The sequence below is a fragment of the Triticum aestivum genome, chromosome 3A (genome assembly GCF_018294505.1).
Source record: "Triticum aestivum cultivar Chinese Spring chromosome 3A, IWGSC CS RefSeq v2.1, whole genome shotgun sequence".
NCBI lineage: Eukaryota > Viridiplantae > Streptophyta > Magnoliopsida > Poales > Poaceae > Triticum > Triticum aestivum.
The window spans coordinates 724,475,164-724,546,937 of NC_057800.1; the positions used below are offsets into that span (position 1 = coordinate 724,475,164).

The 71,774-nt window shown below is 47.6% G+C and overlaps 2 protein-coding genes, 1 long non-coding RNA gene and 1 pseudogene across 3 annotated transcripts; all 4 read right to left on the reverse strand.

Annotated features, from left to right (window-relative positions):
• Positions 1 to 22,521: 22,521 nt before the first annotated feature.
• Positions 22,522 to 24,766, reverse strand: LOC123059457 (uncharacterized). Its single transcript, XM_044482029.1, has 5 exons — positions 24,667 to 24,766; positions 24,364 to 24,572; positions 24,171 to 24,263; positions 23,158 to 24,075; positions 22,522 to 23,071 (listed from the first exon to the last, which is right to left on the reverse strand). Exons 2-4 carry the CDS (start codon positions 24,389 to 24,391, stop codon positions 23,510 to 23,512), a joined length of 687 nt encoding a protein of 228 aa, XP_044337964.1. The 5' UTR covers positions 24,392 to 24,572; positions 24,667 to 24,766; the 3' UTR covers positions 22,522 to 23,071; positions 23,158 to 23,509.
• Positions 24,764 to 25,947, reverse strand: LOC123059458 (uncharacterized). Its single transcript, XR_006427452.1, has 3 exons — positions 25,537 to 25,947; positions 25,204 to 25,275; positions 24,764 to 24,944 (listed from the first exon to the last, which is right to left on the reverse strand). It is a non-coding gene; the product is annotated as an uncharacterized lncRNA (long non-coding RNA).
• A 493-nt stretch (positions 25,948 to 26,440) lies between these two features.
• On the reverse strand, positions 26,441 to 26,579 carry LOC123063854 (uncharacterized; annotated as a pseudogene).
• A 931-nt stretch (positions 26,580 to 27,510) lies between these two features.
• On the reverse strand, positions 27,511 to 28,372 carry LOC123057268 (uncharacterized). The gene is made up of 5 exons (XM_044480337.1): positions 28,346 to 28,372; positions 28,179 to 28,278; positions 27,997 to 28,086; positions 27,809 to 27,907; positions 27,511 to 27,713 (listed from the first exon to the last, which is right to left on the reverse strand). The coding sequence occupies exons 1-5, from the start codon at positions 28,370 to 28,372 to the stop codon at positions 27,544 to 27,546; spliced, it is 486 nt and encodes a 161-aa protein (XP_044336272.1). The 3' UTR covers positions 27,511 to 27,543.
• Between the last annotated feature and the right edge of the window lie 43,402 nt (positions 28,373 to 71,774).

Sequence of the window (71,774 nt, forward strand, 5' to 3'; positions counted from 1 at the left end):
TAACTACAAAATATATTACATCCTCTTTTAAATTGGTGTTTTCATCGGGTTCACCAGATCAAACTGTAAATAACAGTTTTCAGTGCATGTGAGGAGTGTTACAGGCCATCCATTATATTAGTACATCATATTACACATTTCAAAGTATACTGCTCAAATCCCCGCATATACATTATATTAGTGATTCAACAGATTATATTTTGTCACTTATATGTAACAGGAGGATTTTCCAGCTCAACTCCCCGCATAGACCCGTGTCAAGTGAGGGGGAAGCAGAGGCCGACAACAAGGAGCGGGTGTGGGTGCTCATCCATTGCTGACCACAAGTGCTGCGAGAAACCTCCTACATTCGCTGCCTTCACTGGTATGAGCAAATCACTTGTTGCTTCGTTCTGTGTGTCCCTTTCCTGTTGAAATAGCTAATGGATCCATTCAGAGTGAGATGAGCTCGGTTACTTCATGAAGGCTGGAGTGTGTGACATGTACTCCCAACATTTTACTTTGATGTAGTACATGATTGATTTCAGAACAACTATCCACAAATTAGTGCATACTGTCAAGAAAATAATATACATAAACAATCTATCAAAAGGAAAAGTAAGCTTGACTACAAGTAATTCTCTCTACCACGAGTCGACCATTATGACGCTGCTACTGTTTCCATTTCTTAAACATTAGTTAGGAGTTCACCAGATTGGAGTCTAGCTGAAGCTACCTAGAAAAAGGTAAAAGGAACAAGCAGACCCAGCACAAATGAACTAAGAAACAACTATACTGCAAAAAAACAATTAGTGACATTGTGCGTGCCTGATTTGGGGCCGCAACATAAGCAGAAGTTGATAAAAAAAAAGCTGAACCAAACGCAGCCTTAGTGCTGAGAATTTGGCTAGCATGAGGGGGAAAGGCAAGCTCAACAAGTTAGAGGATCCATGACAACGTACTTTATCTCAGATATAAGAAAGACATAACTTATTACGTTGTCTTCCTTGTCCAACATCAACTCTTTAGCATATCATATTTTAATGAGTGCTTCCAATCATAAAAGATGTTAATGATAATATATCTATATGTGAAACCTCTCTTTCCTTATTACTTCCTATTAATTGCAACAATGACCAAATCTATGTCTGTCAACTCCCAACAACTTTTAATCATCATACTCTTTCTATGTGAAGTCATTATTCTCAATAAGATCAATATGAACTTGCTGTTTCTTTTTATTCTTTTTCTCTTTTCTTTTATTCACCCAAGATCATGGCAAAATAATCAGGCCCTTGACTCAACATTAATCTTTATTATATATAACTCACGGACTCGATTACATAGAGAGATCATAAAACAAAACTCAAAACTAGATCATGCCATAAATTTTATTCTACTAGATCAAGATATTACTAATAGGACTGAACTAAGAAAAACGGTAAAGATAGGAGTTGTGATTGTGATACGATACCAAGACACCTCCCTTAAGCTTGGCAGTTGCCAAGGGGAGTGCCCATACCCAGATACTCAATTCCTCTTTGTTGGAGGAGACGGTGGAGGTGTTGTTGATGATGCGGCCTTGTCATCCATCTTCGAAGGCATAGGTTCACCATCATAGAAAGATGATCGAGTCTCCGGAATCCTCAAATCTGCAGCCAAACTCATTTTTTTGAATCTATATTCATACTCACAGTTTTGGTTTTGAAGGTCATAGACTTGGGCTTGGAGGTGCTCGATCTTCTCATGTAGCTTGAAGATGGCCTCCTCGGTGTTCTTGGCATCCGGCTTGTAGTTATTGGTGAACTCCGCGAGCATCATGTGGCTGGCGTTGATTCCACGCTCCACCATCCTTTGGCACTTGAAAACTTGTTGCTCCACTGCTTCGAGCCTCGTCTCCATGCTTCCGGTCCCCTTTGGTCCCTCTTCATCGCGGATGTGCAGCAACCCATCACGCATCTCAATGGCTTGAGGGTGTCGCAGCACCTCCGCGAGGTAAGGGTTGATGACCTTCTCGAAGAACTTATCCTTGAAGGCCCTTGGGGCCGTCATGATAACCTAGATCTGTCAAAAAAACAGCTCGAAACAAAAACAGGAGATTTTTGCGTGATACGGGAGTCAAAACCTTCAGGAGAATATATAATGAATTTTTACCGACCAAAATACGTAACGTGCAAGAAAACGAAGTCCGGAAGGCACACGAGGTGCTCACGAGGTAAGGGGGCGCGTCCAGAGGGGTAGGGCGCGCCCACTGTCGTGGTTCTAAGCCTGACAGTAGAGTGGGGAGTAGGTATGGAGAGGCAAGGTCCTAGCTATGGAGAGGTTGTCAGCACAAAGGATGTACGAGTTCAGGCCCTTCTCGGAAGAAGTAACAGCCCTACGTCTCGGAGCCCGGAGGCGGTCGAGTGGATTATGAATGCCTGGATTACAAGGTGCCGAACCCTTCTGCCTGTGGAGGGGGGTGGCTTATATAGAGTGCGCCAGGACCCCAGCCAGCCCACGTAGGAGAGGGTTTAAGGTGAGTTAAGTCTGGGGCGTTACTGGTAACGCCCCACATAAAGTGCCTTTATTATCATAAAGTCTACTTGATTACAGGCCGCTGCGGTGCAGAGTGCCTCTTGACCTCCTGGTGGTCGAGTGAGTCTTCGTGGTCGAGTCCTTCAGGCCAGTCGAGTGAATCCTCGTTGGTCGACTGGAAGGCGACCTCTTCTAAGGATGTCCTAGGGTAAGTTACTTGGAACAGGTCCATGACCCTACCCTAGGTACATAACCCCATCATTAGCCCCCGAATGGATTGAGGCTTCGAGTGAAGAAGGAGTTGACGTCGTTTCCGATTAACCTTTGCGCTCTAGTTGTGCGCTATTCTGGATCAAAGAATCTCTTCGTTGACAGGGAGCAATTTGCCTTCGGTCGACTCGATCCATTCTACTTTTGCGTCGAGTGATCTTTCGAGCTTCGACGATCTCCGAGCGACGGATCGCCGGAAACACCGCGTCTGACAGACTGATTTGTTGCTCGCGGATTCCGCGGGATGCGAAATTTGGGGGCGCGCGCGAAGCGGGGCAGACCGCGGCGTTCGGATGGGACGGGGCATAGACGCCTCGATCTCCGCGCCGCCTTTTTCGCCACGTATCCAGTCTCCATAACTGCTCCCAGATATGATTAGATCGACCGGGCCCACATGTCAGCCACTCGGAAGGGACCTTATAAATGCGCCCGGCGAGGATTTCTGTGCTGCGCCTCAGCATTCTCCCTCTCTCCCTCTGCTCCCTTCCTCCCTGCTCAGCGTGCTCGCTCTCGCCCCCGCACCACTTCCCTTCGCGCATCTCACCGGCGACCATGGCCAAGGAGAAGACGGCAGCGCTGGAGCGTGCAAAGAAGGCGTCGGCATCGGAGAAGGCGAAGGGGAGATCCACCAGCCGCAGAGGGTCCTCGTCCAGATCCCGCCTGCCGAAAGGCTGGGTCCAAGGAGACTGGATCCAGTCGACCATCACGGAGAAGGACCTCCTCGACATGGCCAACGAGGGCTTGATCCCTCACGGAGCTGCGAGGTTGCCGGGGAAGGAGTGGCAGCCACAGCCAGAAGAGGGTGAGTGTGTGCTTTTGGCCACTCATGTTGATCGTGGGTTTTCCTTGCCGCCAAGCATTTTCTTCCGTGGCTTCTTGAATTTCTTTGGAGCGCAGCTCCACCACTTTACCCCAAACTCCATTGCCTATCTTGCTGCATTCGTGTCCATGTGTGAGGGTTTCTTGGGCTGTCGACCGCACTGGGGTTTGTTCAAACGTATCTTCACGTGTCGCTCTCAGACCGTGAAGAAGGCGAGCCCAGGTGATGAGAAAACCCGAGTCGTCCAAATGTGTGGGGGCCTGGGGATTCAGGTGAGGAATAATAGCACCTTCCCGCCCATGACCTTTCTCGAGTCCGTCAGAGGCTGGCAGTCGACTTGGTTCTACTGCCAGGTCCAGTCGACGCCAGGGCAGTCGAGTGGACTCCCTCCGTTTACCATGGACCGAGTGAACAAGCCCTCCCCTCTGAAGCTGATTCCGGAGGAGAAAGCCGACGTGAAGATGTTGATGGAGCGCGTGGTGCAGTTGGTTCGGGAGGGGGTGACGGGCATGGATCTTCTGGAGGTCTTCCTCAGGCGTCGCATCCAACCCCTTCAATTCCGGAGCCACTGCATGTGGTTGTACTGTGGGACCGAAGACGAGACTAGAGTCCATCCAGAAGAAGTCGACGACGTCACTCTGGAAAGGTGGATGGTAGCCGTTACCGGAAACAAGGACAACCCGCGCGGAGCCAGAAGGATTCCTCCACTCGACCACAACAGCGACCCAAACAAGGTACACTTGCTCTGCTCTCCACTGCGCTCTTGTCGTATTCATTTCTGTTAACCCTGCCGACTGGTCGACTGATCCTTGTTTGGGCATCTGTTAGGCCCTCACCGAGCTGTACTCGATGCCCAATGGGGCACAAGCTTCGACTGAGGAAGGCGAGGCGAGCGGGGGCGAGGCGAGCGGGGGCGAGAGCCAGGAAGAGGGGGAATGGGACTCGGATGCTGCAGAGGATGATGACGACGATGATGATGATGAAGGTGATGAAGATGACATCGAGGACGAGGAAGAAGAGGAGGAGGAGGTCGTTCCACCGCGCTCAGAAAGGCGGTCGAAGCTTGTCCACGACCCTTCGACCGAACGTGGTAAGGGGGTTGCGACCGCCACTCAGTCGACCAAGCGCCCTCGGACCACCTCTCCGGCGCCGACTGAAAAGGCGCCGAAGCAGCCCAGGGCGGCCTCATCGAAGCCGACCAAGCTCCTGCCGAAGATGAAGGTGTCCATCCCCACCATATCAGGGTAATTGTGTTGCTCATATTTTCTTATTCTGTGCGAACTTTATCTCTGGTCGACGCTGAGGTTAGTCGACTGATCCTTTGGAGTTGCAGTGCTGCTACTTCTGAGACCTCGGCCCGGGCCGATGACCACGAGATGGAGGATGCAGCAACTTCGAATCCAGGTACTGTGTTCTTAATACCATCCTTAGTCGACTGACTCGCGATCTCTGATCCTGATCCTTCTCCGTAGCTCCACCCAACACTGTTATCGATCTTCCTGATGATGATGAGGATGAAGAGCCGCTGAAGCACAGGAGGAGTCGGAAAGCGTCCGCCAGTAAGGTGCCTCAGGATGCGACGGCGCCTGAGATTCTGACTGTGGAGGAAGAGAACACCACTCGACACACGGTGTCCTTCGCAAATCCACTGACGAGTGCTCAGCAGCCCTCCCTCTTCACGACGCACCACGTCCCAGAGGACCAAGCTGGCGCAGCGAAGGAGGCGATACGCCAGGCGGGACTCATGATGGAGCAGCTGAAGACCATCCGGGACGCGAGCCAGGCAGCTTATGACGCCAGTTCTGCCCTCCAAAGCAATGTTCAGGTCAGTCGACCACCGTTTGTTCTGTTGGATATGCTTGCCAAAAACTTTTCCTTTCCAGAATTTATATTAGTCACCCACTGGGTGTGTCGAATAAACTCCGTGTTAGCGGGGGCACGCTGAGTGCACCCGCTGGGTGTAGTCCCCAAGGCTAAGGTCGACTGCTGGCAGTCGGCCTTAGGCTTTATGACGTCAATTTTTCTGTCAGTCGACTGGTCGACTGGATTTCACAAACCGGTGGGGGCACGCTGAGTGCACCCACTGGGTGTAGTCCCCGAGACTGTGGTCGACTGCTTGCAGTTGATCACAGTCTTAGAGAATGCATCTCGCACACTGTTTTTTTTTTGAGGTCGACTGGTCGACTTTGTCTTCAACAGGATTAGTGGGGGCACGCTGAGTGCACCCACTGGGTGTAGTCCCCGAGACTACGGTCGAATGCTTGTATTCGGCTGTAGTCTTAGAAACGTGTGTTTTTCCCTTTTCACTCGGAAGTGAATTATTTTTGACATTTAGTCGATTGGTTCTTCGCAGAACTCTTGTGATCTTGTGGCTCGCTACTCAGAGCTGGAACAGAAGCATACTCAAGTCCAGCTGAGCTTGAAGCTGGTTCAGGAGAAGCTGACAAAGGCAAAGGAGGAGACCGAAGGTATGTTTGGTGAGACCCTGACGACTGTTTTTCCCCTTCCTTGTTTCAGCATCTGATCTTGCTGTAACTTGTAGGTAAGGTAAGGGAGGCCCAGCAGAAGAAAGACCTTGAGCTAGCTGAGAAGATCAAGCTTGCTGACGAGAAGTTAGCTTCAGTCACCAAGCTCGAACAAGACAACACCAATCTGAAAACTGCTCTTGGGATTGCCAACAAGGAGGTCAGTCGACTGAGAACTGACAAAGCTGCCCTGACCGACCAAGTCAGCAAATTGACTGAGAAGAAAACTGAACTGGAGGCCTTCCTGAGTGGCCTTGCCAAGAAGCTGTTTCTTATGCTTGAAGGTAAATCTCTATGTTTGGCAAATATTTCCAATTGTGGCTTTTTCCATTCGACTATCTCCTTGACTTAGTGATCATCCTTACAGAATTTTGTCAAAACTTTGAAGAAGAAACCAGCCGACTGGAGCCAAACCTTGACCCCGTCAATTCTCCGGTGGACGACGAAGTTGCTATGGATGTTTTCCGACTGGAGTCTCGTGTTGCAGCTGTCGTGGACTATCTCGCAAGGCTGAAGGCTGCCACATCTCGCATCGACTCGACGCTCTGGCCTGAGGAGACACTTCAGAATGACCTTGAGTCGCTGATGGCCTGCTTGAACACGATCCCTGGTTGAGTGCAGGAGTGGAAGAAGTCCTCGGCTCGGTGTGGTGCAGATGTCGCTCTGTGTCTGGCCCGGGTCCACTGCAAAGATGCGCGAGAAGAGAAGCTGGCGGCCCTTCGGGTGGCCAATACCAAGAAGCACGACTTCAGGTCCTTTATGGAGACTTTCCTTGCAGCTGCCACTCGGATCGCCGAAGGAATTGACCTTGATGAATTTGTTGCACCTTCCAGCCCTCCACAGGAGGGGTAAAAAACTTCTTCTGGCTCAACGCTTTAAATTTGCCTCGGTATGCCGAGTGGAATTGTAACCGACAAACCTTAACAGGCTTTACGCCTGAGCACTTTTAGTTCCTTTAGATATCGATTCAAACTTGAATTTGGCGCTTGAATATGATTGCCTTCGGCTCAAAATGTCTTTTGCAGGTTCAAAGCAAGGCGCCTTTTCTGCAATCGACCTATTCTTTGGTCCACTTAGGCGAGCACTGGGCTGCAGCTAAGCCTCTGAGTGAGAGAGTTGCTCTTCACTCGGTAGGATTTTATAACTTAGGCGAGCACGAGGCTGCAGCTAAGCCTCCGAGTGGAAGGCTGGCTCACCACTCGGTAGGATTTTTATAACTTAGGCGAGTGCTTGGACTGCAGCTAAGCCCCCGAGTGAGAGGGTTGCTCTTCACTCGGTAGGATTTTTTGTAACTTAGGCGAGCACAGGGCTGCAGCTAAGCCCCCGAGTGAGAGGGTCGCTCTTCACTCGGTAGATTTTTTTTTTGTAACTTAGGCGAGCACACGGCTGCAGCTAAGCCCCCGAGTGAGAGGATTGCTCTTCACTCGGTAGGATTTTCACAACTTAGGCGAGTGCTTGGACTGCAGCTAAGCCCCCGAGTGAGAGGGTTGCTCTTCACTTGGTAGGATTTTTATAACTTAGGCGAGCACGAGGCTGCAGCTAAGCCTCCGAGTGGAAGGCTGGCTTACCACTTGGTAGGATTTTGATAAACTTAGGCGAGTGCTTGCACTGCAGCTAAGCCTCCGAGTGAGAGGATTGCTCTTCACTTGGTAGGATTTTCACAACTTAGGCGAGTGCTTGGACTGCAGCTAAGCCCCCGAGTGAGAGGGTTGCTCTTCACTCGGTAGGATTTTTATAACTTAGGCGAGCGCGAGGCTGCAGCTAAGCCTCCGAGTGAGAGGGTTGCTCTTCACTTGGTAGGATTTTTATAACTTAGGCGAGCACGAGGCTGCAGCTAAGCCTCCGAGTGGAAGGCTGGCTTACCACTTGGTAGGATTTTGATAACTTAGGCGAGCACGAGGCTGCAGCTAAGCCTCCGAGTGAGAGGATTGCTCTTCACTTGGTAGATTTTTTTTTTGTAACTTAGGCGAGCACAGGGCTGCAGCTAAGCCCCCGAGTGAGAGGATTGCTCTTCACTCGGTAGGATTTTCACAACTTAGGCGAGTGCTTGGACTGCAGCTAAGCCCCCGAGTGAGAGGGTTGCTCTTCACTCGGTAGGATTTTTATAACTTAGGCGAGCACGAGGCTGCAGCTAAGCCTCCGAGTGGAAGGCTGGCTTACCACTTGGTAGGATTTTGATAAACTTAGGCGAGTGCTTGCACTGCAGCTAAGCCTCCGAGTGAGAGGATTGCTCTTCACTTGGTAGGATTTTCACAACTTAGGCGAGTGCTTGGACTGCAGCTAAGCCCCCGAGTGAGAGGGTTGCTCTTCACTCGGTAGGATTTTTATAACTTAGGCGAGCGCGAGGCTGCAGCTAAGCCTCCGAGTGAGAGGGTTGCTCTTCACTTGGTAGGATTTTTATAACTTAGGCGAGCACGAGGCTGCAGCTAAGCCTCCGAGTGGAAGGCTGGCTTACCACTTGGTAGGATTTTGATAACTTAGGCGAGCACGAGGCTGCAGCTAAGCCTCCGAGTGAGAGGATTGCTCTTCACTTGGTAGGATTTTCACAACTTAGGCGAGTGCTTGGACTGCAGCTAAGCCCCCGAGTGAGAGGGTTGTTCTTCACTCCGTAGGATTTTGATAAACTTAGGCGAGTGCTTGCACTGCAGCTAAGCCTCTGAGTGGAAGGCTGGCTTACCACTCGGTAGGATTTTCATAAACTTAGGCGAAACAGATTCGCAGCTAAGCCTCCGAGTGGGAGCCTGGCTCACCACTCGGTAGGATTTTTACAAACTTAGGCGAAACGGATTCGCAGCTAAGTCACCCACTGAGGGGGAATTTTATTGGACAAAAATAAAAAGTGACAGAAATTATTTTGAGGTCCATGAACTACAGGAGTACTTTATTGCAACTCATCCGAGTGATAAAACTTAAGTGTAGAATGGGCGGAGTAGCTCCGCGTTCCAAGCTCGGGGCTCGTCGATATTATGCTCGACGTTGTAAAGACGGTACGCCCCGTTGTGGAGAACCTTGGTGACGATGAAGGGGCCTTCCCAAGAAGGAGCAAGCTTGTGTGGTTTGTGCTGATCCACTCGGAGAACCAAATCCCCTTCCTGGAAGGCTCGACCTCTCACATTTCGGGCGTGGAAACGGCGCAGATCTTGTTGGTAGATGGTCGACCGGATCAGAGCCATCTCCCTTTCTTCCTCTAAAAGGTCGACTGCGTCCTGCCGCGCTTGTTCAGCTTCCGCTTCGTTGTAGATTTCGACTCGGGGAGCATTATGCAGAAGATCACTCGGCAAGACTGCTTCAGCTCCATAGACCAAGAAGAATGGAGTTCTTCCGGTCGACCGATTAGGCGTGGTCCGCAGTCCCCAGAGTACAGATGGAAGTTCGTCGACCCAAGCTCCAGCCGCGTGTTTGAGATCACGCATCAGTCGAGGCTTCAGTCCCTTGAGAATTAGTCCATTAGCTCGCTCTGCTTGTCCATTCGACTGCGGATGGGCGACTGATGCATAGTCGACCCGTGTGCCCTGGGAGTTGCAGAAGGTTCTGAATTCCTCTGAGTCAAAGTTCGACCCATTATCCGTAATGATGCTGTGCGGGACTCCATATCTGAATATTAGTTTCCTGATGAAACTAACAGCAGTACCGGTGTCAAGGCTCTTGATTGGTTTAGCCTCGATCCACTTGGTGAATTTGTCGACTGCCACCAGTACATGCGTGAAGCCACTTCGTCCTGTTCTCAAAGGGCCGACCATGTCCAGCCCCCAAACTGCAAAAGGCCAGACGAGTGGGATGGTCTTCAAAGCTGACGCAGGCTTGTGCGACATATTCGAGTAGAACTGACATCCCTCGCACTTATCCACTATCTCCTTTGCCATCTCATTCGCCTTGGGCCAGTAAAATCCGGCTCGGTATGCTTTGGCCACGATGGTCCGAGAGGACGCATGATGACCACAGGTCCCCGAGTGAATATCATTGAGGATGAGTCGACCTTCTTCTGGTGTTATGCACTTCTGACCGACTCCAGTCGCACTTTCTCTGTATAATTGTCCTTTGATTACGGTAAAGGCCTTAGATCGACGGACGATCTGTCAAGCCTCTTCCTCATCCTCCGGAAGCTCTTTCCTCAAGATATATGCGACATACGGAATCGTCCAGTCGGGAATGACCACCAAAACCTCCATGATCAAGTCGACCACCGCTAGGACTTCAACTTCAGTCGGATCTGTGGCGCTCTTGGGCTGCGGAGTTTCTTCGGTGAAAGGATCTTCTTTGACTGACGGAGTGTGTATATGCTCCAAGAACACACCACTCGGAATGGCTTCTCTCTTGGAACCTATCTTTGCTAGATCATCAGCTGCTTGATTTTTCAGTCGGGGTATATGATGGAGCTCCAACCCCTCGAACTTCTTCTCCAGCTTCCTCACTGCACTGCAGTATCCAGTCATGGCTGGGCTTCTCACGTCCCACTCTTTCATCACCTGATTGACCACTAAATCCGAGTCGCCATAGACCATTAGGCGACGGACGCCGAGTGAAATGGCCATGCGCAACCCATATAGGAGGGCCTCATACTCTGCCTCATTGTTGGAGGAATCAAAGTGAATCTGGAGCACATATCTGAGCTTATCTCCTCTGGGGGAAACCAGGACAACCCCAGCACCGGAACCATTCAACATCTTAGAGCCATCGAAAAACATGGTCCAATGCTCCGAGTGAACTTCAGTCGGCTGCTGTTGTTCAATCCACTCGGCGAGGAAATCTGCTATCGCCTGGGACTTAATGGCTTTCTTTGCCTCAAACTTGATATCAAGGGGAAGAAGTTCAATCGCCCATTTGGCCACTCGACCAGTTGCATCTCTGTTGTGCAAAATCTCTGATAGTGGAGCGTCGCTGACGACTGTGATGGAATGGTCAGAGAAATAATGAGCAACCTTCTTTGTGGTCATGTATATTCCATACACAAGCTTCTGATAATGAGGATATCTCTGCTTGGATGGAGTCAAGACTTCAGACAAATAATACACTGGGCGCTGAACTTTGAGAGCTTTTCCTTCTTCTTCCCGCTCGACCGTTAGCACAGTACTGACGGCTTGTCCTGTGGCTGCGGTGTAGAGCAACAGAGGCTCTTTGCTGATTGGAGCAGCAAGCACCGGCTGGGTGGAGAGCAGAGCTTTTAGCTTGGCAAACGCTGCATCAGCTTCTGGAGTCCACTCGAACTTGTCAGCCTTCTTCATCAGTCGGTAAAGAGGCAGAGCCTTTTCACCGAGTCGTGAAATGAATCGACTTAATGCGGCCAAGCATCCAGTAAGCTTCTGGACATCGTGCACTCGTACAGGGCGTTTCATTCGGAGAATAGTGCCAATCTTCTCTGGGTTAGCATCGATTCCCCGTTCGGAAACGAGAAAACCGAGTAACTTGCCACCAGGAACTCCAAATGTGCACTTTGATGGATTGAGCTTGATATCATACCTTCTGAGGTTGGCAAATGTTTCAGCGAGGTCAGCGAGCAGGTCGGAACCTTTTCGTGACTTGACAACAATATCATCCATATAAGCTTCCACATTCTGACTGATTTGGGTGAGTAGACACTTCTGAATCATTCGCATAAATGTGGCTCCGGCGTTCTTGAGGCCGAATGGCATGGTGATATAGCAGAAGCACCCGAATGGAGTGATGAAAGCTGTTTTTACCTCATCGGGCCCGTACAGACGGATCTGGTGGTACCCGGAGTAAGCATCTAAAAAAGACAACCTCTCGCATCCCGCGGTCGAGTCAACAATTTGATCTATGCGAGGGAGAGGAAAGTGATCTTTCGGGCAGGCCCGGTTGATGTGCTTGAAATCAATGCACATTCGGAGCGACTTGTCCTTCTTAGGAACCATGACGACATTAGCGAGCCACTCGGAGTGGTATATCTCTCGGATAAATCCTGCCGCCAACAGTCGAGCCACTTCTTCACCGATGGCCTTTCTCTTCTGGACGGCGGACCGCCGAAGATGTTCTTTGACTGGTTTTGCAGACGAGTCGACTCTTAGGCGATGCTCAGCCAGTCCCCTGGGAACACCTGGCATGTCAGCGGGCTTCCATGCAAAAATGTCCCAGTTCTCACGGAGGAACTGGATGAGCGCTTCTTCCTATTTTGGGTCGAGTGTTGTGGAGATGCGGGTCGGAGCTGCTTCGGGGTCGGTCGGGTGAATGTGAACAGGCTTCGTCTCGCCGGACGACTGGAATGCAGATTCTGTGGCGGGCTTCTTGGATCGCAGCAAGTCACTCGGATCTGCGTTTTGCTTGTATTCTTCGAACTCGACCGCTGTCACTTGGGAATCGGCAATCTTGGAGCCCTTCTGAAAGCACTCTTCTGCCTTTTTCCTATCACCGGTGACAGTGATCACACCTTTGGGACCGGGCATCTTCAATTTGAGGTACACGTAACATGGTCGAGCCATGAACCGTGCATAGGCTGGTCTCCCCAAAATGGCATGATATGCACTTTGAAAATCCACGACCTCAAACGTCAACTTTTCTTTGCGAAAATGCTTTGAATCGCCAAACACTACGTCCAAAGCTATCTGGCCGAGTGACTCGGCCTTCTTCCCTGGTATAACTCCATGGAAGCTCATGTTACTAGTGCTCAGTCGGGACATCGGAATGCCCATACCTTTCAATGTGTCTGCATATAACAGATTCAGCCCACTTCCACCGTCCATCAGCACCTTTGTCAGTCGAGTGCCTTCGACAACTGGATCGACCACCAAAGCTTGCCTCCCAGGGGTGGCAATATGAGTCGGGTGATCAGATTGGTCGAATGTGATGGGTGTTTGGGACCACTTCAGATAATTTGCTTTTGCGGGGGCAACCATGTTCACCTCTCGGTTAATCACTTTCAGTCGACTTCTGCTTTCCACATCTGCAAAGATCATCAGAGTGGAGTTGATATGCGGATATCCTCCCTCACTGTCCTCTTTGTCTTCGGCCTTGTCCGATTCCTTCTCCTTGTCCTTAGACTGTTTTCCCTGAAACTGCTGGATCAGGAGTCGACATTGGCGAGTGGTGTGCTTTGGGTAAATGATATTCCCCTCTTCATCTTTCTTCGTGTGAATGTGACACGGCATATCCATCACGTCGTTCCCTTCTTTATCCTTTACCTTCTTGGGGTTCCAGGATCCTTTTGGTTTCCCCTTAAACTTTCCTTGAGTCACGGCCAGAGCCTCTCCAGGAGCTGCCGGTTCAGCCTTCCGCTTCTGTTTCCGACTGGTGTTTCCTTTTTCCGACTGACTCGGCTTGTGCTTGCCGCTTCGGAGTCGGTCTTCTTCTTCGCCGTTGGCGTACTTGGTAGCAATCTCCATCATCCGACTCAAGGTCATGTCACCGGTTCGACCAAATTTCAAACTCAGTTCTCTGTTCTTGACGCCGTCTTTGAAGGCGCATACTGCCTGATGGTCAGAGACATTTTCCACAGTGTGGTGCAAAGTGATCCACCTCTGAATATACTCTCTGAGAGTCTCATTGGTTTTCTGCACGCAGACTTGCAACTCTGTCAATCCCGCTGGTCGTTTGCAAGTCCCTTCAAACGTTCTGACGAACACTCGGGACAGATCTTCCCAAGTGTAAATGCTGCTAGGAGGTAATTGAGTCAACCATGCCCTGGCAGAACCTTCCAACATGAGGGGCAAATGCTTCATGGCCACCTCGTCGTTCCCACCACCGATCTGAACTGCCACTCGGTAGTCTTCAAGCCAAGTTTCAGGCTTAGACTCACCAGTGAACTTGCTGACTCCTGTTGCCAACCTGAAATTGGGGGGGATAACGGCGGCTCTGATAGCTCTGCTGAAACATTCAGGACCAGAAACATGTACTCGACTGCTCGTGGGAACATCTCTGTCGAGTGCGCCTCGATGGGCTCTGTTCCGGTCGACCAACCCTTGCACGATAATGGATCGCGCGTCGAAGCCTGGCTCCCTGGGGTCAACTGGAACCCTACGCCCTGTACTGTACTGACGCCTATCATCTGGCTGCCGAGGAGCGTAAGACCCACCCCTCGGAGGGGAATAGGGCACTCGACGCCTATCATCTCGGTCGAGTCTGTCGCCATATTGATCTCGCCGATTCTCACGCCCTTCGCGCCGCGGAGGCGATCTGGGGCTGTGAGCCGACTGAACCGTATTCACAGTGACAGATCGACTGTGAATTCTGTTGCGCGACTGAGACACGGCTGAATTCTGATCTCCTGCTGCTCGGAGCAGATCCCTGATCTGCAGCAAACCTCTGCCAGCTTCTGACTGCGAAGGCTGAATGGACTCTGCTATACGGGTCGCAGCTGCTAAATTCTGAATTGGGGTTCGATATACCTGAGTCGGCGGGAAGAGTTGACGTCGACTGGTGTCGGGAACTCGTTGCCGCGCGCGCTCGTCGAGTGCTCGCTGAAGGTTCTCCAGTCGAGTGCGCTCGGCCAAATTGGCCAGACGCGCCTCCTCAAAGGCACGAGCCTCGGGGGTTTCTCCTGCGATGGGAATACGCAGGGGATCCTCGTTCCTGCGGCGAAGCTCTTCTCTTTGCAGAGAGTCGAGTGGCTCGGGCTGGTACTCTTCGTAGTTTCGTGCTGGGTCGCCGCCGTCACCTGCTCCACCACCACGGGCGAAGCCAGGAGGACTGTGGGGCCCGTCGACCATCAAGACTTCCGTCGCTGGATCACTGCTTCCCCACTCGGAAGCAGTCTCTCCGGAGCCAGTCGACTGATCGAACAAGACGTAGAGAGATTCGTTGGGCTCGATTGCCGCAACTTGTGTAGTGGCCGATTGGCGAGCCACCGCGTGACTCACCCATCGCTGAAGCCTCGACCGGCCTGAGCGCTTGCGCTGGCGGGAGACCGGGAGGGCGGACGATGGAGGAGCCGACCGATACTGGGTCGACGGTTGCCGCAGCAGAACGCCGCGGACACATGCGCGAAAATGCGTCGCACCGCGGACGGGGAGCGCATCTACGTCGAGTGGAGCCTCCTGGAGCCATGCGGAGTCGTCGGCGATGAAGGTGAGAGTGCCGAGACGGATCTCTTGACCCTCGACCAAAACTCCAGCAGACACCATGATGAGAGTACTCGGAAGAATCGCAACTTCTCCACAAAATCGCTAAAACACCTGCCCCAAGGTGGGCGCCAACTGTCGTGGTTCTAAGCCTGACAGTAGAGTGGGGAGTAGGTATGGAGAGGCAAGGTCCTAGCTATGGAGAGGTTGTCAGCACAAAGGATGTACGAGTTCAGGCCCTTCTCGGAAGAAGTAACAGCCCTACGTCTCGGAGCCCGGAGGCGGTCGAGTGGATTATGAATGTCTGGATTACAAAGTGCCGAACCCTTCTGCCTGTGGAGGGGGGTGGCTTATATAGAGTGCGCCAGGACCCCAGCCAGCCCACGTAGGAGAGGGTTTAAGGTGAGTTAAGTCTGGGGCGTTACTGGTAACGCCCCACATAAAGTGCCTTTATTATCATAAAGTCTACTTGATTACAGGCCGCTGCGGTGCAGAGTGCCTCTTGACCTCCTGGTGGTCGAGTGAGTCTTCGTGGTCGAGTCCTTCAGGCCAGTCGAGTGAATCCTCGTTGGTCGACTGGAAGGCGACCTCTTCTAAGGATGTCCTAGGGTAAGTTACTTGGAACAGGTCCATGACCCTACCCTAGGTACATAACCCCATCACCCACCACTCTCGTGGGGCCCTCGCGTCCTTCCCGAACTGCTATTTATTTTTCTATTTTTCTAAATATTCCAAAACGGAGAAATATTGCCTTAGAAATTGTTTTGGAGTCGGTTTACTTACCGTACCACATACCTATTCTCTTTCGGAGTCCGAAAAGTTCCGGAAAGTGTCCCTTATGTATTCCTTCGGGGTTACGGTTTCAATAATATTGGTTTCAACATTTTTGGGATTATCTGAGATATAATGTTTGATTTTTTGACCGTTTACCACCTTCGGATTTGTTCCTTCGAAGTTGTTGATTTTTATTGCACCGGAACGATAGACTTCCTCGATAACATAGGGACCTTCCCATTTAGAGAGAAGTTTTCCTGCAAAAAATCTTAAATGAGAGTTGTATAGCAATACATAATCACCCACATTAAATTCACGCTTTTGTATCCTTTTGTCATGCCATCTTTTAACTTTTTCTTTAAATAACTTGGTATTTTCATATGCTTGGGTTCTCCATTCATCAAGTGAGCTAATATCAAATAACCTCTTCTCACCGGCAAGTTTGAAATCATAGTTGAGCTCCTTAATAGCCCAATATGCCTTATGTTCTAGTTCGAGAGGTAAGTGACATGCTTTTCCATATACCATTTTATATGGAGACATACCCATAGGATTTTTGTATGCAGTTCTATATGCCCATAATGCATCATCAAGTTTCTTAGACCAATTCTTTCTAGACCTATTAACAGTCTTTTGCAAAATTAATTTGATCTCTCTATTGCTCAACTCTACTTGACCACTAGACTGTAGGTGATAAGGAGATGCAATTCTATGATTAACATCATATTTAGCAAGCATTTTACGGAAACCACCATCAGTCATTAAATATCTAGGGACACCAAACCTCGAAAAAATAACTTCCTTAAGCATTTTGATAGAAGTGTTATGATCAGCACTACTAGTTGGAATAGCTTCTACCCACTTAGTAACGTAATCAACAACAACTAAAATATGTCTATATCCATTAGAGGTAGGAAAAGGTCCCATATAATCAAAGCCCCAAACATCAAACGGTTCAATAAGAAAAGAATAGTTCATAGGCATTTCTTGACGTCTACTAATATTACCAATTCTTTGACATCCATCACATGACAAGACAAACTTACAGGCATCCTTGAACAGAGTAGGCCAATAAAAACCAGATTGCAATACCTTATGTGCAGTTCTATCTCCAGCGTGGTGTCCTCCATAAGACTCGGAATGACACTTGCGTAGGATCTATTCCTGTTCATGCTCAGGTACACAACGTCTAATAACACCATCTACTCCTTCTTTATAAAGATGTAGGTCATCCCGAAAGTAATGTCTCAAGTCATAGAAGAATATTTTTTCTTGTGCTAGTATGTGAAGCTAGGTGGTATAAACTTAGTAACAATATAATTAGCATAATCAGCACACCATGGAGTACTACGAGAAGTACTTATAACATTTAATTGTTCATCAGGAAAGTCATCATTAATAGGTAGTGGGTCATCAAGAATATTTTCTAACCTAGATAAGTTGTCTGCAACGGGGTTCTCAGCTCCCTTTCTATCAACAATATGCAAATCAAATTCTTGTAGCAAGAGAACCCATCTAATAAGTCTAGATTTAGCATCTTTCTTTTCCATAAGGTATTTAATAGCAGCATGATCAGTGTGAATACTTACTTTAGAATCAATAATATAAGGTCTGAACTTATCACAAGCAAATACAACTGCTAAAAACTCTTTTTCAGTAGTAGCATAATTTTTTGAGCATTGTCTAGAGTCTTACTAGCATAATGAATAATATTTAATTTCTTATCAACTCTTTGCCCTAGAACAGCACCTACAGCATAATCATTAGCATCGCACATAATTTCAAAGGGTAAATTCTAATCAGGTGGCTGAACAATAGGTGCAGAGACTAATGCTTTCTTAAGTATTTGAAATGCTTCTACACAATCATCATCAAAGACAAATGGTATATCTTTTTGCAATAAATTAGTCAGAGGTCGAGAAATTTTTGAGAAGTCCTTAATGAACCTCCTATAAAATTCAGCGTGACCAAGGAAACTTCTTATACCTTTGACGTCCTTGGGACATGGCATCTTTTCAATAGCATCAACGTTGGCTTTATCAACTTCAATACCTCTTTCAGAAACTTTGTGCCCCAAGACAATACCTTCATTAACCATAAAGTGGCACTTTTCCCAATTCAAGACAAAATTAGTTTCTTCACATCTCTGCAAAACTCGATCAAGATTGTTCAAGCAATCGTCAAAAGAAGAACCATAGACCGAAAAGTCGTCCATGAAAACCTTACAAATCTTTTCACAAAAGTCAGAGAATATAGCCATCATGCATCTTTGAAAGGTAGCAGGTGCATTACATAAACCAAAAGGCATACGTCTATAAGCAAAAGTATCAAAAGGGCATGTAAAAGTAGTCTTTGATTGATCTCTAGCCGACACAGGTATTTGAGAGAAACCAGAATAACCATCTAGAAAGCAATAATGTGTATGTTTGCATAATCTTTCTAGCATTTGATCAATAAAAGGTAAGGGGTAATGATCTTTCTTAGTAGCTTTATTTAATTTGGGGAAATCAATTACCATCCTATAACCTGTGATAATTTTTTGTGGAATCAATTCATATTTATCATTAGGAACAACAGTAATACCTCCCTTCTTAGGGACACAATGGACAGAACTTACTCACTCACTATGAGCAACGGCATAAATTATACCTGCCTCCAGAAGCTTAAGTATTTTTTTCTTACCACTTCTTTCATTTTAGGATTCAGACGTCGTTGAGGATCACGAACTGGTTTGGCATCTGCTTCCAAATTTATTTTATGTTGACATAGAGTGGGACTAATGCCCTTAAGATTATCAGGAGTATATCCAATAGCAGCATGATGCTTCTTCAGAGTTTTCAATAATCTTTCTTCTTCATGCTCTGAAAGGTTAGCACTAATAATAACAGGATATATCTTCTTTTCTTCAAGATAAGCATATTTAAGATTATCAGGCAACGGTTTAAGCTCAAACACGGGATCACCCTTGGGTGGAGGAGGATCTCCTAAAATTTCAACAGGCAAATTGTGTTGCAGAATAGGTTTCTGTTTAAAGAATACTTCATCTATTTCCCTTCTTTCACTCATGAACATATCATTTTCATGGTCTAGCAAATAGTGTTCTAAAGGATCAATAGGAGGTACGGCAATAGAAGCAAGACCAATAATTTCATCCTTACTAGGTAATTCTTCCACACGATGTTATTTACTAAATTTAGAGAAATTAAACTCATGAACCATATCATCCAAACCAACAGTAACAATATTCTTAGTGCAGTCTATGGTAGTATTGACAGTATTTAAGAAGAGTCTACGAAATATAATGGGACAAAAGCTATCTTGTGGAGAAGTAAGAACAAGAAAATTAGCAGGATATTTAGTTTTCCCACACAAGACTTCAACATCTCTAACAATTCCAATTGGTGCAATAGTATCTCTATTAGCAAGTTTAATAGTAACATCAATATCTTCTAACTCAACAGGTGCAATTTCATTCTTAATTTTTTTGTATAAGTCATGAGGTATAACACTAGCACTAGCACCCATATCACATAAGCCATGATAACAATGATCTCCTATTTTAACAGAAATAACAGGCACGCCCACCACAGGTCTATGTTTATCCTTATCACACGGTTTAGCAATTCTAGCAGTTTCACCTTTGAACTGAATAACATGCCCATCAATATTATCATACAAGAGATCTTTAACAATAGCAATATTAGGTTCTACTTTAACTTGCTCAGGAGGTGTATAAGTTCTAATATTGCTTTTACGAACAACAGTTGAAGCTTTAGCATGATCCTTTATTCTAACAGGGAAATGTGGTTTCTCAATATAAGAAGTAGGAACAATAGGATCATTACAAGTGACAGTCTTTTTTTGAACTTTAATAGGTGCAACTACTTTTACTTCTATGGGAGGATGATATTTAAACCACTTCTCCTTAGGGAGATCAACATAGGTAGCAAAAGATTCACAGAAAGAAGCTACTATCTCAGAATCAAGTCCATATTTAGTGCTAAACTTACGGAAAATATCGGTATCCATAAAAGATTTAACACAATCAAACTTAGGTGTCATACCTGACTCCTTACCTTCGTCGAGGTCCCAATCTTCAGAGTTGCGTTTAATTCTATCCAATAAATTACATCTGAATTCAATAGTCTTCATCATAAAAGAGCCAACACAAGAAGTGTCGAGCATGTTGCGATTGTTTTCAGAAAGCCGAGCATAAAAACTTTGCATGATTATTTCTCTCTGGAGCTCATGATTGGGGCATGAATATAACATTGATTTAAGCCTCCCCCAAGATTGAGCGATGCTTTCTCCTTCGCGAGGCCAGAAATTATATATGTAATTGCGATCATGATGAACAAGATGCATAGGGTAATACTTTTGATGAAATTCCAGCTTCAATCTTTTATAGTCCCACAATCTCATATCATCACATAGCCTATATCATATCAATGCGTCTCCCTTCAAAGATAAAGGGAAGACCTTCTTCTTAGCAACATCATCGGGTATACCTGCAAGCTTAAATAATCCACAAACTTCATCCACATATATTAAGTGCTCATCAGGATGTTTTGTTCCATCTCCTGTAAAAGGATTAGCTAGCATTTTTTTCCATCATAGCCACAGGAAATTCAAAAGGAGTTTCATTAATAGGTTCAGTAGGTTGAGGAGCAACTCTTTTCTCTACTGGACAGGATGAAGATACCCCGAACAAGCCCCTCAGAGACTTTCCATAGTAACAAGTGACAGTAAATTTCAGCACACTATATAAATTTTTCCTTATCAAATTCCACTTACCAAAGACGCTACACTCCCCGGCAACGGCGCCAGAAAAGAGTCTTGTTGACCCACAAGTATAGGGGATCTATCGTAGTCCTTTCGATAAGTAAGAGTGTCGAACCCAACGAGGAGCAGAAGGAAATGATAAGCGGTTTTCAGCAAGGTATTCTCTGCAAGTACTGAAATAAGTGGTACAAGATAGTTTTGTAATAAGGTAAATTGTAACAAGCAACAAGTAACAAAAGTAAATAAGGTGCAGCAAGGTGGCCCAATCCTTTTTGTAGCAAAGGACAAGCCGGAACAAACTCTTATAATAGGAAAAGCGCTCCCGAGGACACATGGGAATATCGTCAAGCTAGTTTTCATCACGTTCATATGATTCACGTTCGATACTTTGATAATTTGATATGTGGGTGGACCGGTGCTTGGGTGCTGTTCTTACTTGAACAAGCATCCCACTTATGATTAACCTCTATTGCAAGCTCCGCAACTACAACAAAAGTATTAAGGTAAACCTAACCATAGCATTAAACATATGGATCCAAATCAGCCCCTTACGAAGCAACGCATAAACTAGGGTTTAACCTTTTGTCACTCTAGCAACCCATCATCTACTTATTACTTCCCAATGCCTTCCTCTAGGCCCAAATAATGGTGAAGTGTTATGTAGTCGACATTCACATAACACCACTAGAGGCTAGACAACATACATCTTATCAAAATATCAAACAAATACCAAATTCACATGACTACTAATAGCAAGACTTCTCCCTTGTCCTCAGGAACAAACGTAATTTCTCACAAAGCATATTCATGTTCATAATCAGAGGGGTAATAATATGCATAAAGGATCTGAACATATGATCTTCCACCAAATAAACCAATAGCATCAACTACAATGAGTAATCAACACTACTAGCAACCTACTAGCACCAATCCCGGACTTTGAGACAAGAATTGGATACAAGAGATGAACTAGGGTTTGGAGATGAGATGGTGCTGGTGAAGATGTTGATGGAGATTGCCCTCTCCCAATGAGAGGAGTGTTGGTGATGACGATGGTGATAATTTCCCCCTCCCGGAGGGAAGTTTCCCCGGGAGAACAGCTCTGCCAGAGCTCTAGATTGGTTCCGCCTCGTGGCGGCGGCGTCTCGTCCCGAAAGGTTGCTTCTTCTTTTTTTCTCATCGAAAGACTTCATATAGGAGAAGATGGACGTCGGAGACCCACCAGGGGGCCCACGAGGTAGGGGGCGCGCCCCCCCTGGGGCGCGCCCCCCACCCTCGTGAGAAGGGTGTGGGCCCCCTGGCCTTCATCTTTGGCATGGATTTTTCTTTATTCTTTTAAGACGTTCCGTGGAGTTTTAGGACTTTTGGAGTTGCGCAGAATAGGTCTCTAATATTTGCTCCCTTTCCAGCCCAGAATTGCAGCTGCCAGCATTCTCCCTCCTTATGTAAACCTTGTAAAATAAGAGAGAATAGCCATAAGTATTGTGATATAAAGTGAAATAACAGTCCATAATGCGATAAATATCGATATAAAAGCATGATGCAAAATGGACGTATCACGTCTCTACGCCGATAAACTTGGTATGAGTCCTTGCCTTGTGCCGTGTTTTCATTGAACGGCCGCGGGTATCTGCACTTGCACTCGTTTTGTTGCATGCACACATTTTTTGGGTTGAGAGCACCGCACGGTCCGTGCATCATATGTTTGACTACTAATGCGTAGAGTTGTGGATACTTCTGCTTGTCTGGGAGCTCGGCGGAAATGAGTCGGTCGTACTGCTCAGGAACAACCAGCTTATATGTTGAATCCATGATCAACAGAAAGTGTGCGTGGGGGAGGCCCCTCTTCTGAAACTCGACTACGTATACATATACGACAACAACACCCAGTATGTGCTTCTTGAACAACATCTCTTTCATAGCCTCTAGCTTGCCATGGAACACGCGAGCCACAAGATCAGGGCGGTCTTGCGCTGTTTGACCAGGAAACAACTCATTTGTTATCTCTTCCCAGTTAGGGTTGCAGGTCATCGTCAAGAAAACGTCAAGCTTCCCGTATGTGTGTACAATTGCCATGGCATCCATATGCCTCCACTTCATGTCGCGGTCGCCACCTGGGTATGTTCCAGGGAGCACTATCCTTACTCCAACAGCGCTTGCTCGTGTCTCCCCGGATGTGATCGCATCAACAACACCTTTATATAGGTCAGCACGGATCTTCATCTGGTTCTTTCTGTACCATTTTAACCTACAACTCTCAATCTTGATGTACATGTCGACCCCCCATTGCTAGAGCAATCATGCTCCACATAGTATGGGATTGAATATTGCAGGCCGTGTCTGCAGCCTGTAACAGTAGTAGTCTCTCACGGAGACGCATAACCTGCTATTCTCGTCTGCAAATGGATGAGTAACGCGAAAATTAGAATTCATATGAGAATTAAACTATTTATCAGAATGACAGAATACGCAAAAAGCATACCTGCATCCATATCATCATCGCCCCCTCTTGGTTGTTGTACAACCTCCCAAGGGACATTCCGTTTAGGTAGCTTCAGATGCCAACCGAGCTCCCCCCTTGGGTAGAAGAGTGGATAAGACAACGGGTCATATGAGCCATCAGTCACATGTATACTGTGCCTCTGGTTGTTGTTACCGCAAAGTGTAATCCTACGATCAAACCTTTTCGCTAGGTCAGTGCCCTCGACCCAGATTGCAGCGACCTCAGATGACACCGGTCCATTATATTTCCGTTGGTCAAGCCTCTGATCGGTGTTGAGGTCTATCATGTAATCGTCAAGGTTGTCCTTGTGTGCACCCAAACTCCTAAACTGCTAGGAGTACGGGTTTCCCCGGAGTATGTCCACTAACTTCATGACAACATTCTGGTCCATATCCTTGGTGGCAGCCTTGCGATGGGTCAGGTTCGGGTCGTCGTCGTAGAAGTACAACTGGAGATGTTCTGGACGAGAGCTTGGCCCAAAGGAATGCATGTTGTGGTAGATGGTGTCGTGCGCCCGGAACATGTACACCCCAGACTTCATGTTTGTGTAGTTTTCATCAAGGCTGACGCCCAGGGTTGTGAAGGAGAAGTGGTCGTTGAAGAACCGTATGTTCTCCTGAAAGTGTCTAGAGTCCGCATCCGTGCTGGACCAAAGCCTCATTAGCTCTGGTATGGGATCTGGTTCCTTGAGCTCGATTTTCCCGTTGCGACAGCGGAAGCCCTGGGTCTCAGACTCAAACTTCTTGGCCTTGCAGTGGTCGCAGTTAGCAGCATGCTTCAGTATGTGTGTGAAGTCGGGGAGGTTTGAATAGACATAGTCGAATGGATCAATGTCGATACGCTCAGCGCTGGACATGCTCGCGGCTTTGCCTCCATCCATGCTCTCAACATCGGATCCTGCGGGCATTTGTTGAAACATCGCATTCAGAACATCGTCTACTAATATTTTCAATAAAAAATTACACTGTGTGCTTGTTCACCGTTGACCATACCTTGGCCGCCAAATAGATAGTACTCGTCATCCATGAAGTCAGGTGGTATCGGATCATCGCCCATTATGCGGCTAAGGAATGCCTCCGTGTCTTCTGCGACATCATTGAGAAGATTGTGACAATAGCCAATATTGTGACAAAAGAGGGTACACCTGAATTATGCGTGGGAGATTGTGACATAGCCATTCCTTACCATCGGTACCGAAAGCGTAAGTCGGCATGCTCGTCGGCAGGCCGCCATCAGCTGAAGCGGCTTCCGTACCATCCTCTTTTCATCTTGGCGCTTGACCGTACCATCCTCTTTTTTCTTCCGATAAGCAGCTTGCCTCCTGGCCTTGTACTGCTCCCTTTTTTCGTCTGACATCCCATTTTTTAAAGTTTGCTTGGCGACATTCAAAGCTACTGAAAAAAATAAAAGCTGTAAGCTAGGTTAATGTACGAAAATAAAACACTTTTAGCAAAAATTAGATCAGATCCAAGATGTATGAGGTAATACCATTAGAACTTTGTTGTACATCTGTTGCAAAATTTCGTGTCAGATTACTGGGAGCCGGCAACGAATCTCCATTATATAGGAATGAGATCGGAGGGTTGTCTGCATCATGTAAACATAACAAATATTGGTCCGAAATAAGGCAAAGTTGTAGGCACATGGTGTTAACCTTTCAGCAAAAGAATACTTATCCGAAACCAGATGGGAAGGTTGATGAACATATGTGCTATCACCATCGGTCTGTTCAAGTATGATCCGCTCCGAGGGAGTAATATGGACTCCTACAAGTCACAACTCTGTTAGGCAAGACTGATCACATAAAATACATAAAATTAAGCTCTATATATTTGCACAGCCTTAATATCTGGACTACTTGGGTAAATCTTGTCAACATCGTCGACTATGGGTATAATCTCTGGGTTATAGTCGTCAACATTTGTCCCATCTATCGGGTCTGCAACACATTCAATCTTCTGTGATGGTGCTTGGCATGTATGGCAAAATTTGTAGTTGAATATAAACCTGGAGGTACATATATACCTGGAGTATCATATGTGCTATCACCATCGTTCTGTTGAACTATCACCCGTTCCGAGGGAGTAATATGGACTCCTACAAGTCACATGCTAGATCCATTAGAATCGATCGTGCCCAAGTCTCTTAGGTATGATTGGTCTCATAAAATTAAGCCCTGTAATTTTGCACAGCCTTATAGCTGGACTACTTGGGTAAATTTTGTCAACATCGTCGGCTCCGGGTATAAGTTCTTGGTTATAGAAGTTAACATTTGTCGCCTCCATCGGGCCTGCAACACATTCAGTCTCCTGGGATGGTGTTTGACATGTATAGCACAATTTATAGTTGGACATATACCTGGAGGTACATGTGACGATGTTGTCTCTTCCGTTGGCTTGCTGTGTGGATTCCCCATATGTATCTATAAAAAAAGAAAGACATGTCCAACAGACTCAGGTTATTAGCAAATACTTGTAGACTGAACTTGTTGCTTACATCGTAATAATGCTAACATCAACTGTTCCTCTGATTGCAAATAGATCACGTGAAATTCCAACAGTCCTATTGTACAAAAATTCAGTCCATAAGGGCATATATGTCCAACAGACTCTGCTACTTTGATATATGAGTTTTGCCGTAGAGGTAAAAAAAAGAAAGACATGTCTAACAGACTCTGCTATCTACTTTGCAAAATTAACTGCTAGCTACTTTACATGTTCTAGTCGATCAGTAGAGGAGCCCAGTTGGGACGATCGGGGATCTGTGTAGCATTTGAGGTAGTCTTCTTTTATTTTGGGTTCCGTAGTCGAACCTTGATTGTATCTGGATGATGTAATGCTTTATTCATGTATTGTGTGAAGTGACGATTGTAAGCCAAATATGTATCTCTTTCCCTTATGTATTACATGGATTGTGTGAAGATTACCTCACTTGCGACATTGCTTTCAATGCGGTTATGCCTCTAAGTCGTGCTTCGACACGTGGGAGATATAGCCGCATCGAGAGCGTTACACATACCTCTTCCAACACTTCCACGCAGGGTGTCCAATCTTGCCACAGATCTGGCACATAGGCTTGGCGGAGGGATTGTTATTGTAGTTCCCGCCGTTGCCACCTCCCCCGTTTCCACGGTTTGGAGGCTTGGAGTAGTTGCGGTTGCGATCACCGCCGCCACCGCCGCCTTGCTTGTTGGGGAAGCCACGGCCACGTGCTGCCGCGTTTGCAGATGACTGAGAAGACCCGCTGCGCAAGTTCATGCGAGTCTCGAAGCTCAGGAGCTGCGAGTACAGCTCCAGCACCCTGACAGGTTCGACCCGTGAGCACATGGCAGAAACCACGGGGTCAAATTCCTCGTCGAGTCCAGCGAGGATGTGGGAGACGACATCTTCCTCGTCCACCTTCTTTCCTGAAGCCATTAACTCATTACAAAGTGTTCTGACCATACCGACGTATTCAGCGACGAAGAGGTTGCCCTTCTGGAGGTTCGCCAGAGCAATCCTGACGTTGACGGTCTGTGCACGTGTATGCCTCGCCAGCATCCCTTGCACGGTGTTTCACAGCTCAGCTGCGGTATGGCATGTTGCAACTTGGATGGCCATCTCGCGGGGCAGTGTCGTCAGCAGGTAGGAGAAAACCTGCTGATCTCGCGCATACCACACGCCGAACTCAGGGTTCGGGGCCTTGGACTTGGTTTTGCCGTCGGAGGAGGTGATCTCAATGTGCGTGGATGGCACCTCCTGCTCGAGGTCGAGGAAGGCCGCCATCTGCGCCCCTCGGATGGCCGAGAGGACCGTGGCGTGCCAGAGTGCTTCGTTCCCTCTCGTAAGCTTCTCTGTAATTTTGCACAGCCTTATAGCTGGACTACTTGGCTAGTTCTTTGTCATTAACGAAACCAGAGTGAGAGTAGTCGACGCATTCCCCAATAAACAAGAATGAAGCTAGCTGAAGCACTACATTGCATGACACGTTTAGGATAGAAGGGTAAATGCATTGATTGGTTGCTTCAAGTGTTAATAACAAACATGATGGCGTATCAGTTGCATACCCAACAGTGGTCATTCTATTTTTGTTTCGTGGTAATCGACGACATTCAAATGTATGTTATAACATGGCAATGTTTGGGGAGACATCGGATGTGCCTTTTTGGCTCGGGAGAGAAGGTTGGTAGAAGACTCCTCGACGGTCCGTGGGGAAGCACGATGTGAAGGAGCAAGGGTCCCATGACAAAGATGAGGTGGGTAACATCCGGTTTTAAAGGAGATAGCTCTATCGAGAAAGAACGAAGCTAGATGAACCACTACAGTGCATGTAACGTATGCAATGACTACTTAATATATATTCATTGTTCATTGTATTGCTGAAACATCAATGAATCATACCAGACATTGGAAAGGAAGGTTGATTTTCATCTTGGCGCTTGACCGTACCATCCTCTTTTTTCTTCCGATAAGCAGCTTGCCTCCTGGCGTTGTACTGCTCCCTTTTTTGGTCTGACATCCCATTTTTTAAAGTTTGCTTGGCGACATTCAAAGCTACTGAAAAAAAATAAAAGCCGTAAGCTAGGTTAATGTACGAAAATAAAACACTTTTAGCAAAAATTAGATCAGATCCAAGATGTATGAGGTAATACCATTAGAACTTTGTTGTACATCTGTTGCAAAATTTCGTGTCAGATTACTGGGAGCCGGCAAGGAATCTCCATTATATAGGTATGAGATCGGAGGGTTGTCTGCATCATGTAAACATAACAAATATTGGTCCGAAATAAGGCAAAGTTGTAGGCACATGGTGTTAACCTTTCAGCAAAATAATACTTACCCGAAACCAGATGGGAAGGTTGATGAACATATGTGCTATCACCATCGGTCTTTTCAAGTATGATCCGCTCCGAGGGAGTAATATGGACTCCTACAAGTCACAACTCTGTTAGGCGAGACTGATCACATAAAACGCATAAAATTAAGCTCTGTATATTTGCACAGCCTTAATATCTGGACTACTTGGGTAAATCTTGTCAACATCGTCGGCTATGGGTATAATCTCTGGGTTATAGTCGTCAACATTTGTCCCATCTATCGGGTCTGCAACACATTCAGTCTTCTGTGATGGTGCTTAGCATGTATAGCAAAATTTGTAGTTGAATATATACCTGGAGGTACATATATACCTGGAGTATCATATGTGCTATCACCATCGTTCTGTTGAACTATCACCCGTTCCCAGGGAGTAATATGGACTCCTACAAGTCACATGCTTGATCCATTAGAATCGATCGTGCCCAAGTCTCTTAGGTATGATTGGTATCATAAAATTAAGCTCTGTAATTTTGCACAGCCTTATAGCTGGACTACTTGGCTAGTTCTTTGTCATTAACGAAACCAGAGTGAGAGTAGACGACGCATTCCCCAATAAACAAGAATGAAGCTAGCTGAAGCACTACATTGCATGACACGTTTAGGATAGAAGGGTAAATGCATTGGTTGGCTGCTTCAAGTGTTAATAACAAACATGATTGCGTATCAGTTGCATACCCAACAATGGACATTCTATTTTTGTTTCGTGGTAATCGACGACATTCAAATATATGTTATAACATGGCAATGTTTGGGGAGACATCGGATGTGCCTTTTTGGCTCGGGAGAGAAGGTTGGTAGAAGACTCCTCGACGGTCCGTGGGGTAGCACGGTGTGAAGGAGCGAGGGTCCCATGACAAAGATGAGGTGGGTAACATCCGGTTTTAAAGGAGATAGCTCTATCGAGAAAGAACGAAGCTAGATGAACCACTACAGTGCATGTAACGTATGCAATGACTACTTAATATATATTCATTGTTCATTGTATTGCTGAAACATCAATGAACCATACCAGACATTGGAAGGGAAGGTTGATTTTCATCTTGGCGCTTGACCGTACCATCCTCTTTTTTCTTCCGATAAGCAGCTTGCCTCCTGGCCTTGTACTGCTCCCTTTTTTCGTCTGACATCCCATTTTTTAAAGTTTGCTTGGCGACATTCAAAGCTACTGAAAAAAAAATAAAAGCCGTAAGCTAGGTTAATGTACGAAAATAAAACACTTTTAGCAAAAATTAGATCAGATCCAAGACGTATGAGGTAATACCATTAGAACTTTGTTGTACATCTGTTGCAAAATTTCGTGTCAGATTACTGGGAGCCGGCAACGAATCTCCATTATATAGGAATGAGATCGGAGGGTTGTCTGCATCATGTAAACATAACAAATATTGGTCCGAAATAAGGCAAAGTTGTAGGCACATGGTGTTAACCTTTCAGCAAAAGAATACTTACCCGAAACCAGATGGGAAGGTTGATGAACATATGTGCTATCACTATCGGTCTGTTCAAGTATGATCCGCTCCGAGGGAGTAATATGGACTCCTACAAGTCACAACTCTGTTAGGCAAGACTGATCACATAAAACGCATAAAATTAAGCTCTGTATATTTGCACAGCCTTAATATCTGGACTACTTGGGTAAATCTTGTCAACATCGTCGGCTATGGGTATAATCTCTGGGTTATAGTCGTCAACATTTGTCCCATCTATCGGGTCTACAACACATTCAGTCTTCTGTGATGGTGCTTGGCATATATAGCAAAATTTGTAGTTGAACATATACCTGGAGGTACATATATACTTGGAGTATCATATGTGCTATCACCATCGTTCTGTTGAACTATCACCCGTTCCGAGGGAGTAATATGGACTCCTACAAGTCACATGCTGGATCCATTAGAATCGATCGTGCCCAAGTCTCTTAGGTATGATTGGTCTCATAAAATTAAGCTCTGTAATTTTGCACAGCCTTATAGCTGGACTACTTGGGTAAATTTTGTCAACATCGTCGGCTACGGGTATAAGTTCTTGGTTATAGAAGTTAACATTTGTCGCCTCCATCGGGCCTGCAACACATTCAGTCTCCTGGGATGGTGTTTGACATGTATAGCACAATTTATAGTTGGACATATATCTGGAGATACATGTGACGATGTTGTCTCTTCCGTTGGCTTGCTGTGTGGATTCCCCATATGTATCTATAAAAAAAGAAAGACATGTCCAACAGACTCAGGTTATTAGCAAATACTTGTAGACTGAATTTGCTGCTTACATCGTAATAATGCTAACATCAACTGTTCCTCTGATTGCAAATAGATCACGTGAAATTCCAACAGTCCTATTGTACAGAAATTTAGTCCATAAGGGCATATATGTCCAACAGACTCTGCTACTTTGATATATGAGTTTTGCTGTAGAGGTAAAAAAAAGAAAGACATGTCTAACAGACTCTGCTATCTACTTTGCAAACATTAACTGCTAGCTAGCTACTTTACATGTTAAAAATTCAAAATGCTAAGATGAACTGTTCATCTGATTGCAGCTAGATCAAGTGAAATTACAACAGTTCTAAAGGCCGTCGAAGATCACAAGGGCAGCTTGCTGTTATACAGGACTTAGGTCAATATGAGGCGTCACTTGACTGAACTTCAGTCAGTACATGTTACACAACTTCAGTCAAATGGGAGTGAGAACATTCTACAGATTCAACATCAGTTATTCTAGCCTACAACATCAGTTTCTATTTAGGGTAGTGGTTTTTCGTCTTGTTCTTTCAACACTACCAGCAGCCACACTTAACTAACAAAACAGCGTTGTCTCTGTGACAGCGTAAAATTAGTAATTGTTTGACAGCTCAAAATCAGAAACCATCAGTGTTAATTGCGGTTGATAATTTGGGTGTCCTCTTGCAGATAATGAAAGGCCTTACCATAGCAATGCTTTTCATGAGCTTTTATCTAGTGGCGGCCCTAAAGTAGATGGTGAATCTGAAAGGGAAACTAAGGGCAATCTTTTGGAAGATAAAATGGTTGAACAGACCAATCCATCATAACATGGTTTTGTGAAGGCAAAGCATGAGAAGGGAGGTAAATGCTCTCGTGAGGAACTATTAAGAAAAAAAGAAGTGTGTGGCTAATTTACTAAACCAAGAACTTTTAGATCTGCCAGTGCAAACTCAGCGGCGTACAACATATCTGGGGCGTACCTGGCCCGTGCACAACCGAACCCCAGAATCGTTTAACCCCAGATTTGTTTGACGCCGCCAGATTATTGAGTTTTGTTTGTTTGTTTGATCCCGTACAGCATACCTGGGGTTGAAACCGCCCTGCGTCCGCGGTGGCGCCGACGTGACCTCTTACGTCCGCGCCGGCGATCCAGAACCGTTGCGCCGATTCCGTAACGTGGAGGCGAGATCCGGCGTGCTCTTCACAGTGAGATCGGCGGCGGCGTCGTTCTCGTGCGTCTGCGTTTTGTCCTCAAGGAGATCAGGCGCCGATTCTGTAACGTGGAGGCAAGATCCGGCGTGGTCTTCCCAGCGAGATCGGCGGCGGCGGCGTTTTCGAAGTGATCGTTGCGGGGATCGATAGAAGTGCTTTTTTGCGCGGTGTTTTGTTTCGGCTGCCTGCGTGGGATGAGGTGGGGGTGGGGGACGAAAAAAAACCAGACGAAGTGGGAGGTGGGACGTAAAAAAGACTGGAACAAAGACTATCAACTGCTCCATTAGGAGTAGAGATGATACATGGCATACATGACAAATATAGTTAATTACATATGGCAACTAAAGTTAATTACACATGCGTTCGCGCTCACCAGATGGGAGAGAGTAATTGCCACACGAGGTCGTGAGGGCCGTCGTAGCTTCGTCCAAACGTGTGGGCAGTTTTAATGTTCGCCCATATAAAATCGTGTGGGCTGTCTCTTAGGTACGACCAAAATAATTGTGTGGTCGGGTATTCATTGTGCCACACGTGTAGTAGTTATCGACATCCTCATTAGGTAAAGATTTCATTCATATTTACTGTGCCGGTCGGAGAGCGTCGGTGATGATGCCGAGCCCGGAAACACGGCCATATATAGCTACCAGCAGCAGCACGAGCTCAGTGACGCAGCCATGGAGGACACCGTGCAGTGAGACTGGAAAAGGGGCCATGGCCGGCTGCGTGAGCTCGGGGCGGCAGCTACGCATGGCCGATGCCACTCTCCTAACAAAGGAAAGGTCGATTGGGTGAAAATTTTCAGGCATAAAGGTTTATTGCCATTGATTTGGTATGCATTTGAGGAAGATCGGGGAAGAAGATGCGTTCGGCCGCTAGATGAACCGGGTAGTTTCGAAGAGAGTGATGGTGTGGGTTCTGAGGCTGAAGCGTTGGGTATTAAAAATCAAACCAAGTGCCTCGTACAGTACTTTCTTACCTACGTGGATGAACGGGGGTGCTGCCCCCTATTGTACATGCCTAGTAGAACGAACGGTCCAGCATTGGTGTTTTCGCAAAAAAAAATAAAAAACAAAAAAAACATTGGTGTGCATGAACGAAGCGTCGCGTCGCACGGAGCTCATCAGTCACCGCTCCCAAATTCTTCCGTCTTCCGGCCGGGGCCATTAAAGCGCAATTCATCTATCCTCTTATATATACATCTGCCGGTTGCATTTCTTGATCCACATGCGAGCATATACGTTCTCCAGTCCAATCCATCATGGCGGCGACGGCGGACTGGTCGTCCCTTCCGTCGGACCTGGTTCGTCGCATCGGCGACTGTTTCCTGACCACCAACGACATCGACTACTATATGGCGATGCGGGCCGTCGGCAGCCGCGCTCCCCATCGACATCGGCGACTGTTTCCTGACCATCAAGAGCATCGGCAGCCGCGCTCTCTTCCTCGGCTGCCGGTGCGTGTCCGTTGACGCGGACAGGTTCCCGTCCGTTGACGGCGACAGCGTCTACTACGCCGATGATCTGTACGGGATGAGCCGGATGTACAGGGTTGACCTCCGCAGCGGCACTCAGGAGAACATCTCAAGTCTCTGGGAGGAGCCTCGTAGCGACAGCCTTCGAGTTCGCCCTTACAGCTTTGTTCAGGTTCTGCTCAACTACTGCATGACCCTTCCGGATGTTCAAGCTCAGCTGCGCCGGGTTGTGCAGCCTGTTTTAGGATTTACAGGTGACATGATTTTCGACTGGTGATCTCCTGCTAGCGCTTGTGCTATCACGTAAAACTTCTATTTACGACGCGCTTGTTATTTAACGGCACGGCCGTGCTGTTGATCATCGAGCATTGTTGCTTCTTGGAACAAAATACATGAAGGTGATCATCGAGTATTATTACTTTCGGCAATATTAGATCCTGCATCTGGTACATCAAGTTTGCTTGATAATATCTAGTATTTCCGTCTCATTCGAATGGACAATACTCTTATTTAAATCACAGCTTCAACTGTGACGATGTCTAAACAAATACGAGAATTGAGAAGGCCCGGGGCAAGATGCAACAAGAGGCCTTATTTGCAAACAAATAGGTAATATATTTCTTTTGTATGATAAATAAGCTTGTCAAAACGAATTATTGCTTGAGCCTTTTTTTTTGCGGAAAAACTTCTGATATATTCAGCTTTAATCATGACAGTATAACGAACACCAGAAATAAAAATAAAATTGCATCCAGATCCGTAGACCACATAGCGACGACTACAAGCACCGAGGCGAGCCGAAGGCGCGCCGCCGTCATCGCCCCTCCATCGCCGGAGCCGGGCACAATTTGTTATAGTAGACAGTCGGGAAGTCGTCTTGCTAAGACCCTATAGGACCAACTACCTAGAACAGCAACCGCCACCGATAAAAAATAACATAGACCAGAAGCATCCAAACCGAAGACATACAAATGTGTTACAGGGACATAAGTTTATGTTGGAGCTTACTTATTTTGTCAATTGGTCATGTCAAACAACCAGTTTTTGAATGTTAACAGCACAACTATCCAGTTTTTGTTACCATTACTGGACAAGTATTTGCTAGAAGACGGAACACCATGTCTCTACTCTTAAAAAAAATTGAGTTGGTGATGATGGTGTGCCTGCCATCTTACAATATGGACTGTCTGATCTATATCTGATGGATAGAAAGTAAACTATGACAACTTTGCAAAAAAATACCCGCACCTCTCTCCATATTTGCAGATAAGGCTTTCCCTCGTTCATCCTTATCTCCCATAACCTCATTGTTGAGCAATTAAAAAAGGAAATCTCTGGAACATTCTAGCGTGGTGGCCACTGTCGGCGTCGTCCATCCCCATGCCCCCGCTCAGTCCGACCATCAATCACCACCACGCCTCACTCATCCTCACCTTATCTCTCCTATTTCTCGAGATATCATTAGTTTTTACACATGGGATTACTCCCGCATGGGTCAATCACAACAAATGTTTTGTAAAAAAATACATCTTAGTGCTCCATGTAATGCACAGGCATCTTGCTAGTTGCATAGAAAAATGCTAGGGAATGAACAAAAGCACTTGATATGGATTTTTTTTCTTGCATCGGTGATTGGAATTTGGGAGTAGACTAATCGACGTACAAATACCATCTCTGAAACGGCAAGGGGACGAGTAGAATAATCACGGATTGAAAGAAAATTAGTTGGGAAATGATTGAATCGCACCATTGGCGGTTTGGCCTCCATTCGTGGTTGGTCGTGACCTAGGAAAAGGAAGGGGCGGCGCTCCTCTCGAGAAAATGGCAAGGAGAGAAGTGGAGCTGTCGAAGTCAACAGTAGTTGGAGCCTAGGGCAATGTCGACTGGTCTGCTAGGGCTGACTGAAGCGTGGTATGTGCCTTTCTATTTTTCTTGACATAGACTAGACTCCTGGGCCTCGGACAGTTGTTTTTAGATAAGACCGTAAATGCACTGTATGTACTACCTGGGCGGGGCCCCTTCCTCCCGGGGGCCCAGGGCGGGCGCCCCGTTTGTCCGGCCTATGGACCGGGCCTGCAAGCAACGACCACATGTTTTTTCCAGAAATCCTAGGTACTCTCTCTGCCTCATGATATAAGATTGTTCCAACGCGGTTTAGCTTGCGAAACGATCTTATATTATGGGACCGAGAGAGTAGAATATAAACGCAGACATACACCAAGTCCACAACATGTAAACACCCATGCAATGGCTTATTAATTAAGGATGGAGCCACAGAGTTTCAGGATTGATAAAGCCATCTCGTAGGAGAATCAATGCCAAGACTGCCGCCGGCCAGCCTTTCATTGATTCCTCACGGGCGGCGCGGCACGACGACGCACCACCTCCCACCACGTGTACCCACCGCGACCACACCCCCCGGCCGCTATATAAGCAGTGCCTCCCCTCTCCTCTGGCCACACCCCGCCCATAGCCGCCGAGCTCTTTCTCTCTCTCTCCACGTGCGCTGGCGCCGCCGAAGTTCCTCCCCTCTCTTCCCGTGCGCCGTTGCGGCCGAAGTTCCTCCACTCTCTCCCTGTGCCCAGCCGCGACGATGGGCGAGAGGTTCCCCGACGATGGGGCGGCGGCCAAATGGCTTCGGCCGTCGCTCGTTGCACGAGTGGGAAGACTACCTGCTATTCAAGGCCAACGTCCCGGCGCCTCCTGACATGCACGCCGGGATGGTGGAAGCTTAGCGCCGGTGGCGTCCCCATTCCCCCGCTGCCAGACGTCACCACGCGCCCCGACTACTTCGCCGACAAGGTCGACCGCATGTGGGTGTCGCTGATGGAGGAGCAGCGGGCCCTCCCGCAATACGCCGCTGGCAACCACGAGCCGTGGGCTTCATACTTCCAGTGCCGGCAGGCGGCGCGGCGCGGCGGGGGACGAAGAACAACGAGGTCCGCCGCATGTGGTGGGGCGCCCCCGGCTGCACTCTCCATGCCGTCCTCCAGCACCTCGAGGGCGGCAACGACCATCCGATGACATACCCTGCCGCCCCGGCCGCGCGCCGGAGCGGCGGCCAATGGATGCCGAGGAGGACCCGCTCATCTTCCTCCTCTCACTCCTCCGGCTCGCCGGCGCTCTACAGCGTCAAGACCGAGCCCGCGGAGACGCTGCTCGGTCGACGCACCCGCAGCGCCGGCGTCGTCATCAACGAGGGCGGGCGCACCTCTTCCTCGGCTCCTCCCCGCTTCGTCAAGCCGAAGATGGAGCCGGGGCTCACCGCCGTGAAGACGGAGCCAGGGCTCGTCGGCGTGAAGACGGAGCCAGGGCTGGACGACGCGGCGACCTTGAAGTGGGCGTGCGAAGACTAGGCGCGGACGGAGCTGGAGCGCCAGCGCCTCACCCTTGAGAAGTTTGTCGCTCAGCGTCGTGGCCGTGATGAGGGAGCCGTCGTCGTCCTCGACGACGACAGTGACGACGACGCGCCGCCACCGGTCTGCCAAGGCGACCCTGGGCAGAGGTCCAGCAGGGGTGGCCGTGTGATGGAGGAGAAGGACGACGAGGACAACGGCGGCGGCGGCGACTTCGCCTCTGTCAGCGCGTTATTCAGCCTGTAGTCGTGTTTATTTTCTGAAGTATTTTATCTATGTAAAAAACTATTTCAATTCGCCGAAAGTAATGTACTGTTTCACCGAATATTTGTCCCGTTCGTTGAATTTTAGTCAAATAAATGTTTAAACAAGTTTAAAACAGGCGCCTGAGGCCGACCCTGGGGGTGTCGGCTGGGAACCGCGATTTTTGGAGCCGCCTTGGGGGGGGGGGGGGGGGGGGGCAACGGCTCGAGATGCTCTAGGCTGCATGAGTTATGCGCATATCCCTCTCGATGCTCCATGTGCTCATAGAAAAAAATGCAGGTCGCACATCTTGAATTCTTCTTCCTCTGTCTAAATAATCATATGTGAGGCATTGTATATAAAAGAAGTTCTCCTTTGTATGGTCGACGAAAATAAGGTTCATGTCCAAATAGCTGGCAAATAATCATCACTTAAAGTGATACTGAATTCAAGTACATGGTGAGGCACGTACATGTGCGATGTAATGTAAGTACTCCTTCCAATGCTCCAAGCACATACATGAGTCGCATTCGCATATATTCCTTACTTCTTTTTTTGCGGGAAAGCACATATTCCTTTGAGTAGCGGAGCTAGCCGAAAATTACTGGGGACGAAACACAAATCATCAATGTGTGTGTGTGTGTGTGTGGGGGGGGGGGGGGGGGGGGGGGGGGGGATGCAAATGCTAAAAGAGTTCTAATATAACCCATCCTTATAAAAATTTACTTCAGGAATTGATCCAAGGCTGGGGCAGCGATTCCTTCCTATGCTCCTTCTGCTCACAGGAATTTGCATGTGCAAAACTTCCATATTTTCTTATGTTTGTACATAAGACATTCCGCGATAGAGTTCTCTTTGCTCTGGTTGTATGAAGCGTCACATGAGAGATCCTGATCCAGGAAAGAAATTTTACCAAGCATCAATATTGGCTGGTGTAGATAAATAAAAATCGTCTTGGTCATACACCTATGCCTCAGCCTGTGCTCTGTTTTCTCAAAAAAGTGCACAAGATGCTGTTTGAATTAAAACAAGTCAATCTACAACCGTCTTGAGATAGATGTTATATTGAAGCTATGCTCAATACACATGGATTGCACAAAATAAAATTCCCATAAATACTGGTGGGAAAGAAGATTTGCCTTGTACTTAAGTGATTAATATGGTCAGCTCATGCTTCTATTATGCTTTCTTCATCGTGGAACAAGCTATGAGACAAACTTCAGCACCAAGTATGCTTCAGTTTGGATCGCTATCTCCTATGGTAGGCACCGGCGGAGGACGGCAAAAAATTAAGGTGGGGCGGACACTATCTAAAGTAGAAAAAATATATGATGCAAAACTAAATTCACCGCATGCGAATACTGATGAAGACATGTACCTAGGGTAGGGGCACGGACCCGTCCCAGGAGCCCTACCCTAGGACATCCCTAGGAGAAGTCACCTTTCAATCGACTTGAAGGTATCCCACTCAACGGACTCAAGACACTCGACCAGAAAGCTATCACTTGACCATGAAGCCAACCACTCGACCGCCAGGAGACCTATATTCACTCCGCAGGCAAACCGTCAGCTGTTAAGTAGTCTTTATGGTCATTATAGCACTTTATTAGAGGCGTTACCAGTAACGCCCAACCTTGAATGTACCTTAAACCCTGCATTACTGAGGGCAGGAGGGGGCCGACAAACTCTATATAAGCCACCCCCTCCTCAGTATGAAGGGTTCGCACCCCTGTTATTCACACGCCAGTAATCCAGTCGACCGCCTCCGGGCACCGAGACGTAGGGCTGTTACTTCCTCCGCGAAGGTCCTGAACTCGTACATCTTGGTGTGTTTACAACTTCCCAATAGCTGAGATCTAGCCTCTCCATACATACCCCCCTACATCACTGTCAGAGTTAGAACCACGACAGTTGGCGCCCACCGTGGGGCAGGAATCTTAGCGCCTGATTGGAGAAGTTGCGATTTTTTCGATCCTTTGATCATGGTTTCGTGCGGAGTTTTGGTGGAGGGCCGCGAGATCCGCCTCGGCGCGCTCACGTTCATCGCCGACGACTCCGCCTGGCTTCAGGAGGCGCCACTCGACGTCGACGCGCTCCCCGTCCGCGGTGCGACGCATTTCCGCGCATGCGTTCGTGGCGTCCTCCTGCGGCAGCCGTCGACCCAGTATCGGTCGGCCCCCGTATCGTCTCCCCGCTCTGTCTCCCACCGGCGCAAGCGCTCCGGTCGGTCGAGACTTCAGAGGTGAGTGAGGCACGCCGTGGCTCGCCAGTCGGCCGCCCCGCAAGTCGCGGCAATCGAGCCCGACGAATCCCTCTGCGGCCTGTTCGACCTGTCGACTGGCTCCGCGGAGACCGCATCCGAGTGCGACAGCAGCGACCCAGCGGCTGAGATCCTGGCGGTCGATACGCACAGTCCTCCCGGTTTCTCTCGCGCTGATGGAGGCGCGGGTGGGGGCGACCCGTCGCATCCCCACGATGAGTATCTCCCCGAACCTCTCACGTCATTGCAGCAAGAGGAGCTTCGCCGCCGGAACGTGGACACACTCCGCACTCCTATCGTCAGAGAGTCCCCCGAGGCCCGGGCCTTGGAGGACGTGCGCTTGGCTAATTTGGCCGAGCGCACTCGACTGGAGAATCTCCAGTGAGCACTCGACGAGCAAGCGCGTCAGCGGGCTCCCGAGTCTAGTCGACGCCAGCTCTTCCCGCCGACGCAGGTATACCGAACCCCAGTTCAGAATTTGGCCGCCGCGGCCCGTATAGCAGAATCGATTCAGCCCTCCCAGTCGGAGGCTGGCAGGGGCTTGTTACAGATCAAAGCGTTGCTCCGGGCGGCGGGAAACCAGAATTCCGCTGTTTCCCAGTCGCTGAATAGGATCCACAGTCGATCCGCTGCAACAGATACAGTCCAGTCGGCTCACAGCCCGCGGTCGCCCCCGAGGCATGAGGGACGTGGCGACCGGCATGCTCAGTACAGAAGGAATGAGCAGTACGATCACCGATCCGATCGTGATGATCGACGTCGAGTGCCAACCCCTCCCCCGAGGAGTGGGTCATATGCGCCTCGACATCGAGATGACAGGCGCCCTCATAGCGTTGGGCAGAGGATTCCCGTCGACCCCAGAGACCCAGGATTTGACGCGAGATCTGTCCTCGTTCAAGGCTTGGTTGACAGGAACAGGGCTCATCGGGAAGGCCAGAACAGAGATGCGCCCTCCAGCAGCAGAATACGTGTTTCAGGGCCAGAGTGTTTCAGTCGAGCCATCAGGGCCGCAGTGATTCCCCCCAATTTCAGGCTGGCGACTGGAATCAGCAAGTTCACCGGTGAATCTAAGCCTGACACTTGGCTCGAAGATTACCGAGTGGCTGTACAGATTGGTGGTGGCAATGATGAGGTGGCCATGAAGCATTTGCCTCTCATGTTAGAGGGCTCAGCCAGAGCGTGGCTAAATCAGTTGGCACCCAGCAGCATTTACACTTGAGAGGACCTCTCCCGAGTGTTTATCACAACCTTTGAAGGAACATGCAAGCGACCTGCAGGCCTTACAGAGTTGTGGTCTTGCATGCAGAAGCCGAATGAAACTCTGAGGGAATACATCCAGAGGTGGATCACACTGCATCACTCGGTTGAGAACGTGCCAGACCATCAAGCAGTTTGTGCCTTCAAGGAAGGCGTTAAATACAGAGAGTTGAATCTGAAGTTCGGTCGAACTGGAGAGATGTCTCTGAATCGGATGATGGAGATTGCCACCAAGTACGCTAATGGTGAAGACGAGGACCGACTCCGGAGTGGCAAGCACAAGGCAGTCGCCCAAGAAACCGGAGGAAACTCCAATCGGAAACAGAAGCAGAAGGCCGAGCCAGCCGCTCCTAGGGAGGCCCTGGTCGTAGCCCAGGGAAACTTCAAGGGAAAACCCAAGGGCACCTGGAAGCCCAAGAAAGTCAAGGATCAGGATGGAAACGATGTTTTGGATCTGCCATGTCACATCCACACCAAGAAAGATGAAGAGGATAATTTTATTTACCCAAAGCATACCACTCGACAGTGTCGGCTCCTAATCCAGCAGTTTCAAGGCAAACAGTCCAAGGATAAGGAAAAAGAGTCAGACAGAGTCGAGGACAAGGAAGACAGTGACGATGGATACCCCCAAATCAATTCCACCCTGATGATTTTTGCTGATGTCGAAAGCAAAAGTCGACTGAAAGTCATCAACCGTGTGGTGAATATGGTTGCTCCGGCAACACCCAGTTATCTGAAGTGGTCTCAGACCGCCATCACGTTCGACCAGTATGATCACCCTACGCACATTGCCACCCCTGGGAGGCAAGCTTTGGTGATCGATCCAATTGTCGAAGGCACTCGACTGACCAAAGTCCTGATGGATGGTGGCAGTGGCCTGAACATACTGTACGCTGAAACTTTGAAAGGAATGGGCATTCCGATGTCCAGACTAGGTACCAGTAACATGAGCTTCCACGGAGTCATTCCTGGCAAGAAAGCCGAATCGCTCGGCCAGATTGCTCTTGATGTGGTTTTCGGCGATTCAAAGAATTACCGCAAGGAAAAGTTGACATTCCAGGTTGTGGACTTCCAAAGTGCTTATCATGCCATTTTGGGCAGGCCAGCTTACGCATGCTTCATGGCTCGACCATGTCACGTGTACCTCAAACTGAAGATGCCTGGCCCTAAAGGTGTGATCACTGTTAGAGGCAACCGAAAGAAAGCAGAAGAGTGTTTTCAGAAAGGCTCAAAGATCGCTGATGCTCAGATGGCAGTGGTCGAGCTGCAAGAGTACCAAAAGACCGCCGATCCGAGCGAATTGCTACGAGCCAAGAAGTCTGCTTCAGAATCAGCTTTTCAGTTGTCCGGTGAAATAAAGCCAGTCCACATTCACCCGACTGACCCCGATGCTGCCCCGACTCACATCTCAATGATGCTTGACTCCAAATAGGAAGAAGCGCTCGTCCAGCTCCTCCATGAGAACTGGGACATCTTCGCATGGAAGCCCTCTGACATGCCTGGAGTTCCCAGAGGGCTGGCTGAGCACCGTCTACGAGTCGACCCAAAATTCAAGCCTGTGAAGGAACATCTTCAACGGTCCGCCGTCCAGAAGAAGCAAGCCATTGGCGAGGAGGTAGCTCGGCTCTTAGCAGCGAAGTTCATCCGAGAGATTTACCATTCCAAGTGGCTCGCCAATGTCGTCATGGTCCCCAAGAAGGACAAGTCACTTCGCATGTGCATTGATTTCAAACATATCAATCAGGCCTGCCCGAAAAATCATTTTCCTCTCCCTCGCATCGACCAAATAGTCGACTTGACTGCGGGGTGCGAGAGATTGTCTTTTCTAGATGCCTATTCCGGGTACCATCAGATCCGTCTGTATGGACCCGACGAGATCAAAACAGCTTTCATCACTCCATTCGGATGCTTCTGTTACGTCACCATGCCGTTCGGCCTCAAGAACGCCGGAGCCACGTTCATGAGAATGATTCAGAAGTGTCTACTCACTCAAATCAGTCGGAATGTGGAGGCATACGTGGATGATATTGTGGTCAAGTCACGGAAAGGTTCCGACCTGCGGGCTGACCTTGCTGAAACCTTTGCCAACCTCAGGAGGTATGATATCAAGCTCAATCCGTCAAAGTGCACGTTCGGAGTTCCAGGTGGAAAGTTACTCGGTTTTCTCATTTCCGAATGGGGGATCGATGCCAATCCTGAAAAAGTTGGCACCATACTCCGGATGAAGCGTCCTGTACGCATGCATGATGTCCAAAATCTTACAGGCTGCTTGGCCGCTCTAAGTCGATTCATTTCTCGTCTCGGTGAAAAGGCGTTGCCTCTTTACCGACTGATGAAGAAGTCTGACAAGTTCAAGTGGACTCCAGAAGCTGACGCAGCATTTGCAGAGCTCAAAGCTCTGCTCTCCACCTAGCCCGGTGCTTGCTGCCCCAATCAGCAAAGAGCCTCTGCTGCTTTACATTGCAGCCACGGGACAAGTTGTCAGTATAGTACTTACGGTCGAGCGGGAAGAAGAAGGAAAGCCCTTCAGAGTTCAGCGCCCAGTCTATTATCTGTCTGAAGTTTTGACCCCTTCAAAACAAAGATACCCTCACAACCAGAAGCTTGTATATGGGATTTACATGACCACGAAGAAGGTTGCACATTACTTCTCTGACCACTCCATTACAGTCGTCAGCGACGCCCCACTGTCAGAGATTCTGCATAACAAAGATGCAACTGGTCGAGTGGCCAAGTGGGCGATTGAACTCCTTCCCTTAGATGTCAAGTTTGAAGCAAAGAAGGCTATCAAGTCCCAAGCAATCGCAGATTTCATCGCCGAGTGGATTGAGCAGCAACTTCCGACTCAAGTTCACTCGGAGCACTGGACCATGTTCTTCGATGGATCTAAGATGCTAAATGGTTCCGGTGCTAGGGTAGTTCTAGTCTCCCCCCGAGGAGATAAGGTCAGATATGTCCTCCAGATTCTCTTCGATTCCTCCAATAATGAAGCAGAATATGAAGCACTTTTGTACGGGTTGCGCATGGCCATTTCACTCGGCGTCCGTCGCCTCATGGTCTATGGCGACTCAGATTTGGTGGTTAATCAGGTGATGAAGGAGTGGGACATCAGAAGTCCAGCTATGACTGGCTACTGCAACGCAGTAAGAAAGCTAGAAAAGAAATTCGAGGGGTTAGAGCTTCATCACATCCCCCGACTGAAAAATCAAGCAGCTGATGATCTGGCAAAGATAGGCTCCAAGAGAGAAGCCATTCCCAGCAATGTGTTTTTGGAGCACATCCGCTCGCCGTCAGTCCAGGAGGATCCTTTTACAGAAGAAGCCCCGCAGCCGAAAAGTGCCACAGATCCGACTAAAGTCGAAGTTCCTGCTGTGGTCGACCTAATCATGGAAGTCTTGGCAATCACTCCCGACTGGACGATACTGTACATCGCGTATATCCTAAGGAAAGAACTCTCAGAGGACGAGGAAGAGGCTCGACAGATCGTCCGCCGATCCAAGGCCTTCACAGTCATAAAGGGGAAGTTGTATAGAGAAAGCGCGACTGGAATCGGTCAGAAGTGCATAACACCAGAAGAAGGTCGGATAATCCTTGATGATATCCACTCGGGGACCTGTGGTCACCATGCGTCCTCTCGGACCATTGTGGCTAAAGCATACCGAGCGGGATTTTACTGGCCTAGAGCAAATGAGATGGCAAAAGAGATAGTCGACAAGTGTGGAGGGTGCCAGTTCTACTCCAACATGTCACACAAGCCTGCTTCAGCCTTGAAGACCATTCCACTCGTCTGGCCCTTTGCTGTTTGGGGACTAGACATGGTTGGTCCACTGAGAACAGGCAGAAGTGGTTTCACTCATGTGCTTGTGGCAGTCGACAAGTTTACCAAATGGATTGAAGCTAAGCCTATCAAGAATCTTGATGCTTGCACTGCTATCAGTTTCGTCAGAGGGCTAACATTCAGATACGGAGTCTCGCATAGCATCATCACTGACAATGGGTCAAACTTCGATTCGGACAAGTTCAAAGCTTTTTGCGCCTCTCAAGGCACTCGAGTTAACTACGCATCGGTCGACCATCCCCAGTCGAATGGACAAGCTGAAAGAGCAAATGGTCTGATTCTCAAAGGACTAAAGCCTCGACTGATGCGTGATCTCAAGCACGCGGCAGGTGCTTGGGTCGACGAGCTTCCATCAGTTCTGTGGGGATTGAGGACCACCCCTAACCGGTCGACTGGAAGAACTCCATTCTTTCTGGTTTATGGAGCCGAAGCAGTTCTGCCAAGTGATCTTCTTCACAACGCGCCCCGAGTCGAGCTTTACACCGAAGATGAAGCAGAACAGGCCCGGCAAGACGCAGTCGACCTCCTAGAAGAAGAGAGGGAGATGGCCATGATCAGATCAACCATTTATCAGCAAGACTTGCGTCGATTCCATGCCCGGAATGTGAAGAGTCGAGCCTTCCAAGAAGGAGATTTGGTCCTCCGAGTGGATCAACAGAAACCACACAAGCTTGCTCCTACTTGGGAAGGCCCCTTCATCGTCACCAAAGTCCTCCACAATGGAGCGTATCACCTCTACAATGTTGATCGCCAGATCGACGAGCCACGAGCTTGGAATGTGGAACTACTCCACCCCTTTTACACTTGAGTTCTCCCTTGGACGAGATGTAATAAGAAAAATTTCTGCAGTTTATTTTTATCAAAGACAAGAGTGCTCCAATAATTGCTGTCACTTCTGTTTGCTTACGAAATCCCCCAGTGGGTGACTTAGCTGCGAATCCGCTTCGCCTAAGTTCGAAAAATCCTACCGAGTGGAGAGCCAGACTCCCACTCGGAGGCTTAGCTGCAGCCCAGCGCTCGCCTAAGTTTGAAAAAATCCTACCGAGTGGAGAGCAATCCTCCCACTCGGGGGCTTAGCTGCAGTCCAGTACTCGCCTAAGTTCTCTCACTTAGAGACTTAGCTGCAGTCAGGCACTCGCCTAAGTTTGAAAAAATCCTACCGAGTGGAGAGCAATCCTCCCACTCGGGGGCTTAGCTGCAGTCCAGTACTCGCCTAAGTTCTCTCACTTAGAGACTTAGCTGCAGTCAGGCACTCGCCTAAGTTTGAAAAAATCCTACCGAGTGGAGAGCAATTCTCCCACTCGGGGGCTTAGCTGCAGTCCAGTACTCGCCTAAGTTCTCTCACTTAGAGGCTTAGCTGCAGTCAGGCGCTCGCCTAAGTATATAAAATCCTACCGAGTGGAGAGCAAACCTCCCACTCGGGGGCTTAGCTGCAGCCCAGTGCTCGCCTAAGTGTTTAAAAATCCTACCGAGTGGAGAGCAAACCTCCCACTCGGGGGCTTAGCCGCAGCCCACCGTTCGCCTAAGTGTTTAAAAATCCTACCGAGTGGAGAGCAAACCTCCCACTCGGGGGCTTAGCTGCAGCCCAGTGCTCGCCTAAGTGTTTAAAATCCTACCGAGTGGAGAGCAAACCTCCCACTTGGAGGCTTAGCTGCAGCCCAGTGCTCGCCTAAGTGTTTAAAAATCCTACCGAGTGGAGAGCAAACCTCCCACTCGGGGGCTTAGCTGCAGCCCAACGCTCGCCTAAGTGTTTAAAAATCCTACCGAGTGGAGAGCAAACCTCTCACTCGGAAGCTTAGCTACAGCCCAGTGCTCGCTTAAGTACAAGACTCAACCCAATCCGCGAGTCGACTGCTAACTTCCCCTTCGGAGCTGCGCCGCAAATACAAGGTTATTCCGAGTGAAGATCAAGATCCACTCGACGAATCAAACCATGAAGATATTCAACGAGAAATCAAGATCAGATAAAGCCTAAAAGGTCCCAGACCTCAGATCAAAGTACTCAAGCCCTCGGCTCGACGGAGTTTAACGGTTACAAATCCACTCGGCATTCCGAGGCAAATTTAAAGTGAAGCATAGAAGTTTTTCATTCCTCAGGAGGAGGACTGGAAGGGGCGACGAACTCGTCCAAGTCGATCCCATCTGCAATATGAGTGGCCACAGCAATAAAAGTCTCCATGAAGTCCTGAAAGTTGTGCTTCCTGGTATTGGCAACTTGGATGGCGGCCAGCTTTTCTTCTTGCGCCTCCTTGCAATGGACGCGGACCAGTGACAGAGCGACATCAGCACCACATCTAGCAGAAGATTTCTTCCATTCCGCCACTCGACCCGGGACTTCATTCAGTCGGACCATCAGGGACTCGAGGTCGTTCTGAAGTGTCGTTCCGGGCCAGAGTGATGTGTCGATCCGCGACATCGCAGCCTTCAGCCGAGCAAGATAACCAACGACGCTGGTAACACGAGACTCCAGTCGCAGCACGTTCATAGAAGCCTCGTCCTTCACGAGAGAATTGGCGGGATCCAAGCCTGGCTCCACTCGACTGGTTTCCTCTTCGAAGCTCTGGCAGAATTCTGCAAACACGATTCAAGAATAAGACAGTGGCCGTACACGGGCTCGGCAACTACAAGACAGCCGGGTTGGAATAATTACCTTCGAGCATGACGAACAGCTTCTTGGCGAGTCCTCCGAGATAAGCCTCCAGATCTTTTGCCTTCCCCGCCAGCTCTCCCGCCTTGTCGTGCAGAGCCATCTTCTCCTTCTTCAGTCGACTGGCATCTCGATTAGCTGTCTCGAGAGCAGTTTTCAGTATGGAGTTCTCCTGTTCAAGAGCTCCGACCGAAGAAAATTTCTCCTCTGCGAGCTTCGTTTTGCTCGAGGCCTCCTTCTGTGCCTCTGCAAGGTCTTGACCCTTCTTCTTCAGAGCTTCCTCCAGTTTATCTGCGGCGCATCGAGTGGAACCAACATCAAGAATGGACAAGAAAGAAAAGCCACCCGTTAAGAATGGAGAACCTCACCAGCCATACCTTTTGCTTCTTCTTGCGCCTTCTTCAAATTCTCCTGAGCAAGCTTCAAGTTAAGGTTGAGCTGGATCTGCTGATTCTCCAACTCAGTATAGCGAGCTACAAGTTCGCAAGATTTCTGTAAAAAGAAAAATCAGTTGACAGACGTCCAAGATAAGTTGCTTCTGAGTAACTAAGAGACAATGATGACGTTTCTAAGACCATAGCCGAATCAAAAACATTCGACAGTAGTCTCGGGGACTACACCCAGTGGGTGCACTCAGCGTGCCCCCACTGGTTCGACCAAAAAAAAGAAAGAGAGAAAAAGTCGACTGCCCGCAGTCGACCGAATACAGTTCCACTCGACCTGGCCCGACCAAACCGAGTGAAGAAATACAGCTACAGCAACACAATGTAAAGACTACAGTCGACTGCCAGCAGTCCACCGTAGTCTCAGGGACTACACCCAGTGGGTGCACTTAGCGTGCCCCCACTCATCCAAGAATTGGAAGACACACCCAGTGGGTGTACAGATGCAGATACAAAAGATCTTCGGAAAAGAGACTCTTCAAACAACATATCATAACAGACGAAGTGTTGAGTCGACTGACTTGGACGTTGCTCTGAAGAGCCGAACTCGCGTCATAGGCTGCTTGGCTGGCCTCCCGAGCCATCTTCACTTGCTCCATCATGATCCCCGCCTGGCGTATAGCCTCTTTTGCAGCAGCCGCTTGGTCCTCAGGGACGGGGTATGCGGCAAAAAGCGAAGACGGATCCGCAGTCGACGACGAGGGCTGCACACTCGCCAGAGGAACGGCGAAGGTCACAGAAGCCCGAGTGGTGTCACCATCATCCCGAGCCACGGCCTCGGACGCCGGAGCGGATTGGGGGGTCTTGTCAGCCGACGCCCTCTTGTGCCTCCTCACTCTCAACGGACCATTGTCGTCGTCATCCGGGAGGTCGATAACATGAGGAGGGGCTACAAAGGAAAAGTTCAATCGACCAGAGTTGCAATAAATGATCAGTCGACTCAAAGCAGAACGTCAGTAATCGTACCAGGGTTGGAGGTAACAGCATCCTCCATCTCTTGGTCGTCGTCCTTGGCGGAGACCTCAGAAGTAGCAGCACTGCAAGCCTCGAAAGTCAGTCGGTTGGCTCAATGGATCGACCAAGGATCCATCCACGGTCGACAAAGGAAAACAAGTTTTATTATTACCCGGAAATGGTAGGGACAACTATCTTCATCTTGGGCAGAGCCTTGGGCGGCTTGGACATCGTCGTGCGTGGGTGCTTGGGAACCTTCCCAGTCGGCGTAGGAGAAGAGGTCCGAGGGCGTTTCGACGACTGCCCAACAGAAGCAGTCGCCTTGCCACGTTCCTGCACTGGGTCGTGTGTGTGCTTGGACCACCCCTCTGGGCGAGGGGGTTCGACCTCCTCCTCCTCCTCTTCGCTGGAGTCGATGTTGTCGTCTTCCTCTCCTTCACCGTCGGACTCCCACTCGCCTTGGTCGTCCCCACTCTCACCTCCGCTCGCCTCCCCTTCCTCAGTTGGCTCCTGAGCCCCGTTGGGCGTCGACTACATCTCGGTGGTCGCCTGGAAAGCAATAGACAAGACAAAAGTCAATCGACCAACTCAAAGAAGACCAATGTAGAAAACAAGATTTCAGTCGGGAGCATAAAGACATACCTGGTCCACTTCATACAAGTTGTCGAGTGGAGTTACCCTCCTGGCTCCTCGGGGGTTGTCTTTGTTCCCCGTGATGCTCGACAGCCACCCCTCCAGCATCTCGTCAGTGACCTCCTCCGGGTGGATCCGAGTGGTGTCATCGAGACCAGAGTACAACCACATCGGGTGGTCACGGGCCTGGAGCGGTTGGATGCGCCTCTGGAGGAAGACCTCCAGCAGGTCCATCCCAGTCACACCCTCACGGACAAGCTCGACCACTCGACCGGCCAACACTTTGACTTGGGCCCTTTCCTCCGGCGTCACTTTCAGAGAAGCGGGTTTTTCAGCTCGGTCGAGGGAGAAAGGAGGAAGACCAGTCGACTGTCCTGGGGTCGCCTGGTCCTGACAGTAGAACCAGGTCGCCTGCCAACCACGGACCGACTCCGGGAAAGTAATGGACGGAAAACAGCTCTTTCCCCTCGTTTGGATCGCCAAGCCCCCGCACAACTGGATCACCTGCGTCCTCTCGTCACTCGACTTGGCCTTCTTGACCGATTGAGAACGTCAAGTAAAGATGTGCTTGAAAAGTCCCCAATGGGGGCGGCAACCCAAGAAAGCCTCACACATGGAAATGAAAGCGGCAAGGTATACAATGGAGTTGGGAGTAAAGTGGTGGAGCTGCACTCTGAAGAAGTTCAAGAAGCTCCGGAAAAAAGGATGGGGCGGCAGAGAAAACCCTCGGTCGATGTGGGTGGCTAGGAGCATGCACTCACCGTCGCGGGGTTGGGGTTCGATCTCTCCCCCCGGAAGACGCGCGGCTTGGTGGGGAATGACTCCCCCCTCGACCATGTCGTCGAGATCCTCTTGCCGGAGCACGGACGGCATCCAGTCGCCCTGGATCCAACCTTTGGGCAGAGCGGTCCTAGAGGAAGATCCGCCCCGAGCAGACCTCTTCCCTTTCCCCGCCGCCGCCGCCTTCTTCGCGCGCTCCAGAGCGGAGGTCTTGCCCTTCGTCATCGTCGCCGGAGAAGTCTCGCACGGGCCTGCTGCGCTGGGGCGAGAACGGAGGTGGCGGAAGGACTTGCGAAGGGAGAGAGGAAGAAGAAAGGAGGAGAAGAGAGCGCACTGCTTGGAAACCCCGAGCCGGCGATTTATAAGGGACCGCTTCCGAGTGACTGACTGGTAGGCCCAGGCTATCCAGTCAAATCCCGCAGCAGACGCGCGCGCAGTACGTGGCGAAAAAGGCGACGCGGGGATCGAGGAGCTTCCGCTTTATCGCTTCCGATTACTACGGCCGCTCCAGTCCCGCGCGCTTCCCGAAATCCGAATCCTGCGACATCCGCGGGCCACAGAACAACTTGTCAAAACAGAAGACCCCGATCGCGCCGACGCTCAGTATCTCACAAGCAAAGAAATTCACTCGACGAAAGGCCTGGAATGGATCAAGGCGACTGAAAAAGGTTGGCAATGTCATCCGTGACGATTGACCCAAAACAAGGTGCTCACGTAGCCCAAAGAACCAGTCGGAAAGATCTCCAACTCTTTCCCCACTCTAACCTCGATCCATTCGGGGGCTAATGATGAAGACATGTACCTAGGGTAGGGGCACGGACCCATCCCAGGAGCCCTACCCTAGGACATCCCTAAGAGAAGTCACCTTTCAATCGACTTGAAGGTATCCCACTCGACGGACTCAAGACACTCGACCAGAAAGCTATCACTCGACCATGAAGCCAACCACTCGACCGCCAGGAGACCTATAGTCACTCCGCAGGCAAACGGTCAGCTGTTAAGTAGTCTTTATGGTCATTATAGCACTTTATTAGAGGTGTTACCAGTAACGCCCAACCTTGAATGTACCTTAAACCCTGCATTACTGAGGGCAGGAGGGGGCCGGCGAACTCTATATAAGCCACCCCCCTCCTCAGTATGAAGGGTTCGCACCCCTGTTATTCACACGCCAGTAATCCAGTCGACCGCCTCCGGGCACCGAGACGTAGGGCTGTTACTTCCTCCGCAAAGGGCCTGAACTCGTACATCTTGGTGTGTTTACAACTTCCCAATAGCTGAGATCTAGCCTCTCCATACATACCCCCCTACATCACTGTCAGAGTTAGAACCACGACAAATACCAGTACGATAATAGGATTGTAGATTGTCAACTTACATATTTTTTGACGGATTTTCATATATAAATTGCTTAATTTGGAGTTAGGGATTGAAAGATATGATTTGTTTTAAAAGCATTTGAATCTGTAAAAGAAGAAAAAGAAGGTAAAAATAAAGTAGCTGGGCCGAGACTAAAACATTGTGCAGCCTATCTAGTAAGTCACGCTTGGGCGAGGGAACTTTATCCTACGCCTACAGGAATTGGAGAAAATGCAGAAAAAATGTTAGAAGTGGATATCATAATAGGATTGTAGGTTGTCAACTTACATATTTTTTTGACCGATTTTCAAATATAAATTGCTTAATTTGAAGTTAGGGTTTGAAAGATATGATTTGTTTTAAAAGCATTTGAGTCTGTAAAAGATGAAAAACAAGGTTAGAAATAGAGTAGTTGGGCCAAAACTACAACATTGTGCAGCCCATCTAGTAAGTCACGCTTGGGTGAGGGAACTTTATCCTACGCCTTGGAGAAAGTGCAGAAAAAATGTTAGAAGTGGGATTCAAAATCGGTCTCTGATGTATAGAGGCGAGGCTCACACCACTGAGCTCCTTCATTGCATGAAACATGCTAGGGACTTATTTATAAGTAAACTAAAACCGACTGTAACTCGAGAAAGGAAAAACGAAATATTTTTTTTCCACTTATGGTGGCATGGGGATAATTATTGGCGACTTCATGGGCGATCTTATGACGGACGAACAGAAGCAATAGTCACTTTATTATTAGGTACAGATGTAGATTGGCAAACTGTTGTCGTGTTCTTTGTTTTTCTTCACTAAATAGCTTTTTTTTTTGGAGACAATCTTCACTAAAATAGCTACCGGAATGTTGGTGGACTTGCCCTAATCGCTAATCGATCAATGAAAATAATAGTTTACGGGCTAAGGGCCCAAATAACATGGCCCATGTGCGATCTATGGCTGATCCCTTCTCTTTTTCTCCTTTTGTTTTCCTAGCGACAGCGAGGCAACGAGGAAAGTAGGAAGCAGCCAGTGCAGCCAGCGATCGATGCATACCTGTACAAATCGAATCCCACAAAATCAAGGTAGGGCAAATGCCCGACCTTACCCTACAGGGTCCTCCGCCGGGGACGGGGCTTGCCTGCTCCCTCGTGATGCTCTCCCATCCCTGCTCCCGTTTCTTCTTTTTCTATCCGACGGCCACGCTAATTCTCATCCCCCACGTCTCTTCTTTCTGGTAAAAAAATAAAGAACTAAGACTAGTATTTTCGCCTGCTCCCATATAATACTCAAACAACCACCGTACTTCTCCAAATAGATGGTGGCCCTGCGAGCTGACCCGCGTGAGGACTGCACACGGAATTGACTACTGCGGCCTGGCTAGAGCGAGAACGACGTATTTGTTGACGATCGCGGAGTGCACAGCGATGTGGCCGGCGCAGCAGTCGGCACCGCCGGTCGTGGCGTCGATTGCGGAGAAGACTTGAGCTGACCCACAACATACGCGTTGACGACCACGGCGTGCACAGCGTGTCCGGCATAGCTGTGGCACCGACGGTACGCCGGAGGCGAAGTCGACCGCGGTGCTAGGAAGGCAATAAAGGCTGCACCGACTCGGCATGGGTGGTGGCACTTGCAGTATCACGTCCCACGCAGAACAGTCCTCGACGCCGTCCCAAGCGGACCGCGACTCCGGCGAGCCAGCAAGGCGGATCATGGAGTGTGCATCACCATGTCCGACGAGAAGTTCCGCGCGCAAGCGAACAGATCGAGTCGACTGCGGCAGGGCTGACAACGCGAGGTTGTGCCGCTGTCGTTCAGCAGCGACAAGTGAAGTTGGTAGAGCTATGGGTCGGCGAGGGAGGCCACGCGTGGTGATCACCACGACCCTGTCAGCACGACGCCAATGACCCCGTGTCCCTGGCGGCGACAATGGAGTTGGCGACTACCACATCGTCGAGCACGAGATCGAAGGCGACCATGGAGACGGCGCAGATGAACGGGATGCTCACAGACTACTCGATGTCGGTAGATCAAGATCTGCGAAAAATTAGCGTCGGCGTGACTTTGCAACAAGTCTTTGGGAGCCTTTCTTTTATACGCCATGGGCTGCCTCAACATGGCCTACTGGTGAATCGATACGAGGGTCCTTGGCCCGACTGACCTAGCTGGGTGATAATCCATAAGTATAAGGGATCACAACAGTTTTTAAGGGTAGAGTACTCAACCCAAATTTATAGATTCGACACAAGGGGAGTCAAAGAATATTTAAAGGTATTGACAACTGAGATGTCAATTCAACCACACCTGAAGATTAATTATCTGCAGCAAAGTGATCAGTAGCACAGTAGTCTGATAGTTTTGGTAGTAGTGACGATAGCAACGGCAACCGTAACAGTGATAGCAATAATTTTCTAGCAAGTGTAACAGTGATGATGGCTTTAGTAACTTAGCAAATATAATATGGAAAAGTTCGTAGGCATTGGATGGGTGACTTGTTGGATGATATTCATCATGTGATAGTTATAACCTAGGGCGAGACAACACTGTTGGGGAACGTGTAAATGCATCTAGTGCCACCCCTAGTTGGTTTTGGAGTATTGACGACAAACCTAGTTGAGGGACTAATGTGTTTGTGAGAATTGCCGGATAATACAGGTAGAAGTCCCTCATTGATTCGGTTTTACTACCAGAGATGACCCCTAAAAATGTATGAAGACATTGAAGACAAAGGTGGTACATGAAGATATTCACTTTGAAGACTATGACAAAAGAAGACATGTTATGAAGCATATGGAGCTCGAAGACTTAGATCTTTCGTAGTTCTTTTTTTTCTGTTGAGTCATAGGAACCACCGTACTGTTAAGTGGGGTCCAGGAGAACCAGTCAGAATGACTGAAGTGATGCCTAAATCAAAAACATATGTCTTCGAGTGAAGACAATGAGAGCGAATCTTGTCCAGAGCCGAACAAGTTAGCTTTGCTTGTAGCCCAAGTAAAGTTGCCATGAGAGTTCGAAATCTGACCGTTGAGACACGTGTCAGTTCCTTAGTGACCCAGGGTCATTTCGGACAAATCAGGTCGGGTTGCCAAGTGGCTATAAATAGCCCACCCCTACAACCATAAACGGTTGGCTGCTCAGATTTTAGTGCACGGCTTTTGTCGTTTGAGAGCAACCCACCTCGAAGCCTTTGAGAGAAAATTCCTAGTGAGGAGAAAAGCCCTAACCACCCAGAGCCAGAGCAAATTGGGCATCACTTAGGTCTTCTTGTCTGTGTGATCTGAAGACTTATTACACTTGAGGACTGTGAATCCTCCAGACGGTTAGGCGTCGCGTTCAGAGCATCCAAGAGACATTGTGGATTGCCAGTGAACGAAGTTTGTGAAGGTTTGGGAGTCTACCTTGAAGACTTACCAGAGTGATTGGGCGAGAACTAAGTGACCTTAGCTCAAGGAGAATACGGTGAGGACTTGGTTTCCTGAATTGTGTGTTCAGGACTGGGTGTCCGGGACTGTGTGTCCTAAGGTTTAAATACCTAGCCGCTCCAACCAGACGTACAGTTGTCACAGCAACTGGAACTGGTCCAACATATCATTGTCTTCAACGAGTCACTGGTTTCATCTTCACTTCCTTTTCTTACTGTTACACATTGTGAAGCCATTGCATGCTTGCTTTATCTTTTGTCTTCACAACGTGAATGTATGATCTGTTTGGCTTCATAACTTCTTCCTACCTGATCCTTATTACACTGCAGTTGTTTGTCATTGTGCTTTCACTCTATTGAATACATGACCATGGCTGGCCTAGTGTAATCTAACTTCCGCTGCATAGTAATAGGCATAATCTTTGCTGTTTGTCTTCATAACTCTCACGTTTTGAAGACTTTCATAAAAATCGCCTATTCACCTCCCCTCTAGTCGATATAACGCACTTTCAATTGGTATCAGAGCGAGGTGCTCCCTTGTTCTGTGTGATTCGGTTTAACCACCTGTAGTTTTAGCTATGTCGACTGCAGGGATAATCAAAGTCTCCGCTGCGTGCCCCGTCTTCAATGGAACTGAATATCCCTACTGGAAGAATAAGATGCGCATGCATCTTGAAGCCATTGACGTCGACCTATGGTATGTCGTCGAGAACGGTGTTCCCAAGGCTGGAGAAGGTGTTACTACTGCTGATGTCAAGAAGTTCACTCAACTGGACTCTACTGCCAAAAATATCATCTGTGGCCATCTGACAAAAGGACAGTATGGCCGTGTGAGTGCCTTGAAGACATCCAAACTGGTCTGGGACTGGCTCTCCAAGGTCAATGAAGGCGTCTCAACCCAGAGAGATCAAAGAATCAGTGTTCTTCGCAACCTCTTCAACCGCTTCAAGCGAAATGACAATGAGAATGTCCAGCACACATTTGATCGGCTCACTGACATCACAAATGAGCTTCAAGCCCTCGGCGCCACTGAGATCACCAAACATGAAATCGTCAAGACGCTGCTGAGATCACTTGATAGTTCGTTTGACATCCTAGCCCTGATGATTCAAGAACGTCCTGATTTCAAGACACTCGATCCGTTTGACATACTTGAGAGGCTCAACACACACGAGTTTCAGCTTTCTGAGAAAAGAGATATCTACGGTCCAAACTATGGGCGAACTCGTGCCTTGAAGGCAAAAGCTGTTTCCTCATCTGAAGAAGAATCTGACAGCTGTTCTGATGATCCTGAAGACATTGGAAGAGAACTTGCAATGCTAGTGAAGAAGTTCCAAAAATTCACCAAGAAGAAATGCTTCAGAAAATCTTCACGATCAAGCTCAAGGAATGATGAACCTTCTGCTCATGACTACAAGAAGAAAACATGTCACAAGTGCAAGAAAACTGGACACTTCATCTCTGAGTGTCCACAATGGGAAATGAGAACAGAAGGAAGCAGAAGAGCAAGGAATATGATTCTGACGACAAGAAGAAGAAGAAATATTCAAAGTCTTCTTCCAAGTCTTCCTCAAAGTCTTCATCACACAAGAAGAGCTCATCTGGCAAGGCACGTGCATTTGTTGGCAAGGAAATGGATTCAAAGGAGGAGTCCACTTCTAAGGAGGCAGAGGTGGAGTCTGAGGAGGAGTCTGATTCTGGCATTGCGAGTCTGGCTGCAGCATACGTCGCCAAGTCCATCTTCAACACTGAAGACAATGACTGCATCACCGACGCCGATGCAAATGACAAGAACGACTCCACTCCTACCTACTGCTTCATGGCACGCGGTGCCAAGGTAAACTCACGCACTACTCGCTATGAAACATCTAGTGACGATGACTCTGACTGTGATTCAAAACCCAGCTACAAAACACTTGCTAAAATTGCAACTGAAAAACAAAAAGCTATGGAACATATTCAAAAACTGTTAGACAGAAGCGATGATCTGTTGGGTGCTGAAATGACTTGATCTAAATCCTTAATTGAAGACATAAAAAAATCTTCACGTTAAGTATCAGGAACTTGAAGATCGTCTTGATACTCTCTCAACGACTCATGAAAAGCTTTCCTATGATTATCTTCAAAGGAAGCAAGAACTTGAGAAATTGAGAGCGGCTCATGAAGATCTTCAAAAGGAAAATGAGTCACTTCGCACCGAACAGATCAGTCCGCTCAGGAAGGATTTGAACCACCATGTCTTAAATGCATTGAGCGTGATAATGCTACTTCTGTTGCTGAATGTTCCACTGCTACTGCTGTTGCAATATCTTCAACTGCTGATGTGGTAACTAACCCCTCTGCTGAGGATACCACTGCTATTGCTGATGAGAATGCTAGGTTGAAGACATTGCTTGAAACAGGGATGTACAAAAGTCTTAAAGGACATCAGACATTATGTGATGTCCTCAAGAAGCAGATTCTGAATCAAAACCCCAGGAAAGAGGGTGTTGGGTTCGTGAGGAAAATAAACGCAGATGGCTCTTACTGGAAACCTGAGCAGTACCCCAAAACCACATGGGTTGCTGCAAAGGAACTTTCAGCAGATCCATCCAATTTATCTGGCTTCACTTGTGCTAACCCCATTATCATTGATGAATCCTTTGATGCAAACTATAAACTGTTTAAGAATCAGAATGGTGAAGTGTTTGCCAGGTACATTGGTACTAACTGCAGGAATGGACCGCCTATGAAGAAGATCTGGGTTCCGAAAAAGTGTCTGGAAAATCTTCCTGTGAATGTCTTCATGACACCTCACTTGAAGAAGACAAACCTCAGACCAAAGGCTTCATACGGTCCAAAGGCTTCATACAAACAGATGACTCACCTGAGTCACACTAACGCAAATGTTTTGCAGGGAAACCATACTCAGGCATACGAATATGAGAGCGGTTCTTCGAACCGTCATGTTCATATGACGAAAAATTATTCTGCTTATTCCTATGAGTATTATTGTCCACCTGCTAGACTGTTTGCTAAGGCTTCAAAGCCAAAATTCTCAGATGCTGCACTTAGACTTATAGCTTCTAAGCCACCCTTGAAGATGTGGGTGGTTAAGAAACCTTAACTCTCTTTTGCAGGGAAAGGTCTCCAGCACAAAAACAAAATCTTCTGATGCTATTGCTGGGGACCTTAAAAATCTTGTGGGGCGCAAGATAAAATGCCCAAATGGCATCATTATGTACTTCGTTCCTGAATCGCATGCTACTCTCCCTATTAGTCCTAATCTGGATCTAAGTTTTCGTAACCCACTGGTTCGTCAAATGTTTTTGCTTCACAATTCTCTTAGTGAAGCCTATCCCCCTAACTGCACTGTAGGGTACGACACCAGCGACTTCAAAGTCTTCAGAATGGATTATTGACAGTGGGTGTACAAATCACATTACTGGCAAAAGAAGCCTTCTTATGGACTCAACCTTACGTCCATCCGACAAGAGTCACATCACATTTGCTGACACTGGTAAAAGTAAGGTATTGGGTCTAGGTAGAGTTGCAATCTCAAAGGATCAACACATGGATAAAGTCATGCTTGTTGAATCCCTTGGCTTCAAATTAATGTCTGTCTCAATGCTTTGTGATTTGAACATGATCGTAATGTTTGGAAAATATCGTTGCCTGGTACTAATGGAATCTGACAAGTCTCTAGTGTTTGAAGGGTATCGGAAAGATGATTTGTACGTGGTAGATTTCTCAGCAGGGCCACAACTGGCAATATGTGTTCTTGCAAAAGCTTCAGAATGCTGGCTTTGGCATCGGAGGCTTGGGCATGCTGGCATGAGGAACCTCCACACCCTTGCGAAGAAGAAGCATGTCATAGGCATCGAGGGCGTCAAGTTCAAGAAAGATCACTTATGCGGTGCCTGTGAAGCAGGGAAAATGACAAGGGCAAAACATCCTTCGAAGACAATCATGACTACTACACAACCCTTCGAACTGCTCCACATGGATCTTTTCGGTCCCACTCACTACTCAACTTTTACTACTTCTACTTGCCTCTATGGCTTTGTCATTGTTGATGATTATTCTAGATATACGTGGGTGCACATAATCCTTTACAAGACTGAAGTGCAGGATGTCTTCAGACGCTTCGCCAATCGAGCTATGAACAATTTTGGCGCGAAGATAAAGCACATCAGAAGTGACAATGGCACCGAATTCAAGAACACTGGCCTTGATACATATCTTGATACCTTGGGCATCACACATGAATTCTCAGCTCCATACACGCCACAACAGAATGGCGTCATCGAACGCAAGAACAGAACACTCATTGAGATGGCCAGAACAATGCTAGATGAATACAAGACTCCAAGAAAATTCTGGACTGAAGCCATTGACACTGCATGCCATACAATCAATCGCGTTTATCTTCACAAGCTTATGAACAAGACATCTTATGAACTCCTAACTGGCAAGAAGCCAAATGTCAGTTACTTCAGAGTATTTGGAGCAAGGTGCTGGATCAAGGACCCACACCAAACCTCAAAGTTTGCACCAAAAGCACATGAGGGCTTTATGCTTGGATATGGAAAGGATCCGCACTCCTACATAGTCTTCATTCTCTTTCATTACAAAGTGGTTGAAACAGTGGATGTGCGGTTTGATGAGACAAATGGTTCACAAAGAGAGCAACTGCCAAATGTGCTAGATGAAGTTCCAGCTAACGAATCAATCAAGCTTATGGGAACTGGAGAGATTATACCTTCTAAAGCTCATCCTGAAGAAGAACTTATCATCTCAGCACCTGATCAACATGAAGACAATGCTCAGCCTGAAGACATTCCTCCCAACTACAACACGGATCAGCAAGAGCAAAGTCTTCGCCCTGTACACCCTCGTGTTGCCAATGAAGTGCAAATTGACAGAATAATTGACAGCATCAATGCACTTGGTCCACTCACTCGTTCAAGGGCAACTCAACTGGCGAATTTCTGTGGGCACTTCGCATTCGTATCAATATCAGAACCCAAGAAAGTTGAAGAAGCCTTCATGGAACCTGAATGGATTCAAGCTATGCAAGAAGAGCTTCAACAGTTTGAACTGAATAATGTATGGGAACTGGTTAAGCGTCCTGATCCACGGAAGCACAACATAATAGGCACCAAATGGATATACTGCAACAAGCAAGATGAGCATGGTCAAGTTGTCAGAAACAAAGCTCGTCTCGTTGCTCAAGGATATACTCAAGTGGAGGGCATTGACTTCGATGAAACATTTGTTCCTGTGGCTAGGCTTGAAGCCATACGCATACTGCTGGCCTATGCAAATCATCATAACATACTTCTATATCAAATGGATGTGAAAAGTGCCTTTCTCAATGGCAAGATTGAAGAAGAAGTGTATGTTGCACAACCACCTGGCTTTGAAAATCCAAAACATCCTGAGATGGTATACAAGCTCAACAAGGCACTGTATGGCCTCAAACAAGCCCCTAGGGCCTGGTATGACACACTCAAATACTTCCTGAAGAGCAAAGGCTTCATACCTGGTTCCCTGGATCCCACTCTCTTCACGAAGACATATGATGGTGAACTGTTTGTGTGCCAAATATATGTGGATGGCATTATCTTCGGCTGCACCAATCAGAAGTACAGTGAAGAGTTTGGATATATGATGCAAGAGCAATATCAGATGTCCATGATGGGGGAGCTGAAGTTCTTCCTTGGTCTTCAAATACGACAACAATGCAATGGCATCTTCATATCTCAAGAGAAGTATCTCAAAGATTGCCTGAAGAAGTTCGGTATGCAAGACTGCAAAGGCTTTACAACACCAATGCCAGCCAAACATCATCTAGGTCCTGACGACAATGGTAAAGAGTTCGATCAAAAGGTATACCGCTCCATGATTGGGTCTTTGCTTTATTTATGTGCATCTAGGCCAGATATTATGCTTAGTGTTTGCATGTGTGCTCGATTTCAAGCGGCACCAAAGGAGTCGCATCACTTAGCTGTGAAGCGAATTCTTCGATATTTGGCTCACACCCCAACTCTAGGATTATGGTATCCAAAGGTCTCAGAGTTTCATTTGGTTGGATTTTCGGATGCTGATTATGCTGGTGACAAGGTTGATCGCAAGTCTACATCAGGCACATGTCACTTTCTGGGATGATCACTTGTATGTTGGTCTTCAAAGAAGCAGAATTGTGTATCTCTCTCCACTGCTGAATCTTAATACATTGCTGCTGGATCTTGCTGCGCTCAGCTTCTGTGGATGAAGCAAACACTCAAGGACTATGGCATTCATCTAAAGCAAGTGCCACTCTACTGCGACAATGAAAGCGCCATCAAGATTGCCAACAACCCAGTTCAGCACTCGAAGACAAAGCACATTGAAATTCGTCATCACTTTCTCAGAGATCATGTTATGAAGGAAGACATTGATATCATACACGTCAACACTCAAGAGCAATTGGCAGATATCTTCACCAAGCCCTTGGATGAGAAGAGGTTTTGCAAGTTACGGTGTGAGCTAAATATCTTGGAATCCTCAAATGTCCTGTGATCAGGCACACATCCTAACACTTATGCATATTGATGACTTAGATGTGCAACACACAAAGTAAAGTATATCTTCAATCAATGAAGACATACATTCTAAGTATGAATACATTAATGTGGAATTTGACTTCGGAGCGCCACGATAATTGTGCGCCGTGTCTGGGTCTAATACTTCCTATACGGTGGGTAACGCCACCACCAAACGTTCTATTTTGAAGTGTTTCCCTCATGGCGTTACCTTGCAATATCTTCACATTTGGTTTGGCCTCGAACTCAATATGTCTTCATGATTATCTTCACTACATTGATTATATAGATATATACATACTAGTGTTCTGTCCTCTATAGCATTCACTTATAGCTATGTCTTCTTGGTTGAATCTTTTGAACTAAGTGAATGTGATCGGACCCTAATCTCTCTATGCTTTCCATCTCAAATTCTATCTCTCCAAGTCATATGCATTCTATTGAAACTGTCGAATGTCTTCATTGCGTCCTTGTCAGCAGAAGATAAAGAGACAACCATAAAGTCCGTTTTCAATGCTCATTTATCCACATAAAATCCGGAGAAGTAGGAACTACCGCCCGACAATCCAGGCGTGCGTGGGACGTGGAACAAACCCAAAACTTCCGCAAACTGGCCGCGCGTTCCTCAGATGCGAACCACCGGGGGCACCTGTGTAATAGCACAGTGCCGCCCCTGAGCCTATAAATTCACACTTACCATGGTCATTATCTCCTTCTTCCACCCTCGCATGAACCCTAGCGCCACCGCTAGCACTCGACGACGCCGGAGACGAAGTGCTTCGCTGCCGCAACCTCTCCAACGCCGTCCTCACGCCGACCGCGGACATCGTCTCTCCGCCGTCGCCGTAGGTGTTTTCCGTCGCCAAGTTAGGGCACGGAGGACTGAACTGCTCGGCATCATCTCCCACTTCCGTCTGGCAGTTCAAAGTGTGGTAAATAAAACTTCTTTTTACAGCCCCGTTTGATCTCATGGTTCTGTCACTTTCTACCATAAGAGGTTTATCTTCACACAAGTTAGATCTCTCAATCTGCATCTCATAACATGCCTAGTATATTCACTTGTGCTTCATAAAGTAGTAAGATTCCTCACTTGTACTGATCTGTGGGTTCGTACAAATCTGGAACCAACTTCTTATCTATGAGTGAATGTCTTCGCACGATGAGGTCAATGTCTTCTAAACTGATTAATCTTCCAAACCTTCTGAGAATGCATATGACCTCTTCCCCTTCCCTCGCACCTTAATGCTGTCACAGGTACATGTCCATGGGAGAATCCTTCGGTTCTCATAGTCTGCATTCATTTGCAGAATTCCTACAACATCACATAAACTCTCCTGAAGCCAGTTCCTGTTGGTCCAGAAAAGGAAAGCCTTTGAAGCATTTGAAAGTTTTGAAGCCTTTCAAGTTAAAGTTAATGGCTTCAGAAGCAGCAGCAAGGAAGGGGGGCAGACAGAGACGTGAAGGAACTTCCAAAGATCTGCCTGAAGACTTGGCAGAAATGTACAAAACAGATCCAGAAGAGAGCTATGGGCAGCGCAAGACCCGAATCCAATGGATTCGACGCTATTGGGCAGAACAGTGGTTCAAATACCGCTTCATCACCCAGGAGTATGCTGAGAAATGTACCCTCAAGAAGCCATGGGGGGACATCCTTTACAAGTATCTCATACCCAAGACCAGAGGTGAAGCCATTGCTCAAGGCTTCTACCCATGCATGGTCCGAGGACCACAGCCTGATGATGCGCATCCGTCGTCACTCTGGTGTCATGACGACAATCTCTTCAAGCGCAACTTCCAATTTGCTCAACAGTCAGCGAAGCTGAACAAGAAGAAATTTGGGTTAGACTTCAACCCTGGCCCCTCAGCACCAAGGGCAGATGGCACACGTTACGCAGAACCCAATATCATTGGTCCGTTTGCAAATCTTGAGGGCCTGATCACCCACATCTTAGTCCAAGGGACTGCCGTGAATGACCCTCCAGCTGACTCTGAGTCTGATGAAGCTCCTGCTGTGCCGAAGCCAAAGCAGTCAAAGAAGCCAAAAGCTTCAAAGCCAGCCCCTGCCTAAAAAATCTCAAGGGTGAAGCCATTGAAAACTGCACCTCCTGAAGTTAGTGTGCAGTCTGAAGACGTATCCCGCGTCTCCAAGCCCCAGAAGGAAAAGGAGCCCCAGCAACAAACAGGCAAAGAGCTCACTGCTACTGCCTTTCTGCGCAGCGAAGCCATTGATCTATCAAGCGATGAAGATCTGGGAGATGACGCTCTAGAGCAGCTTATCAAAAGCAAAGAAGAAGCTAAAATCTTCAACAATCTGCCTCTCTTTGATGTCGCCATCATCCACAACTTCATCGATGAATGGTTTGCCTCACCAGACATCAGCTTCGAAGATCTTCAGCTGCCCGTTGGCCTCAGCGTCGCCTTCCAAGGCGCAATTACTTCAGAATTGGCCATTGCTCAGCGCATTGTTGAGCTGAAGCAGAAAATTGATCATGAAAAGGCTCAGTTCAAGAAGCACATGGCCAGGCTCAGCGTGCAGGAAGTGAAGAGCTTCAAAACCATGCTGGATGAGCTCAAGGAAAATTTTCTGAAGAAGCATGCTGAAGCTCAGGGCTCACGTGAGCGGATGAAGTCTCTGGCAGAATGATGCGTGCGGGCCTACAATGAGGCCGAGAAGCGCAAGGCACTTGGGCGTCCTGGCATCGACCCCAAGATGGCCGTGAAGAAGAAGAAGCAGCCTGCTGTGAATGAACCAGAGGCACCAAGACAAGAAGCTATTCCGATTGTCTTCCCAACCGCCACGACTGGCTCGAAGCCAAAGAGCCGGTCAACCGCTTCAGAGCTTAAGAAGACACGGAATGCAGAGGCTGAAGCTAGGAAGAGGAAACACTCTGAAGCCTCTCCTTCTGACCCCAGCACGAAGAAGCGCAAAGTCAAGAAATCTCGGGCTGCTCCCACAGAGCCCTTGATGGTTGAACCTATCTCTATGGTTCACCCAAACCCAGAACGCCAATTGACAGTTCATGAGCCTGATTCCACAGAGGCTCCTGAAGCTGAAGACATTCCAGCAGCCGACCCCATCGCTGCTGAAGACATTGGTCACCAGGACAATGTACAAGATGGTGCAGCCTTCCTTAGCTTGAAACAAGCGAACTCATCAGCATTGGTCATCCTCTGACGCCAATGGCACAAGATGAGTCATGGGCGGATCGCCCTCAGGAGGAAGAAGATTTTGAGGCCCAGCCCAGTCCAACTCCACAAGCGTCGTCTGTGTTCCGTAGGCTTCGCAAAGGTCCAAGGCCTCAAGTTCATACTGAAGAAATTCCGGCTGCATCAGCCGAAGACAATGAAGAAGCACCACCAGAACCCACTCCCCCGCTACATCAAGATGCAGTTCTCCAGGAGAACATGCCTGAGGTTGTCCCTCCAACTACACAAGCGGAGGAAGAAAATGTTGAGGCTGCCACCACAAACACTGAAGCCAATGTGGAGCCCGCCCCACCAAATGCTTCAGCAGACAGCGAAGCTACTGAGCCAGACACTTCTGTTCCTGAGTCTGCTGCAGGTCCTCAATTTGATTACCATGTTGAGCACAGGCCTCATGTTCAGAAGCCAGTCCCAAGGCTGCCAAGGTTCCCAGGTCCTGCATCAGCACCTGGCTCCTTTGATATTAATAGCTTCAAGGCAGACAATACATTTTTCAACAGCTCCAAGAACCCCTATTCAAGGGAAAGGATTGTATCAGATAGGTTCTGGAGCTATCCTCAGCGCAGCTACTACTCAAGCATCCTATACAACCAAGGTCGCATCTTCCCGCACAAGCGCCTTGAGGTTGAAGCCATTGCTGGTCTGCCATGTCTTGAGGAAGCCTTGGATTGCTTCAAGCAAGTGGGTCTGCTGCCGTTTGTGACTGATGAAGAGCACTGGAATGAAGAGCTTCTGCTTCAGTTCTATGCCACTCTCCATATAAAAGGATACAACAGAGATCCGAAGACTTGGGTCCTGGAGTGGATGACCGGCAATGTCCATCATGAAGCCAATACATTTGATATCATTGAGCTCACCGGCCTTCCCACTCCTGGCGAATTCTTCGAGGAAGGCTGTCAACCACATTCTGAAGCTATTGAGAGCATATTCCAGAGGCCTGAACCAAATATGAGTCAGATGCTCTCAATGATGAAGCCATTGCCTCATGATGCACCCTATCCAACTGAGTTCTTCGTTGAAGACCTTGAGTACCTGCCCAGGACGATATATCACATCATCCGGCGGACTCTCTGGCCCATTAAGGGACACTCTCCACATGCCAAGATTGAGGGTGCAATGAAGACTCTCATATTCTATATCCTGCATGGCAAATGCTTCAACGCACAGGATCTCTTCATACGCCAACTTGCAGCGTCAGGCTCATAATTATTTGGTTTGAAGTTCTATGCTCCTTGGGTGATGAGGCTGATCAAACTGCCCTCAGCCCGAAACCATCAGATCTTCTTGCCAGATGTGGATACCTCTGCTGAAGCTGTATATCCTGAGCCTGCCAAGCAACCGATAAGTCTTCAGAATGCAGAACACCAGAGCTTCACGCAGAATGTTGAAGGTGTTGAAGCCATATCCAGGGTATATCCGTTGGCTGGCACTACACGTCCACCAGCATCTACTGAAGCCACAGACAGCACAAATGCTCCAAGACCCAAGAAGCGTGCTCGTGTCCTCAATGACCGAGAGATTCTTGTGGCCCTTCACCAAAAGCAAGATAGGCATCACGACTGGCTAAAGCGTCAGATGAAGAGCCTCTTGGTGGATGTCAATCGTCTTCGAAACCTAGCCACCAAGAATGCTTTCGTTACACATGAAACGTGCCGTCGTACATGGAAAGGGCTCTCAATGATATGCACTGAAGCTGAACTTGAAGAGGATGGTTTCACAGAGCGCTTCAAGTTTGACACCACACCTCCTAGAAGGGCTGTGATGCGCAACACACCATCACTTGAAGACTCTGAGTTTTCTTCATCTGCTGCCACAGTCACTGCCAGAATCATTGATGAAGACGACGATGCTACATCACCGCCACCTGCTTCAGCACCTCCAAGCTCTGCACCGCCAAACAACTCCACCGACCCTGCTGCGCCTGGGAACGCGTAGAAAACTCTATGTCTTCAAACCTTTTTGGTCATTACTGACAAAAGGGGGAGAAGCATATGATGTTTATAGTCTTCAAGCAGGTCAATATGGGTGGGTGCCTTATGTTTTGTTATATTTTGCTTCGTGTTTACAACTCTTGTTTTTGCTTCATTTGGTTCTTTGAGTTGTAAACACTAAAACTCGATGGTCGTCTGCTACTTGTTTGCCACTCTGTTTGCAAAGATAAATTCCGCATGTGCGATGATAAATTCCGCACTTATCTCATTCTGCAGACGTCCATTTTCCATTATGCATGTCATTATCTTCATATACTTTCACATGCATAGTGGATTGTCATCATAAGCTGAAGTGGATCTCCACAAGTACAACCTGCCATGTGCATTTGCATTCCAAAAGCAAATTAACTTATATGCACATCTTCAGGGGGAGCCCTTGCAACTTATGAAGACAATTCCTTTACAATTTCACAGACTATATTCCCCGTTGAAAACTTCAACTAGTTTGTCATCAATCACCAAAAAGGGGGAGATTGTAAGTGCATCTAGTGCCACCCGTAGTTGGTTTTGGAGTATTGACGACAAACCTAGTTGAGGGACTAATGTGTTTGTGAGAATTGCAGGATAATATAGGTAGAAGTCCCTCATTGATTCGGTTTTACTACCAGAGATGACCCCTAAAAATGTATGAAGACATTGAAGACAAAGGTGGTACATGAAGATATTCACTTAGACTATGACAAAAGAAGACACGTTATGAAGCATATGGAGCTCGAAGACTTAGATCTTTCGTAGTTCTTTTTCTTTTGTGTTGAGTCATAGGAACCACCGTACTGTTAAGTGGGGTCCAGGAGAACCAGTCAGAATGACTGAAGTGATGCCTGTAAGGCAGCTTGTTTCTTATGAGCAGCTTGTCTCTTCTCTAATTTGCACAAAGTTAAATATTTCCTGTAAGGCAGCTTGTTTCTTATGAGCAGGAAAATATTTTTCAGAGAAGTAATAAAACATATCCTGGGGACTACGCTCACAACCAAGAGCAAGAATACTATACCAAGCTTTAGCATCACCCTTTAATAAGAAAGGAAATCATTTGAGAATAAAGTAATAGCGAGTTTTCTCATCATGAGTAAAAAGGGTGGCTATGTCATTCAACTTAGTAAGATGTGCCACAATAGTTTTAGTTTGATAACCATAGAAAGGATCAGATTCAACCAAATTAATTAACTCTGGGTCAACAGAGAATTCATAATCTTTATCATCAATAAAGATAGGTGAAGTAGCAAACTTAGGATCACACTTCATTCTAGCATTCAGAGATTTTTCTTTATACTTCTGTAATAATTTCTCTAGATCATCTCTATCATTGCAAGCAAGAATATCTCCAGTTGTTTCTTCACTCATAACATAACCTTCCGGTACCTTAGGCAATTCATATCTAGGAGGGCTAGTTCTAGCAGGTGTTTTAGGGGATTCAGTTTCAAGCTCATCATCAGATTCCACAACATCATGTTGTATAACTCTAGCAATTTGTTTATCAAGAAATTCACCAAGTGGCACATCATCATTATCAAGCAAGGTACTAGCATCATCATAAACATTATCCATAGCAGAAGTAGCGTCATCAATAACTTGCGACATATCGGAATTAATAGCATGTGGTGGTGTTGCAAGTTTACTCAAATAGAAGGTGAATCTAAAGCAGAACTGGATGGCAGTTCCTTACCTCCCCTCGTCTTTAAGGGAAATATCTTAGTCTTTGGATCCTTCAGATTCTTCATAGTGATAATATCATAATAATCACAAGTGAGTCAACAAATATAGCTATGCTCCCCGACAATGGCGCCAGAAAAAGGTCTTGATAACCCACAAGTATAGGGGATCACAACAGTTTTCGAGGATAGTGTATTCAACCCAAATTTATAGATTCAACACAAGGGGAGCCAAAGAATATTTGATGGTATTGGCAGCTGAGTTGTCAATTCAACCACACATGGAGATTAATTATCTGCAGCAAAGTGATCAATAGCACAATAGTCTGATAGTTTTGGTAGTAGTGACAGTAGCAACGGTAACAGTAACAATGATAGCAATAATTTTGTAGCAAGTGTAACAGTGATGATAGCAGTAGTAACTTAGCAGAAACAATATGAAAAAGTTCGTAGGCATTGGATCAGTGACTTGTTATATGATATTCATCATGTGACAGTTATAACCTTGGGCGATACGGCACTAGCTCCAGTTCATCGATATAATGTAGACATGTATTCCGTAAATAGTCATACGTGCTTTATTAAAAGAACTTGCATGACATCTTTTGTCCTACCCTCCCGTGGGAGCGGGGTCCATATTGGAAACTAAGGGATATTAAGGCCTCCTTCTAATAGAGAACTGGAACAAAGCCTTAACACATAGTGAATACATGAACTCCTCAAACTACGATCATCACCAGGAGTGGGCCCGGTTCTTGTCACTCTGGGGTTGCCGGATCATAACACGTAGTAGGTGACTATAACTTGCAAGATTGGATATACTGATGAATTCATAAACGGTTCAGATCTGAAATCATGGCACTCGGGCCCAAAGTGACAAGCATTAAGCATGGCAAAGTCATAGCAACATCAATCTAAGAACATAGCAGATACTAGGGATCAGGCCCTAACAAAACTAACTCGATTACATGATGAATCTCATTCAACTCCTCACCTACCAGTGAGCCTACGAAGGAATTACTCACTCCTGGTGGGGAGCATCATGGAATTGGCGATAGAGAAAGGTTGGTGATGACGAAGAATGAAGATTCCCCTCTTCGGAGCCCCAAACGGACTCCAGATCTACCCTCCCGAGGAGGAATAGGGCCTGGCGGCGGCTCCGTCTCGTGGATCGCGATAATTCTTTCTCCCTGATTTTTCTCTCCGAAAATAGGAATTTATAGCATCAGTTTCTAGCTCAGCGGGGCACCAGATGGGTACAACCCACCTGGGCGAGCTAGGAGTGGGGGGCGCACCCTGGTGGGTTGTGCCCACCGAGGGGCCCCTCTCCGGTAGGTCTTGGCTCCAGAAATTCTTATTTATTACATAAAAATTCCTCGTGAAGTTTTGTTCCATTCCGAGAACTTTTATTTCTGCACAAAAACAACACCATGGTAGTTCTGCTGAGAACAACGTCAGGCCGGGGGTTAGTTTCATTCAAATCATGCAAATTAGTGTCCAAAACAAGACGAAAAGCATGAGAAAAAGTAGATACGCTGGAGACGTATCACTGGGAGAGGATGTGGTGAGTGACCCCGATCCAGGACATAGTCAGCTCAGAAGAGGAATCTCGATGTTTGCCGGTCCAAACATCATATGGTGGCACCTTCTCTGTCTGACTCTAAAGGAAATCTTCCCTAGAGGCAATAATAAAGTTGTTATTTACATTTCCTTATATCATGATAAATATTTATTATTCATGCGAGAATTGTATTAACCGGAAACTTGATACATGCGTGAATACATAGACAAAACAAAGTGTTCCTAGTATGCCTCTACTTGACTAGCTCGTTAATCAAAGATGGTTAAGTTTCCTAACCATAGACATTTGTTGTCATTTGATGAGCGGGATCACATCATTAGGAGAATGATGTGATGGACAAGACCCATCTGTTAGCTTAGCATAATGATCATTAAGTTTTTTTGCTATTGCTTTCTTCATGACTTATACATATTCCTTTGACTATTAGATTATGCAACCCCGAATACCGGAGGAACACCTTGTGTGCTATCAAATGTCACAACATAACTGGATGATTATAAAGATGCTCTATAGGTTTCTCCGAAGGTGTTTGTTGGGTTGCCATTGATCAAGATTAGGATTTGCGATACGTCTCCAACGTATCTATAATTTTTGATAGTTCCATGATATTATATTATCTGTTTTGGATGTTTATGGGCTTTATTATACACTTTTATATTATTTTTGGGACTAACTTATTAACCCAGAGCCCAGTGCCATTTTCTGTTTTTTCCTTGTTTTAGAATATCGCAGAAAAGGAAAATCAAACTGTGGTGGGTTTGTCACGGCAGATGTCCTCGTGAAAGGACTTAGTCGTGGAGCCATCTCTACGGGTTAGCTTAAAGGGGTTAAACCGGACAAGGGACACGGGGGTTTTTATACTAGTTCGGCCCCTTCGATGAAGGTAAAAGCCTACGTCTAGTTGTGTTTGGTATTGCTGGGGACTCGATGACCAGGGAGCAAATCCGCTTTGCGTGGCTCTCGAGTTGTTGTGTGCCCTTAAACCGCTGCCGGGTCGTCCCTTTATATACATAGGTTGACGCCCGCCAGTTTACAGAGTCCCGAGGCCGGATCATAAACATGTCTGGCTCGGTCTCTATCCTTCCTATCTTACAATGCAAGTTTCATATAAGGTCGGTTTACATCTACATGCCTTAATTCGCCATTGGGCCTTGGGCCTTCATAAAGCGCCATCGTTCTTACATCTTCATGGGCTTCTAATCTTCATAAAGTTAATTCGGCTATTCCTGGCCGGTTTATGTCCAGTAGTAATATCCCCAATATTAGGCCCCAGATTGGTTTGAACTTGTTCATGTCAATCTTCAACACTTAGACAAATTCCTCCTTTGCATCTTCACCTTGATCTTGTAAACCGCCGTGATGCCATACTCCAGGATCATGATAAACTGCTGTGACGTCACCTTGTTATTTAGAAATGATATATCTTACCTTCAGTTAATGACCCTCCAATAATCGAGGCGACCGCTCCTATTAAGTATTAATATTCCGGCTCCTTGATTCTCGTGCCTATCCCCTTCCCCCTTTACCTTATAAATAGGGCCAAAGGTCATTTCCTTTTTTCCCTCCGTCTCTTCTCTTCTTCTTCCTCCTTGCGACGCCCCTGCACACGAGCGCCGCCGCCATCACCAAGCTCCGCCTCTACATCTCCGTTTGGCCGCTGCATCGACCTGGTTGCACCAAAGAACCGCTGTGTATCTCTGCTTGCTTCAATAGCCGCCGCAAGACCTTCCCTTTCCTCCTTTATAGATCTACCTAGGGTTTTAGTGTTCATCGAAGTTCATCAAAGCTCCGGCAACTGTTCTTTCCTGTTCTTCCTTAGTCCATGGATAAAAGCCTCATGTCGGTGTCAAAACCGGCGGATCTCGGGTAGGGGGTCCCGAACTGTGCGTCTAGGCCGGATGGTAACAGGAGGCAGGGGACACAATGTTTTACCCAGGTTCGAGCCCTCTTGATGGAGGTAAAACCCTACATCCTGCTTGATTAATATTGATGATATGGGTAGTCCAAGAGTAGATCTACCATGAGATCAGAGAGGCTAAACATTAGAAGCTAGCCTATGGTATGATTGTATGTTATGGTTGTTGTCCTACGGACTAAAACCCTTCGGTTTATATAGACACCGGAGAGGGTTAGGGTTACACAAGGTCGGTTACAAAGGAGGAGATATCCATATTCATATTGCCTAGCTTGCCTTCCACGCCAAGTAGAGTCCCATCCGGACACGAGACAAAGTCTTCAATCTTGTATCTTCATAGTCTAATAGTCCGGGCAAAGGATATAGTCCGGCTGTCCAGAGACCCCCTAATCCAGGACTCCCTCAGTTGCCCCTGAACCAGGCTTCAATGACGATGAGTCCGGCGCGCAGTATTGTCTTCGGCATTGCAAGGCGGGTTCCTTCTCCGAATACATGACAGAAGAATTTGAATACGAGGATAGTGTCCGACCCTGCAAAATAAGTTCCACATACCACCGTAGAGAGAATAATATTTCACAGATCTAATTTGATGGCTTGTTTTGGCAGCATGACGTTATGTCATGGCCCGGTGATTATTCGAACCGTTTCCTTTAACCAGCCCCGCACATAACGCGAGGCAGCTTTTCGACATGTCTTGTCAAAGCAGAGATTGTGTCCCCTTATTACGGGATTCTCATCAATACGGGCGTGGGTAA

Coding starts and splice junctions, on each gene's coding strand:
- LOC123059457 (XM_044482029.1), bottom strand. CDS start 24,391: ATGCCGACTTACGCTTTCGGTACCGATG. Junction 24,264..24,363: donor TTACGCTTTCGGTACCGATG/GTAAGGAATGGC, acceptor ATGATGTCGCAG/AAGACACGGAGGCATTCCTT. Junction 24,076..24,170: donor CTATCTATTTGGCGGCCAAG/GTATGGTCAACG, acceptor AAATGCCCGCAG/GATCCGATGTTGAGAGCATG.
- LOC123057268 (XM_044480337.1), bottom strand. CDS start 28,372: ATGGTGATAGCACATATGATACTCCAG. Junction 28,087..28,178: donor TGTTGACAAGATTTACCCAA/GTAGTCCAGATA, acceptor TGTGACTTGTAG/GAGTCCATATTACTCCCTCG. Junction 27,714..27,808: donor TGTACAACAAAGTTCTAATG/GTATTACCTCAT, acceptor ATTTTTTTTCAG/TAGCTTTGAATGTCGCCAAG.